Here is a 68614-nt window from a genome sequence, read left to right on the forward strand (position 1 = left end):
TGGATCATTAAACAATTTTATTTGGAATGTTTTTAAAATTATGAAAAAATCAACATTTTACATTTGTCCCCATGTTGTCGTCAACTCTGTTACTTTTGGATAAAACCCCCTTTGGAGAAAATGAACTGTGCCAAAAGTTACATCATTTTCAGGAAGTGATATCCTGCCTTCCAGGAAGTTAATGGTGAAAAGACCAGAAAAGTGATGTTCTCTTTTAATGACTTTTATTACGGTTTTGCTCCGTCTGACAGAAGGGGACAAGCTAGTTTTGTCAACCCTGTTACCACAAAATCATGCATTAAAAAATAATTTGATTGAAAATTTAAATGTAAATATTTAACAGCATTTTAACCTCTCTTGAATGCACACCATGTGGTGTCCTGGTGTCCACCACATGGCTAGTAATGGCTGCCGATAACAATATTTCATCAACCCTGTTACTGTCAACCCTGTTACTGTCAATCCTAAAATCTAATAATTCATGTGTTCAACTCCAGAATTATTTATGTAACACATAATTATTTGTATAATATTCATGAATAGTTACAAGAGCACTCATTATTTTATAATAATATATGTTTTTTTTTGGTAACAGGGTTGACATAGCACACATACCTCCATTGACTATTTGTTAAAGTAAATAAATAAATAAATAAATAAGATAGCCTGAGATGGCACCGCATGTTTTTCTGAGAGGTAAGAATCTACTTCATCCAAATAGGTGCTTCAAGATTTTAAAAACAGTACTTTGAAAATTAGATATTTTGAATGCAAAATGGCATGTTTTCGTGGAATGACCCAGCTATAGGCAATGATTATTAGCAGTTATTGGGCTAATATTGGACGTTTGTAACGTTGTCAAGCTATTTGCAAGAAACATATTACATTTCTTAAAATATTAGCCTTTTGTATCCGATTCATAGACTTTGCAGTATGCAAATATTAATAACAAAACTGAAGTTTGATCTGTGTAGGCCTATGCGGTAAAAATTGTAGCCTCTGAGCAGATGATAAACCAGTCGACCACTGAAAATGATGAGCCCGAAATTAGTGATAAGGAGGCCATGACTACAGGGACAAGTAGAGAGGATAAATTAAAGTTATTTAATGTAAGAAACCTATATGCCTTGTTTGCTTAAAAGAGGGTGTAGTAAAGGAGTAGGCTAAATCACCAAACAACAATATAGCCTACCCATGCAAAAAACATGTAGCCTAAACATTAGTTCAATATGCCTCTTTGTGGAAGCGTGGGATAGGCTACATTTCAAAGGCTTTCTTTCTTTCTGTCTTTCTTTCTTTCTGTTTTTGTTAACTTGTGGAATAGTGGAATATTTTTTGTTAACTTCTCAGTTGAAGTGAATTAATATAACCTTTACACATTTGTTGAACCATGGTACTAATAAAAACTACAGGATAGTAAGAGCTGAAATGTTGCTTCATTTATCCAATTTCCACCACTATGGAAAACGTGGGCCGGTCTTGGGCCTGAAACTCCCGGGCTGAAAAGTGGCCCCACTCCGGCCCTGGAGATGTGTTGCATACACAATAAACATGCATAAGACACAGGCTTAAAATGACGTCTCCAACCTACTTACAGAGTTTTAAACTGAACAATCTTTCCTACATATCCCTATGCAATACCGATACACTGTGTACAGGCAGGCTATACGCTGGGCTTATGGGGTTTTAGGCGTATGGAGTATAAGGAAGCCTCTACCCTCTTGTGTGGTTTCACCATCAGACAACAATTCCAAAGTGGTGACCTGTGGGGTGTACTACGAATCTCGATTAGTGGGTTAGCGAGGTATGTTGCGCTCAAAGCCAGGCTATGCTGTGCCACGAAAGTGGATCTGTTTTAGTGTCGCTATATCACCATGGTATCTTATGCTGTCAACCAAACCTGGTCGGGAGGAGGTTATGTGCTCAGTTATAGTTCAAATCGTGTAATCTACCGCACACTGACCAATCAATTGTCTTAAAAACGAAGTTTTCTCACGTGTAGGATTCTGTCATATATCTTACAGGTGGAGCTCCGCCTCTTCTAACATTTTGGATCTCGAATGCGCTTTAATAGTGCTGTGCGTGCAAATATCCCACTATGGACGTGCATACCATACAACAACTGATGACAATTGATTTATTTGATGTTATAGGTTAGACACAAAAAATCACCGCAGTGTAGATTAAGCTATAGCTCATGAATGCGGAAGTACCCAACACCGAGAACGCGCACAGATCTGAGCTGAAAGCCTAGTTTGACAAATATATCACATAACTGCAATCGTAGTATCACTTAACGTATACCCCTGAGTCAAGGCTTTGTCAAGCCTCGATATGTCTACATAGCCTAGATATGTCTAACGTGCTTCGTAGTATACCCCACAGACCTATCAGGGCTTTCAATGGCCTCGTTTAGATGAAAATGAATAAAAATAATTGTTATGCTTATTCTGTTGTGATCGCTCCATTGCCCTTAAGATGTTATAAAGTACACAGAACACATGAATTTTGATTAAAAAAAACAGTTTATTGGCATTGCTTGTAATGGTTACTGAACATTTAAACATTTACTGAACAAGGACAAAGACACAGGTTGGAAGTAAACAAATCTCTATAAAAAAAAAATGGTTAGGCACAAAACATACAAGGATACAAGGATACAAGGAAGTTTATTGTCACATGCATATAGTTACTGGAAGTAAGAAATGCAGTGAAATTATGTCTGGTGTCAGCCTATTTGTGCATTAATGGGGGGGGGGGGGTAAAAAGTGCAGTAGAAGAGGGGTTTAGTAGATTAAGTGGCAAGGGCTGCATAAGAAAGGTGGGGGAGGATTGGGATTGGGGGGGGGGGCACCAAGGAGCACCCATAAGCAACAGGGGCAAGGGAAAACTCCCTTACCAAGGAAGAAACCTTGGGCAGATCCACGGCTCAAGGGGCTAACCCAACTGCCAGGGGTCTTGGTGTGTGTGTTGGGGGGATGACAGGGGAGATGGGATAGTGTACTGTGTATGTGGGGAGAGAGCAGTGTGCAATATGTGTGTTGGAGAAGCTTCCTCATGAGACAATGTGCTGTGTATGTAGGGGAGAGGGGGGAGCAGTGTACTGCAAGTATGGTGAAGGGACTTACTATTGCAAGCAGAGAACTGTATGTATGATGTATGTGAGTGATGACAGTGAAGATGTGTGTGTGGGCGGGAGGGGAGTGGAGCAGTGACTGTGTGTGTGTGTGTAGTGTGTGTGTGGGTAGGTGGGGGCAGTGTGCTGTAAGTATGTAGAGGATGTGTGTTGGAGAAGATCCTGAAGACAATGTGCTGTGTATGTAGGGGGGGGGGGGGGGGCAGTGTGCAGCAAGTATGTAGAGGAGGCTTACTGTAGCAAGCAGTGTGCTGTATGTATGTGAGGTGATGACAGTGATGATGTAAGTGTGTGTGTTTTTTGTGTGTGTGTTGGGGATGGGTGGGGGGTGGGGGGGTACACATACAAGGAACACTGATGAAGGGCTAGACGCGAAACGTTTGCACCTTGTTTCTTTGGCCTGCAATAGTGTGGTCTTACCTGAGGGTCAGCTGATGGTTCTCTTTCTCACACACAAACCCATGATATTTCATGCATGCATACATGCAGTGATACATGCAAAAGCACATCAAGCAGACACACAGTGAGCCCAGACAACACAGAGGTTGGTTGACAAGGCACAGGTAAAATGATTGGTAAATTATTTTGAATTACATACAAGAAATTTCATGCAAATAACAACAAAAAAAGAAAATCCAAGCACACAGACAGAGGAGCAGACATGCAGCACCCCTTGAATGGGGTACAGCGACAATTATTACCACTTACATGACTAATACAGTATAACACTCAAATATGATGACATCACAAACCAACAGACTAAAGCCAGCCTGGTACACCTGTGTCTCAGCATCAGAAGTGGAGGTGGGCAAGGGCTGATCCCCAGTATCACACTGTCCATGGTCTCCTGCTGTGAGGCGTCTGTCAACATCTTGTGAAAACAAATATAAAAAAGGTCAGCGCAGAGGGTACACAAGAGAAAAAAGATTACAGTACAGTGGACCCTGATATGCGCTACTCGATGTATTAAAAAATACATGAAAGACATTCAGAACATATTTGATGATGTTGAAGGTTACTGTTAAATGTTTACATCAATACTAGTGGTAATAAATGTCTAGAGTGCATGTGGTGCATAAACTCTATGAGGTAGTGCATTTACTGTATTGGGAGGTAGCTAAACTCTGAAGTGAGAAGTGGATAAACTCTGTTTCTGAAATGTCAGAGGTGGGTAAACTGTGTTTACTTGCGTTAGCCTCCACTACAGCCCTGGTGACACGGTCATGGCCAAATATATGTGAAAGAGAACCGTAGCAGTCTAACACAAAACGCAAACACACTGTTTAGTTGTGAAAGCTGCTTGATGATCACCACCACTGATCCCAACGCTAGCCATGATGCTTTCATGACGATATGGACATTTACTTCAGGGCAATTTTGTTTTGGCTCATATTCGTGAATCACGAAATATCCTCTAATGTCAGACTGATCATGATTGTAGTGGAGGCTGTGTCAAAGGGAACACGGTATGCAAAATACACACAGAGCTAGCTAACGCGCAACTTGTAAACATTAGCATGATGCTTACCGTGGCAATATCTCGCTTGCGGCAGACGGTGTCTCTGGACCTCGGGACAGGGCAGGCAGAGAGGTTTGCATGCACACAGACAAATTAACTTCGCCATCCTCTCACTCTTTAAACCAAGTGAGACCATCTTGGCATCCCCTGAGTGGTAATCCTCCTCCTTGAAATGCGCGCTGTATTCTCGAGAAGGCGGTGACTGAGCTAGCTGAAAAATCTGCCCACCTAACCTTGACAAATTGCACCTAGCTTCCGAAGATCCCTTTGTCCTTGGGGAAGCAATGGACCCTAAGTCCAGTTTTGCTGGAGTTCTTGCACCCGGCACAAATACAGTAGTAAACCATTTTATCTATTTATTTATATATCTACTCTCTCCCTCTCTCCATCAGCTATCTATGTTATGTTATGCTATGCTATCTCTCACTACTATCTATCTATGCTATCTCTCTCTCACTATCTATCTATCTATCTATATCTATCTATCTGGGCTATCTCTATCTTTATATTTACTTATATATCTGACACTGTTACTCTCTCACTAGCTGCTACTCTCACTAATCGTCGTCTCTCTCAATGGTATCAAGGCGGCCTTTCCTATGTAGTCCCAAAACGAGTACCTCATGTGACGTCATGGAATGCATTGTGGCAGAAATAAGAATCATCGCAAACCTGTTGCTAACCGCTAAAATATCACCTACTTTTCCTTATTATATTTCTTTTTTGTGATACTTTACAACATCAAATACAATGGATAATTGTTTAAATGTTTATTACCAACTAGAAAATTGCCAGAAAAGACAACAAAAAAAAACCTGCACCACAGGCTTTAAGAAGTAGGCAGGGTCTTGTTGAATATTCACTGATTTTATGCAAATATCACCAGTTAACCTGCTCACCATCTAAACTGGAACACCGGATCTGGATCCTGGATCGCGCTCAGACTACCATTGCCTGCTCATAAAATAAGTAACCTCAGCTTGTTTCCTTATCAATGAAGGACGCACGATTTATAGTTTTATAGTTTAACACGATGTAGGCTATAGTTTACCTGCTTGCTAAAAAAAGACAAACTGCAAGTTGGCTTAATAAACAAAAGAAACGACACTATTGTCCAGCCAGCATTTTAGGCCTACATACATTTAGCACATTAATGTGATGGCCCTGCACTAGGCTACTTCAACTGCAGTTTTGGAGGAATTATTTGCAATATTTTGGACATGAAAAAAATGAATTGCACTAGATAGGCCTACTGCACTTTATTGCAGGAATGCAATATTTTGGACACATACATATTGTAGCCCATATTGTAGCCTACCTACTCCATTGTACTGTCAAGTATAACTGCAGTTGTTTTGTTACATGTTTCCAGTTATTTTCTTTTCCAAGGGGATAATCCTTAATTTGACTCGAAAACATTTAGTCTGCCACCAAACAACAACATTATGAAAACAATGATAATTCAATGACAAGACTCCAGTCAGATGAAGATGTGTATACTCCCATGGACCTTAAATATTGTAAGCATCAAACATTCTTCCACAAACAAACAAACAACAACAAAAAACAACAGTCTGATGTGTTCTAATTTTATATGTTTGGAACACAGATATCAGCCTAGTATGCATTTGTAATTTGAATTTCAACATTTTCATTTGTTTGCAATAATGGCTTTTCTGAGACGGGCCCAGAACCGGATATTGCTTAGAACGTTCCCCTTCCACTTGAGGTAGGTGTTCTTTTTCAGATACTTATGAAGTCCAAACAGTCTCCTTATTTTCTTATCTTCCACATCTTCCAGAATGATGATGATGATGCTGGCATTTCGCCTGAAGACAAGCCAGGATTGTGCCAGTTCAAACTCAAACTGACACCAGGAGCTGTCTAGGAAGTGCTGAGACACCACCACAATGACTTTCCGGCTACCCATGATGCCTTCATCCACTATATTGGAGGTAATCGACTTTCCTGCTTGGAAATCTCGCTCATGCAGGCAAAGCTGAATTGGAGGATGTCCTTTCTCAAGGTTTTCCACAAGCTCATCCAACACCCAGGCTTCATCCTTGCTTGAGTAGATTACAAAGGCATCATAAGAACATTCTTGTTGTCTAGACATTCTGTAGCCTCTTAGCAATATGAAGCAGTAATGTATATAAAACTGGTACTTATACAGCAATGCAGACAATAGGAGTACAGTTATAGCTGCTAATATGGACACAGTTATTATCACTCTGTTCGTGTGAACACAGTGTGTGGGGTCAAAGTTAATCACTCTGGAGTTCATGGATGAGGATTTGCATGACATTAGTTGAGGATCTTTTAGAACTGACTGATGATTAATAATCCAGGAAATAAATTCAGTCTGAGTACAGGAACATTCTATGGGATTGAAGGACAAATCAACTACTGAAAGATCCGCAGGGAGATTCTGAAGAACGTTTGAAGAGATGCGGGCTATGTGGTTATTGTCTACATGAATGGAGGTTAGTTTAGACAGACTGGGACAGGTGAGAAAGTCCACTGTGGTCAGTTTGTTTCCACTTAGGGTTAGGTGTCTCAAATTATGTAAATCTTGGAAAGAAGTGAAGGGTATGTCTTTAAGGCCACAATTTGAAATGTCCAGTACCTCCAAAGTTGAGAGATTTGAAAATAATTTGCCAAAAATGTCTTTTTCAATGCTGTTGCCAGCCATTTTCAGTTCTTTCAGACTGATCAGGCCATAAAAAATAGCATTACTGTCAAAGGTAAATTGTGTGTAGGAAAGGTCAAACATTTTTAAATTCCTAAGGTTGTGCATAATAACCCAATTATCTACAACTTCAACTTCTGTTCCATGAAGATCCAATATTTCTAGAGATGAATAATTAAAAAGTCCAAAGTTTCTAATTTTTATCCTTGCATTTTCACTTAGATTTAGATACCGGAGTTTAGGAACACCAATAAATTCAGCATCACAGCAAGACATTATCAAATTATTATGACTCAGATCAATGTATTCCAGACTAGGCAAATCAGCAAAGCTTTTAAATATTGGTGAATATTGATTGTCATTGATGACCAGTTTCTTTAATTTGTGTTGATGAGACAGTAGAAGATTCGGCAGTGAGCCCATTTGACCTTCAACCACAACAATCTCTTTGAGGTTTGGAAAATAAGAATGTTCCCAGGTATTTATTCCAACATATCTCAGAGAGATTTTTGTAGAATTAATCATGCAAAGGACGATGTGACTGGGTAGTTCAACAAAAAAGGATTGACAAAAATATATCTCTTGGAACTTTATGAAACAAAGGCTGGTCAGGGAATCTGAATTCATTTGGATCTTTCCCATTGCCAGGAAATGTCCTATTTTCAACTTCTTCACTTTCAATCCACTAAGACCTCCAAGAGCTTCTCTTGCAGTTGTGGATGAGATTGTGTCAAGTAGATTGATCTCTCCCAGATAAAGGCCATTAAATGCTCCAGTTTCTATGAAGGAAAGTGGGTTTCTGGACAATATTAAAGTTAAATTGCTACTCATCTGACGCAAAACAGAAGTGTCAACAGCTCTGATTGTAGATATGTTGTTTTTATGAAGGTCCAGTAATGTGAAGTCCTTGAAACTAACAGCATAAGATGGAAGGGCTAAAGAAAATAATCTGTTTGTTCCAACTTTTAATTCCTTTAGGCTTGTTAAACTCTGTAAATTCAGACTGTCTAAGGAGAGCAGACCGATGTCTACTAGAACAAGCTTGTGTATTTTTTCCAAAACATTAATGCTGTTTTTTCCAAAATGTTTGAGTGGATTTCCAGTGAGGATCAAAACAGACAAATTCCTTACATTAAAGAAGGCCTCATTGTCAATGTTTTGGATGTGACATCTGTCCAAAAGAAAAGCAGAAATAATTTAAAACACAATTTTAAACCATTAAAACACATAATTAGGTTCACAGTGTGCATCATTTCTGAACATGGTCTGTCAATACAAAAGCACAGGACATTGTCACATAATGTTCTCATTGTGCTTACAGTGTCAGTTTAGATAATCATGTCTAAGAAATGAAAAAAGAGAAAAACCCTCCTTTTACCTTGTGAGATCAAGATGTTGTAGTAATGGTAATCTCAGGAACATATGTCTCTGCAATGTTGCGAGGTAATTAAAACTGAAGTCCAAATGTTGTGTGGAGGGAGGGATACTGGTTGGTATGTAGCTCAGGTTTCTCCTGAAGCATGAGTATTGGAGACTGGGGATGACCTGAAAAGAAGAGAGTTTTTAAAGTCAATGCATATACAATAAGACAGAATTAGGCACTATTTATACCATCTGAATAAGACATGTTACTATACCTCTAAGCAATCTCCCGGGTCTTTTATTATCTTGGCTGTACACAGAATAATAAAGTCCAACATTGCAAACCGGTATACTGTCAAGGCGGCCATTACAAATGAACAGAGGGACACCTGACAAAAGCTTCACTTATCAGGGCTGTGCCATTGTTAAATAAACAGAAGGCAGGCTTTCATGAGAACTGATGAGGAACTAAACCACATGCCACCTCACGAGGGTCTCTCAAACAAAGGAACAAAAAAGTACCTTGAGTTTTTAATTATAGTACTTCCACTCTGACTCGGAGTGTGATTGGTAGCCTACATTTACTGTCATAAAACCATCCGATGGTTATTGAATGTTAAAACATTTTCAATATAATTTCGTCAGCCAATTTAGCTCCAACATTTTATCCGTTTTTTTATTTTCTATTCTTTGTTGTGAATGGATAGCCTGGCTAACGCCAAACCCCATCTCATTAAGATGGGGTCTGGGAACTAGACATTCATTTTCTCGTATTTGAAACGTGGTTTACGAATGCCCAGAGACGTTTATTGGGCGCTACGAATGTCTATCAAATGTGTCTGTACGTAGCTCATAACGGCTTCGGTGTGTCGTCATCGTCTTGCTGCCCTCCCTCTGTTCTGTGATTGATTCCTTCGTTGAATAAAATTGCGCGCGTAAGGCAGCATGGGAAAACCCAGGCTAGTGGATGGATGAAATCTGTCCATATCAAATATAGTTGTATGATTGGTTATGTTCCATTATCAGTTCATCCCTGCTAACATATGGGGAAAGGGTATACCCAGACCATATTTGGCTTTAATTTAACAATTTGAAAAACTGGTCAGCAATGCAATGTTAAAGGTGTGTCCAGTCCACATTCGCTAATTAAACAGCATAATTTTGTGATCAGACGGGCGCATTGTTCAAAAGGATTGTTCTGATGTTTCTTAATCATTCATGGATTTGTTTGGCTAGCCTATAAAGATTTAGGGTCTGACTATGAAAATGGCCCAATTCGAGGGGCGGCACCAAGCATGCATTTAAAAATATCACTGCACGCAACTGGATAACACTACGACCAGTGTTAACTGACTGATTCTATGGCGTCAGTTAGCTGCCTTAATTTTGTGAGCGCATTAATGAAATTGAGCACAGATTCAGGAATCGAGAGTGTAAATACAGAAACTAAGGGGTGAAAAATAATCTTGTGGTGAATAAAACTGTTATCCTTAACTGTAACAATCATGATTGAGAGCACAGAAATGACATTCGCATTGGGCCGCCCACCGCTTACCTTCCCTTACCTTAGCTTATGCCCCATGTTGCCACCATATTACCACAATAAAATATCCAAATACTCTTAACCAACCTAGGCATGGTCTAGGTTGGTTAGGTTGGTCCGTCCCGTTGATGTGGACTGATAGCCTAGAAATCTAGACGCACCCTAGCGGCAACAAATTACCTTTGCTGCCAGGGCTTGTCTAGTAACTCTCCGTTGGCTTGTGAGCTCGAAAAATTAAACTTCTATCAGGCCAATCAAATCGTGTATAGAGTCGTTAGGCGGGCTTAACATAATGATTGATGGCAGAGTTGCAACGGTTTGGCTTGAATTCCCTGCTATTTGAAAACAAAGAAGATGGTTGTTGCTGTTGGCGAACAGTGTGACACGAGTTAAGTCACACTGAAGTTTGAACTAGGTCCGCTGGTGGGAAAACTCATGGGACTCATAGCGCTGTCCTATTGCAAAGGGAATGCCTAAATGCCCAATTCAGACAGCAAGCCAATAGCAGGGAATGCCCAAATGCCCAATTCAGACAGCAAGCCAATAGCAGGTCTGGCCACAAACCCTTGTGCACCGATTTCAGTAGGCCTTAATCGTGCACTCCAACCTCGCTTGGCTGCCTCCTGTTATTTCAGTGTTATTTCGCTCTCTTCAGCTCATTGGCCTCTTCCACTCTGTCTTCCAAAGGAACAGTAAGTTCAATGAAGTAAACTACCTTCTCTGAATCCGACCACATATATAAGTCTGACAGAGGAATTTAAGTGCACTAAGGCTAGATTGGAAATTACTCTTACTCAGTCCAAGGACCCAGTGGTGAGGAGAGTTGCACCCACAGTTAATGCAGGGAGGAAGTGGAACCCAGAACAGGCAGTTAAGCAAGCTCAATCAGCACTGAGGCATAGGGATCAGTGTTGCGCGGTCTGCCCGAAATTAAGCGGTCACCCGCGGTTATGAGTCATAAACAAAATATTTTAATGATATTCGGGTCATTTGCGGGCGGGTCAGTTAAAATTAATTAAATATATATTTTCTACAAATAGGCCTACTTAAAATATCACGAGAAAGCTAGCATCAATACAGTAAAGCATCAATACAGTAAAGTCAACAGTAAAGAAGCAAGACGCAAGTTAAAATAATAAAGACACCCCTTCAGGAAAAGCGATATAGGCTATGGTTATGGTCTAGGCCTACTTCTTGTGAAGCCATTTAAAAGTATGACAGCCAAAACGGGCAGCCTGCAGGAATAAATGTTATGGCACAGACTACACAGCCATATCTACCGGTATGTATAGGTTCGCGCATGCATAAAAGTTACCTTAGTTCGTTGTGTTTGTGACTTTAAACAGTGGATGTGCTTTAGTAAAGCTTTGTGTTTCATTCAGCATTATAAACCAGTTCTTACGCTAACGTTTTGACCAGCAATGTATCTCTCTTGCCTACCTCGCCTCACCATTTCTGTTTTCGAAAGAAAGATGTATGTCCATGGCCTTCAAATCTTATCCTAGTGTTCTTATCCTTTGTGCGTTGCGTGCGTGCTTGCGCTCTTATTCTCATTCTTTCTCCTGCGCAAACATTATGTCCTGCATGCTTACTGCGTGTAGTTCTACTGCATCAAGTTTCGTAAATAAATTAGTTTGTTTTTACAGAAATGGCCTACTGTCACACTGCATGCAGCCTATAACCAAAAGCACACATTTTGTAAATAAGCGGGTTGAATTCGCGGGTCGGGTATAATTTTGTCCTAATTAATATTCGCGGTCCGAGTTGCGGTCGGGTTGATTAAAATATCGGGCGACCGCGGGCCGCTTGTGACCAAACCCGCGCAACACTGATAGGGATATAATGGGCCATGTGCAGCATGGGAGGGGGGGTCTATGGGTAAGTAAACCCTTGTGGAGCAAGGCTTCTGCAGGAGAAAAGAGGAAAATGGTAGTGGAGGAAATGCATAGACAGGAGGAGATAATGTGATGGTTTGCTGAGGAAGATATACATGGAACTTGAAGATACTTGTCTATGATGCATCCTAAACACCGGGCTGGGACATTTCTGCTTGCTAGGTTTTTCTGCTGTTGACTCGCTCAGAGTCCTTGGTGGCCCTCAGTGCTTTGCAAAATGTTGCATTAGGACCACAAAAAGTCTACATGAAATAAATGTAAACATTCATTCCCAAACACAGAGAGACAGAAACCAGGACACCTTGGAGTAGTGAGGAGTGAAAAGAGAGAAAGCGAGAGGAGCTTGCTCCAAGTTTTGTGTGACTGAAGGAATCTTTGGAATTTTAATCAGCCCCATATCGTCGGACTACGACATTCATGATTCATTTGGTGGTTTAGTTTCGCTCTGACTACAAACAACAACCGCAAGTGTTTTTAGGAGCATTTCTGACACAGCTCCTTGTGGATTAGGTTACCTACCTCGGACTATTTCTTCGCCTGTTTCCCTGGAGCCAGAGATATCCAGTCTGAAATCCGAGTTGCGCTCAATTGAAACGCTATTAGATGATATCCTCCAGCGGCAATTCCAGCTCTTTTTTCGACTGAATGTGTTGGAGCAGGGCATTCCGCCCTCAGCCCTTCGGAGGCTTGAGAGAAACGCTGAATGTGTTGGAGCAGGCCATTCCGCCCTCGGCCCTTCGGAGGCTTGAGAGAAACGCTAACCATGCTCCGGAGGCCTCTGCTGCACTCTGGTCGTCGGTCGTGAAACGGGGAAGGAGACGTAAGCCAATGTCTCGCCCGTTGGTATCTGATGGCGATGAGCCCGTGCAGCTCTCTAACTTTTTTACTACGCTGGAGAAGATTCCAGAGCCTGACTCGGAGGCTACGGTCGAGTCGCCTATGCACCAACCTGTCCATGCCCGCTCCAGAGGATCGAGGAAACGCACCTTGCCTTCGACTCCTGGTTCTCAAGGGAACCGGCGATGTAGCATTTCCCCTCCTACTTCATCCGACTTGACGTGTAACCCACATGTGTCGCCCTGCTCCGGAAATGAAACGGGCTTGATGGCTACAGACGACGACATCATCATAACTGGTGTTACTTCACGTTCATCTGAATTGACCACCAGTGACCACCAGTATTGGCTGCGAGGTATCGCCCCCTGTCTCTCAGAGGCAAAGTTCCACTGCTGCCCACCTTCCCTCTTCCCCACCTTCCCCTTCTCCTCCTGACTGTCAATGGCCCTTAAATCTGACAGCTCATGGTTCAGAATCAGCACCTGAACATCTGATCTTAGGTGATTCTATTGTCAGACATGTCAATCTTCCCTCAGCCATCACATACTGCCATAGTGGTGGCAAGGTTCAAGACTTCATCAAACTCTGCCCAACACTTATTAAAAGACATCCCTCAGTATGCACTATAATAATACATGGTGGAATGAATGATGGCCTGGAGCCATCAGAAAAGTCGGAAAATCAGAAAAGTTACACCAGGATATCGAGACATTATGCGTGACTATGGAGGGTTTGGGGAAACGCTGTTTCTTGTCTGGACCAATCCCTGTTTTAAGAGGCGTTGAGCACTTCAGTCGTCTTCTTGGTTTGCATCACTGGATGCAGAATTTTTGTGTAGCTGCGGGATATAAATATATCAGTAACTTCGACTCCTTTTGGACCCACATAGACCTTTATAGAGGTGATGGATTGCATCCAAACTAGAAAGGGGTCAAAAAACTAATGTCCAATTACACTCAATTTATGTCTAATAATTGTGCTTGACTATTGCTTCAGTTGTGACTCACAGGATAGAATTTGTGTACCTGTAACAAGGATTTGTGAACCCGTAGCCCCTATTTTGTGTTAACAAGATATAAAAAAAATATGTACAACTTCAACTTTACTGTTACACATTTATGACTTTAGTGTGCGCATGTAAAATCTGCAGTTTAATGTGCTCGCCACTTTTGCACCAAATATACCTTCATAATTTAAACCCATGTCTGTAGGTGCTTGGGGGAGAAAGCTGCGATTTGAATAGGCGCAAGTCTTAAGAGCTCGTCTCATCTGTGTAGCCCAAGTGACTTATTATTTGATTTTTTTGTATATTGTATTGTTTTGACTATCAAGTCTTTTGTTTTTCTTTCTTTATTGAGAAGTATTTTATTTCTCCTTAGTGCTTTATTCACATTTACTTACTTTATCATTGCCTTATGTTGGCCTTATTTGGGGAATTAATAAAATCCCATCTTCCACCTTGAATCTCTGAGTGCTGTTCCATGTACCTCACAACCTCCCGACAAATCTACCCTTAACACTTTGAGTGCCAAAAATGCAATATTTCGTTTTTTTGTTCCCATGCGTTGAGTGCCTGTTAAGGGTAGATGTGGTCAAGGCGTTGTGAGGTGGATGTTAAAGCACTCAGAGATCTCACGTAGAAAGATGGGTGTTTAATTTTTCCCAATTAAGGCCTACTGGGCAAAAATAATTAATAAAGGTTTAACAAAAACAAAATAATAATAAAAAAAATACTTTCAATAAACAAAGCAAACTGACATGATAGGCAAAACAATACACCAATATCAAATTCTGTCAAGATAAGACTATTTGCAGTCCAAGGCCGTAGCCATGATGTCAACATTGGGGGGGACCAAATCTGTGGTGCGGTGTGAATTTCAATAACAGAATTTCAATACATTTCCTGCCATGCAAAAATATTATTAAAATCACAAACAAGTTATTAGTTAAGTCAGTCAATTAGGATATACCAAACTTTTGACGGACATAGGCACGGATGGATTATGAACTGTTAAGATAGGGGGGCCCGGGGGCATACTTCCCCTGAAGACTTAAAAAAAAATGACCCTTTATATTATGACGACTTGTGAGTTTTGTGGAAATAGAAGAGAAGGGCGGAGAAGCAACTTCACACCTTCTTAGGCTTCAGGGCCCCCTGAGCTTTTGGGCCCATGCAGTAGGTCCATTCAATAATCCACTCCATTTGTCTCCAAAATGTATATTTTAAAAGAAAATACAAACTAGAGTATCTTTGCTAACCTCTATATTAAACTGAATGCTTACTCATAGGTTTGGACCTATAGCCCAATTATATTTTGTATTTTAATTTTATTATTCTGGCGGCTAATCACACAATTTTAAGGTTTGAAAGGGATGGGATTCAAGATAGGCTACTAAGACAGGTCCCTCTTCTGTCTGACTCACCTCAAGTTACCCTATGCATTATAGGCTGGTTTTCTGACAGAAATTACGTTTTGTGTAAACATGTAGAAACACAGCCTTTATTTGGTGAATGGAGGAGGAAATTCCTTTCTTTGGTTATTGTCTGCGATTCACATTAACTGTAGGCTATCACCGCCATTGTAAAAGTTTTTTCAACTTTTGTGCCGTCGCCACAATTGAATGCTACGTTTTGCCTGCATGGATTCGCGATTGAGTGCGCATCTAAATGTAACATGCAAGATGCAACAACCATTTCTAAGAGGCTTATAAACCGGTTCATTTCTGACATTACTACTAGCATATGAATGCATTATTTATGTTGTAAGACATGTGAAAGAAATGAATGACACAGGCACGCACAAATTCAAATAAAAGGACACGTTTCACTTTCGCTATAATTGCGAGAAAATAGGCTACAATATGGAAAATGCTTCAAAGTTCCCTTTGAGTCTGATCAGCTTAAAAATGAATGGGGTTTCCTTAGACAGTGCTTCACCTTTTCAACAAGTTTTGTGAGAATTGTACCGGTATCTTTTGCGATATTGTTGACAGCCCGCACGGCATAGGGTGCAGGACGCTTTTGATAGCGCACGCCTCAAACGATAAACGCAAAACCTCCAGGACAAACCACTCACAGTGTAGGCTACTCTCTCTGAAACCATCAATAGGTCACTAATTTGTGCGTTATTTACGTTTGATTGCATTTCAGATGGTTGGACAGATGGTTGGTTTCCTGTAGTAGCCTATAGCGTTTTTTCTTTATTTATTTTTCTATGTCCGAATATTGGGGGGGACATTTTGGTCACATCTGAATATTGGGGGGGACACTCAGGAGACCAGACCACCTTGTTTGGGCTGGTCTTGCGTGTGAGATCGGACAATGGAGCAGCCCGGCTGGAAAAGTCTGGAATAAAACGTCTATACCAGCCGATTAACCCCAGAAATGACCTCATCCCCTTCTTCATAGAGGGTGGCTGGCAACTGCGGATAGCATCCACTTTGCCAACTTGAGGTTGAATTGTGCCACCACCCAGGATGTAACCTAGGTAGCACACCTCAGATTTTGCAAGCTGGCACTTGCTGGCATTCACCACCAGGCCTGCCTGGCGGATACGATGAAAAACATCCCTCAGGTGTAGTAGATGCTCTGACCACGTGGAGCTGTGGATGACCACATCGTCAATATACGCTGAGGCGTAGTCCTCAGTGCCCCTCAGAACCTCGTCCATGAGGTGTTGCAACGTGGCGGCGGCCCCATGAAGGCCAAATGGCATGACCCGGAACTGGAACAGCCCTGATGGCGCTCTGAAGGCTGTTAGTTCCTGAGCTTGTGGGGTGAGTGGGACCTGCCAGTAGCCCTTGCAGTGATCCAGCGTGCTCAGGAACTTCGCCTTCCCAAGGCGCTCCACCAACTCGTCCGTTTGAAAAATCAATACAAAAACGCAGTCCCCCGTCCTTTTTAGGTACCAGAACCACGGGACTGCACCACTCACTATGAGACGGCTCAATCACTTCCATCTCCAGCATGGCCTGCACCTCCAGTTTCAGCGCGGGGATCAGTCGCACCGGAACCCTGGTTGTGGTCTGCCGGATAGGGCCTGGGGAATTCAGCCGGATGTCATGAGTGATTACTCCAGTCCGGCCTGGTTCGTCCCGAAACAGGCCTTTGCGGATGATGCGTAGCAGGTCAGCCTGCTGCTCAGGTGTCAGGTGGGTGATGGAGGGGTAGGAAGATTCACCGCCTGCAGTGGGAAAATACTGCTCCGCCGGTTCCTCCTCCTGCTCCACTGTTCTCGCCCACAGCTGATCTTGGATGTCCGTCGGACGACCAATCCACTCTTTCAGCAAGTTAACGTGGAAGATCTGCTTAGGACGGCGTCTGTCTGGCATGTCAATTTCGTAAGTGACCTCGCCGGCCTTGCGAAGTACCTCAAAAGGTCCTTGCCACTTCGCCAGCAGACTACTCTCAGATGACGGCAACAACAGCAACACTCTCTGTCCAATGGTTGGCTCCAGAGTCAGACACAAATTTTCTCAACATGGACTTTAAGGTCTGGTTGAATCTTTGTGTGGTTTTTAAGCCCCGGATCCCTAACAGGGAGTAAACCTGCTTTAATGTCCTGCTGGTAAAGTTGGTACCCTGATCCGTTAAAATCTCTTTAGGGATCCCCACCCGGGAGAAAAGCTGAATTAAACAGTTGGCTACTTGCCTAGCCTTTGTGTTTCTGAGGGGGAATGCCAAGAATGTAACGGTGACCTGCCCTACTCCTTTCAAGAGGTCCCACTACATCCATGGCAATGCGACTAAATGGCACATCAATAATGGGGAGACTGATTAAGGGGGCTTTCTGACCTCTCCTAGAGCGGGCAGACAGTTGCCACTCTGGACAAGACTTGCAATGTTGTAAAATGTCTTTGTGGAACCCTGGCCAATAAAACCTGTTCAGGATTCTGTTCTCCGTCTTTTCCTGGCCTAGATGACCTGACCAAGGGATGCTGTGACCAAGCTCTAGCACTTTGGCTTTAAGAACCTCTGGTACTACCAACTGCTTTGCATTAGCGCTATACAGTCTTCCTCCTCTCAGAAGAAAGCACACCTCTCCTTCCTCCACGGCCTTCTTATATTGGACATAATGTTCTATTCCACTTTCTCTCACTAGCCTCATCAGGTGTTTTGGCAGCCGCAATACATGAGCTAAGTGTTGGGTCTTCCTGTTGCAACCTCCCAAATTCGGCCACTAAGACTTCAGTGTCATCTAGTAGTGGGGTGGGCAAGCTTTCCTGCACTGCAGTTCCTGCCTCTGCGCTTCTCTGCCTTTGTCTTCCTAGCCTTCGCACCATGATATGGTAACTCAGACCAAGTTTCCTGGTCCGTTGTTTTGCCTGGGCTCTTGTTGTGACACAGCCTGTTGCTGTAGTAATATTCCCCTGCAGCAACTCAGTAAGTACTGGCACATCCTGGCCTAGAATGACTGGGTATGGGCATCTATCTAACACCCCTACTGTTAGCAAGTACTTCTGACCAATTAATCTCTATGTTCACCTCTACTGTTGGATGTTCTGACTCATCACCATGGATGCAGCGCACTCTCACTTTACCTAGAGGTTCAAACTCTTCTGGCTTCAAGCAAGATTTCATGATAAAAGATTGGCTACTACCTGAGTCCAGTAGTACCTGCCAAGTCTTTCCTTTCATCTTGACTGGGACGGTGACCTCAGATGACAACACAGAGGGGACATACTTGTTAGGGCCAGGCAGATAACACAACCTAGCCTCAGTTACCTTTTTAAGAGGACATTCAGGTTTGATATGATCATGCTGACTACAGCCGTGACAGATGATTACTCTTGGTGTTGCAGCTGGAGTGAGCCTAACATTAGTGCCATTGGGGCTGTTGGAGGCTCTAAACACACAACCACCACCCACAGACTTACCCATGGAAGAGGTCTTCTCCCCTTCTCAAGGTACCATCTGGTGAGGTCTTGCCCAACTGGTAGCCTCTTCTGCTCTGCCTGGCGGCTACAAAGGTCTCCACCAGGTGCGCTGCCTCTAATGAAGTCCTAGGCGTACGCTCCCTTACCCACACCTGTAGTTCAGGGTTCAGCATGCCCAGAAACTGCTCCAGTATTATCTGTTCACACAGCTCGTCTTTGGTCTTCATAGCAGGGTTTAGCCACTTCTCAAACAAGTCTCTGAGTCTGGCTTGTAACTCCTTTGCCGTCTCCCCCTCCAGTATAGTTTTAGAGCGGAAACGTTGGTGGTAAGTTTCCATGCTGATCTCAAACTTGTCTAAAATGGCTTGCCATATAGTTTCTGCTGTCATCAATATTCATTGCAACATATACAGCTCTGGCTTTTCCCTTCAACAGGGGCACAAGGTACAAAGCCCACGTGTCAAGAGGCCACTGGCTGGCTGCTGCAAGTCTTTCAAAAGTCGTTAAATAATGCTTAATGTCTTCATCCTCTTCATAGGGAGACATTTTAGGAGCTTTCCATCCTTGCTGGAGGTTGGACGGCAATGCATGGCCAAGACCAGAAATGTTCAAGGAGGAGTTTTGCATCCTGGCCCCGGGGTCTTGCAGTGTACGTGCTTCAGGGGTGGGTATGTTGAGGGTGGGCATGCTGGGAAATCCAACATCCGACTCACCAGCCTCTGTATCTGCTGAAACTGATGATCCATCGCTGGTCTTGTCGTTGAGCCTCGGAGTCAGTGACCTGGTTGTTGCTGATGACTTCGGCCTGGCCACCGGTCCTTTTGTAGCACCCACTATAGGTTTGAGGTGGATGTTAAAGCTATCAGAGATCTCACGTAGAAAGATGGGTGTTTATTTTTTCCCAATTAAAGCGATGGGTAATTTTACCCTAGGGATCTTTGCACCATGACCCCGAGCCAAACACCCTCCCAGAACCCAGTAGTACAACTATGACATTTAGTCCAATAACGAGGCATTAGAAAGTTTGTAAGTGCACCAGGAGTTTATTTAAATAAGACTTGCCTGATTATCTGCTACTATACCGCTGCGTCAACGTTTCTTCCGTGATTTGGGGAAAGCCTGTAAAAGTCCTGGCAGGAAGCATGCATAAGGATGTAAATCCAGGAATGCACTAATAAAAGTTGGTTCCATCACGACTGCAGAACGTCATTAGTTTTTGATAGCGCTACTCGACCAGGGTTCGACCAAGGGAAAAAATGTTCTGGGAGGGTGTTTGGCTCGGGGTCATGGTGCAAAGGACCCTAGGGTGAAATTACTCTGAACCATCGCTTTAAGGCCCACTGGGCAAAAATAATTAATAAAGGTTTAACAAACAAAAAAAATGTATAAAAAAAATACTTTCAATAAACAAAACAAACTGACATGATAGTCAAAACAATACATCAATATCAAATTCTGTCAAGATAAGACTATTTGCTAGGGGTGTGACTTTCAAAACCGACAGCTCGAATCAGTGTCGAGGCTTCGAAGCACAAGTGTTTTGAAACACTGCTTCGAAACGTGGTTCAAAACAGCCATGTCATGTGACCACTGCTTCGAAACATCGTTCAAAATCCCCATGTCATGTTACCAAATTTAAGTGAACCTTCGGTGCATTTCACCGGTGTCGGCAGGCAAGCCCGCGCGTTCAATTAACAGTGTAGACTTTTCTTAATCAATAACCATGATGGTGTAGTGGTTAGTGAGGGTGTTTTTTGCACGGTAGCCCAGGCTGCTCAAATGTGGTTCGATCCCCGTTTGATTTGTAAGGTATTGTTTCAGATTGTTTATAAGTTTTCTTGAGTCATCATTAACCACACAGTTTCAACTAAACTCTCAGAATGGTCAAAATCGAGAGTTTTTATAAGAAGAAAGTGATTTAGAGAACACTAGTGGCAGCAATAAGATTCTCTTTATTGTGACTTCATGTGGTCTCCCATCCAGTAATTGACCAAGGGCATGACTGCTTAGCTTTTGACAAAGACTGAACACACAGCGAGCCACGAACTTTAAAGACTACATCTCTAATACGAAGCATTTGACAGATTTGTTTCACCCTAAACAGCTCTGAGGTGTCGTAATTGTTTCGAAGCTTCGGAACAATTCGGCACAATTGCTTTGAACGTTTCAGTGTTTCATAAAGCCTCGCTTTGCCCATCCCTACTATTTGCAGTCAATAAATGTCTGAGCATACAAGACTTACGTCTCTTCACCATTCCTCCCCCAATAGACTGAATCCCCCAGTATAAATAGGCCTGAACATTACCTTCCAATTGGACCAATCCAATCCAATAAAAACCATCAGGGGTGTTTACAGGCCAAAATATAACTAAGCTAAAAACAGCACAAAATAACACATTCTAACTAACTAGAAAATAAATTAATACATTTAAACTAATTGCTAATGTTTGGCATAACCAAACAGTACCCAACAGCTAAATAATATTTAATTACATTTTAGTTACAACACGGGGGAACTTCCGGTTAACCCAGGAAGTCACAATAGACCTCTCCGGAATAAGTCCCGCCTCCGAAACAGCTGTGTCCACCCAACTTCCGGGCGTCGAATGTCTATGGGAAATAACATGGCGTTTCGAAATATCATACCGGTAAAACATCTCTAGGTGGCGAAGTAGAAAAAAATGGTGGGCCGATTGGCCTACACGCTTCTGCCATCTAGTTTCCACTGGGTTTTTTGATTGTCGGTGCCGTTAAAGTAGAAAGCACTAAGCTAATGCACGCTTCAGACGCCGCGACTCCTCCAGTCAAGGTTGCATAGCAACCGCAATGTTTCATAGTTTGTCTTCACCGAAATGGAGTTCGTGACACCAGAGCCTGTCTACGGAGGTGGCACTAACCCTGCGTGAAATCATCATGTTTTATAGGTTGTTAATACATTTCGTACCTGTAGAAATATTTTGTACTTGTGTGAAAGAAATGTGTATCTGTAGAAATTTTTTGTACATATGTGGGGGGAAAATGCGGATCTGTAAAAATATTTTGTACACGTGTGGAAAAAATATGTACCTGCACAAATACTTTGTACGTGTGTGAATCTCCTACGCGATGCTTTCCTGCGCAACACTGAAAGTACGAGTGTGAAACTGAGATACAAGCTTACGGACTTTTGACCCTAATTTTACTGCCTTTCTGAAGAGCCAATCAACACATTGCTTACTGCCAACCAATCAGCGTTCCCCACCGACCACCTAGATTTTGGTGCTAAACAGATTGGCTTCATATCAAAGAGTATACTCAGAGCTATAATGTCTATAATGTCTTATTGGAAATTCTCTGGTATACTCTTTGATTGGGGTTGCAAAATTATAACTTAATTAAGAGTGACGTGGTAGCTCAATTTATACTGTGATCGCAAAAAGGGTTGAAGCGGAGCCGTAATGTTAACGTTAGCTATCCCATCCGCTTTTTAGACTGTAACGTTAGCTTCTAGCTAGCAGTAATGTTGACGAAATAGTTGAATTATTCATTCCATTTCCGAAAGGGTGATTCAGTGGTGTCATTCATGATTAAAAACAGTAATACTGTACAAACATTTATGTTTATCTGCTATTATTATTTGATATGAGAACACGTTTATTTTATCACCCTTTGCAAGCCTATAATAATAGCCTAGTGGACGGCAAAAAGACGAATCAGATGAATGGGTTGTAATGGGACATCCACAGCTAGGAGATTATAGTGAGTGAGATTATAGTAATGCCCTTCCAGGACTGTTGGTTTGTTGTTTGGAAAACAACATCCCATTTTCTTACATAGTTTTGTTTTCTTTGTGTTTGGGGAGTATTTTAACCACACGGTTATCTCGTCAGTTTATGAAGCACAGCAGCGGTTGCTATAGCAACCATAGACTGAACAGGACGGTAGACTACCAAGCAAGCAAGCGCTTAGGCAAAGTCTATGGCAAGATCTGAATGTAAATGGATAAACCCGTTCAAGCGTTTTCTTTATTTCCTATTTCTTTCAATTCTTTAACTTAAGACATGTAAGAATTAAGCCTACTTATTCGCTGGGCAACGTACAAACTGACGAGTTACATTAGCCCTAGCACTATGAGCTACGATAAACGTCAGCTAGGATAGCTATGGCAGCTATTTATTATTTCATGTTCTGGTATGATATTCTTAACGTTTTGACTATGTTACAACTGATAAAAGCATGACAAATAAAGTAACCAAATCGCTTTGCAATATTTTAGTCCAGAAATACTTATGGGTGTTCATTTACAGTAATGTTACAACCTATCTGCCCTTGCTGTTACCACCAGTTTTAATAACTAATCCAGATCTGTGGGTAAGCGGCAAAATCTGGGTGGTCGGTGGGGAACGCTGATTGGTTGGCAGTAAGCAATGTGTTGATTGGCTCTTCAGAAAGGCAGTAAAATTAGGGTCAAAAGTCCGTAAGCTTGTATCTCAGTTTCACACTCGTACTTTCAGTGTTGCGCAGGAAAGCATCGCGTAGGAGATTCACACACGTACAAAGTATTTGTGCAGGTACATATTTTTTCCACACGTGTACAAAATATTTTTACAGATCCGCATTTCCCCCCCACATATGTACAAAACATTTCTACAGATACACATTTCTTTCACACAAGTACGTAATATTTCTACAGGTACATCATTTTTTCACACATGTACAAAATATTTCTACAGGTACGAAATTTCTTTTCACATGCAGAACTCCTTTTGCACAGCTGCAAAACTTTATTACACATGTGAACATCTTTTCATAAGCTCTCAATATTAAAGACCCTATTTTGACTCCATACTAGTCTGCTTATCATTATCTGTTATTCGTGAAAAAAAATCTCATCTCGTCATGTCTTTAGTGTCTTCGTCGGCAATTTCTTTCTATTTCAAATATCTCAATAACAGCCAACAAACTCGCACAGTCAAACCAAAGTTAAGTCATGTTGAAAAGAGGCTGAACTTTGCAAACGATTTACATTTATAGACCACTGAAACCATGCACGTGAAAATGACCATCACGTTAGGTTGTGACTGGTTGTGAGCTAGATCTAACGCCCTCCTCCGCCCTAGCTCCCGGTTAGCATTAATAATCGTTTACTACTTAAACGGCACCGACAATCAAAAAATCCAGTGGAAACTAGATGGCAGAAGTGTGTAGGCCAATCGGCCCACCAGCTTTTTCTACTTTGTCACCTACAGAGTTTGACAGGTACGATCTTTCGAAACGCCATGTTATTTCCCATAGACATTTGACGACCGGAAGTTGGATGGATACGGAAGTTACGGAGGCGGGACTTATTCTGGAGGAAACTTCCGGTTTCTGAACTGGTTGCAGTTCCTTTTCTGGTTCCACATGAGGGCGCTCACGAATAAGAGCAGAATGAATGGAGGCCTATGAAGCTGTACCCCTCAAATCCACTTTTCTCGGGATATAATTTTTTGCCCAGAAATTTGAATGTTGCAGTCGAAAGAGGGGGCAGAGAAAATACAAACCGCTGAGTATTATATTTTTTGAGTCACTTATCTGTTCTAAAAAGCCTTTCAAATGTGTCAATGACGTCATTCATTAGCAGAAAGCTAGTTTGTTGTGGGCAACAACGACCCAACCTGTAAGAAATCAAAAGGACGTGACTACTCGTTCATTCAACTTTTGACCTATAATCCATATTGAGCTTGCAGAAACCACAATCAAATATTCAATTTCTCAACGACAACCAGGTGAAAGAGACAAATTTAGCCGTCTATCTCCATAGACCCCCATTGTTTTTGCACTTATTCATGATGGCCCCTAGCGGAACTGCAACAGATTGCAGGTACAATGGAGTTAATAGACCTCTGAAGTTCGCCTACAAAAAAGCTGTAAGGCTGTATATATACTTTTTGGTTATGCCAAAGTTCAGCAGATATGCTAAATCTTCGGTAGATGTTGTCCAGATGCGTAGACTTATTTATTGGCTATTAGCTTGTTTCTGTGGGTATCCTGAAACACCCCTGTGCTGCTATGTTGCATTGGTTTGATCCAATTACAGGAGTGCAATCAGGCCCTATTTAAGCCCATGCCTTGGGGGAGAAAGCTGCGATTCGAATAGGCTTAAGTCTTGAGAGCTCGTCTCATGTGTGTAGCCCATGTGACTAGCTGTGAAGTCCATTGCGCTCATTTTATTATTCAAATATTTTTGTATATTGTGTTGTTTTGACTATCAAGTCTTTTGTTTTTCTTTTTTTATTGAGAAGTATTTTATTTTGTGCTTTATTCACATTATACTTACTTTATCATTGCCTTATGTTGCACTTATTTGGGGAATTAATAAAATCCCATCTTCCACCTTGAATCTCTGAGTGCTGTTCTATCTACCTCACAACCGACCGGCACATCTACCCTTAACAACTAGCATTCATAATGTATGGAAAATGTAGCCTGGTTGACTCCAGACAGCTTTTCAAATCTCAAATGAGATGAGTATGTCTGGGAAGTCTCCATTGACTTACTGACCAGGGGCGTAACCAGTGAAATTAAACTTAAATTGGTACATTGAAGGAGAATTCTGGCGACTATAGTGCTAAACTCTGGGGGTATGAACATGGGGGCTCATTAACATGTCCCCAGAGTACAATGTAGCTGCCTCGCAGCTCTAGCTGTTGGCTGCAGCAACTCGAGCTAGGTAGAACCAAATGTTTTCGTTTTTTTCGTATACCTACTCGGTGACCTTGAGAAACAGAGATCTACAGTACGTAGAAAATTCTCCTTTAAACTCACCAAATCAATTCAGAAGTGCAGCTGCACACTAAACCCTGTCTTCCAGGTGACTAACTTGACTCCAATCAAGTTGTACAAGCCTCTCAAGGACCATTGATAGAAGTAGGATGCACTAGAGCTCAATTGCAAGCATCATAACAAAAGAGTCTGAATTCTTATAGTATGTAAAAGAGAAATGTCATTCTTTTATTTTTTTGAAATTTACAAAACACTCCAAATACCTGTTTTTTGTGTGGAGTATAAGAGCATTCTGCATTGATGAAGAAAAAAATGAATTGAATCCACAGTCTGAAACATTTCCACACAAAATGGAAAAGTTGAAAGGGTCTGAAAACTTTCCGGTATGGACCCTTTATCTTTAACAGTTGTTTGTTGAGTCTATAGGGTAGGCCAGTACCACCCCATCTCCAAAAAAAGTTGGGATGCTGTGTAAAACGTAAATAAAAACAGAATGTGGTAATCTGCAATTCAGATAAACCAATATTTTGTTGCAAAAAAACAGCCAACATATCAAATGTTGAAATTGACAAATCATACTATTTTATGAAAGATGCTCATTTTGTATTTGATGCCAGAAACACATCTCGAAATAGTTTTGCATCACCTCTTTAACAACTGTCTCTAAACAAGAGTCTCTAAACATTTGAGTGCTGAGTAGACAAGTTGTTGGACTTTTGAAAATGAGATGTCCCATTCTTGTCCGATATAGGATTTCAGAAACTCAACAGGCTGGAGGATTTTTAATTGTGTTTTTTATTCTATAATGCATCAAATGTGACTGATCTGGACTGCAGGCCAGGCAGGCCAATATAGCACCTACTCGTCTATATGGAGCCATACTGTTGTAATATGTGCAAATGTAATTTGACTTTTTTACATTTATTCATTTAGCAGACACTGTTGTCCAAAGTGGCTTATAGGATTACATTACATAGTCCCCATAGCAACTTGGGGTTATAGCAAAAAAAGGGTATGTGTCAAAAACACATACTCCGTAGGAGTTACATGTCATAGGCTAAATTGTTTACATCTCTGGTTCACCCCAAACAAAGATAAAACCTTACAGTAATCCCACAAAATCATGTATTCCATAAGTATGTTATCAATGCAATTTAGACAAGTCCAATGGATTCATAGAAAACATGGGGTTAGACACCAAGATTACTTGGCTAGGTCAAGGAGTTAGGATATTGTAAGGACTTCCCATCTTGAAAATTATACCTTTCTAGTGGTCAAACTTTGGTAAACTTTTAGTATGTTATTTAAAGGACACCTAATACTATAGAAAACAGCTGAGAAACCTTTTGTTCGAATTTTTTTAGGGTTAGGTGTTTTTTTTCCATATATGCAGCCGCCTCTTCAGTGCCAAGGGCACAACGGTGGAAGCTGGGAACCTAACCCACAACTTTCAGGATATTGCACACTAGCCCAACTCCTTAACCACTACATAATTGTTAAGTATATTATGGGGCATTTTGCCTTTATTGTGATATGGTAGTGAGAGACATGAAGTGAGTGGGAGAGAGAGATGGGATGGGATCGGGAAATTACCGGGTCAGACTCGTACCCAGGTCCCCGTGGGCACTTGGACCCGGATGTGGTACGGGCACTATAGCCAGTTACACCACAATGCCCCCCAGTTTGGCATTGTTTTTGTGAAATATTCAATGCCTTACCTGAAAAAGTCTGGATGGCAACACGTTGCTAAAAACCTGAAATAATCATTCAGCATTTGTACCTCTCTCCAAATATGCAGGCTACCCATGTCACTGGCACTAATGTGCCCCCATACCATCATAAATGCTGGCCTTTGAACTGTGCATCAATAACACAGTTGGGTTGCAACCAATAACAAACTGGATAGTTCCCCTCCTCTGTAGCCTAGACTGGAGGAAGCATCCATGATTTCCAAAAAGAACATTTAATTGGTTTAACCACAGGACAGTTTTCCACTTTGCCATCTCAAATGAGCTTGGGCTTGGGCCCAGATAAGATGGCAGTATTATGGATCAGGTCTAAATATGATTTCCTCTTTGCTTGGTAGAGTTTTAACTATTATTTGTGGTTTGAGTGCCAAATTGTGTTCATACGTTAATAAAGTTTTCCTGGGCCAATGTAATGGTTTACATTACAAAAATGGATCTGTTTTATTGCAGTGTCATCTGAAGCCCAGAATATATTAATTGAATAATTCTCAGCTCTGTGCCTTGCATACAAAGATTTATCTGGATTCTCTAAATGTTTACATTATACTGCTATGGTTGATGAAATCCCCAAATTATTTTCAATTTTACATTAAGCATTATTCTTATACTGTTGCATACTTTCCTACACAGCTTTTCACAAGAGTAATGAATGCTGCTTCTTTGGATCTCATCTTGCTGGCATCAAATTCAAAATTAGCGTAGGCCTACTTTTCATAAAATAGTAGCCTAGGCCTATTAGTCAGTTTCAACATTTGCTTATGTTGTCTATTTAGCAACTAAGTGTGGGTTTAGCCATTTGCAAATCATAACATTGTTGTGTTTTGTTTTCATACAACGTCCTAACTATTTTGGAAATGGGGTTGTGGATGGAGCGTCACAGGACTGAGAGAAAGTGCACAGACCATCTTGAGACAAAGAGAAAACATACTCACTTTTAACACACGATGGCGCCATATTCTTGTCATTGAAAGTAGACTATTCCATCTACTGGGGACTATATGGACAGTTGAAAGTTTGAGTTACAGCCGTAAAACTTCATTTTCTGGTGTCTTTTTTAATCTGTTTATTAACAAAGTTGTATAGCCATGCTTAGCCAGGCTATTTATCGAAGAGGCTATAAATTGTCTCGAATTTAGAAATGAGTACGCTAGGCTATCACACTCCAGAGAACATGATTCTCACATCACATAGAAATTCTCTGAGTATGTAGGCTAAGCTATAACACAAAGCGTGTTTGGCTGAATGACTTGATACGTAGCTAGGCCTGGGCATAGGCTATACGGTAGCCATAACAATAAACACCTCGTGCTCAAATTGTGCGAAATGCAGGTTGCTTATTTTGTGATTAAAATATTAGGCTATGGTAATTAAACTAATACCTAAGCCAACGACACTTTACAACCACTCACTTAGTTGACAATTCTCAGTTGAATGTCTTCGCCTAATTGTATTGTGCACTGCATTTAGAAGCCGATAGGTCTATTTTCCCTGCCATTGGCTATTGTGTTTATAAGCGTTGCATTACCATGTTCTTCATGTGGACTGGGCCTATCTGTTGTCCTCGACGTGTTCGAAGAACAATTAAAATGTAACGACTAATGCCATGTTCTGCCATCATGATACCCTACGTCATTTGACAGTGTTTGTGGGCTATGTTGGAATGTCTTTGGGAATTATATCAATCTGAGACAGGGGAGGGTTTAAACCCATTTCGTCGGAAATAGGGTCTGCACATCCTACCAGAAAATCCCAAGCTTTTTGGTCATGCATTTTTGTGCTACTGATTGGACACCGGAGTAATGGATATAGCATAGCTCAAGGGCGGTAGGAGCACGAATAGCTGGATGTAGTTTTGCGTCAGAACTGGGAAGGAAGGTCCTCCCCCTGTGTTTGCAAGCTACTGCGTTTCTCTCCTTTCCCCCTCCCTCCCTCTCTTCGCTTTTGGCATCCCCCATCCCCCACTCTGTGTCTGTGAACGTTTGTGTTTCTAACGCGGCTTGCAAACCCGAAATCGTCAGAGCAGAGCGAGCAGGAGGAGGAAACCGCCAGTTTTTACGCAAAAGAGGAAAAATACATTGAAATCTAACTAATCTAAATAGACTGGAAACATATAAAGGAGTTAATAAATACAATATCATTCGGCTTGATTGGTAAGTCTGATGTTCTTGTTCACATGCTGATTTCTCTCTCTCCTCTTTTCTGTTTTTTCAATTGTTCAAATCCGAGATTGCATGATTCGTGTAGGGAGGGGGGATAGCGCCGATGGTCGTTTGTTATGAGAGGGCAAGTTAGGGGACGAATCCAAAAATCACCTATACTTCATATATACACTGCATGTTCTGCTCCGGTAGTTTACAGATACAGTTATCGATTTCCCGTTAGCAATCAAGGGACAGGCGAAGACTGATGCACGAAAGCGAGCGATTATAAAAACGTGACAGCGTCAATGGAAGCGACTGCGACGGAATTGTCTCCCGTGCCGACTTCTTTTCATACATCTTTAGCTAGCTACATTCCATGCAGCAGGCAAAGGCCAACCAGCCTTTCAAAATGGTGTCGGTAGTTTGTGCGCGTCTGACCGTTTGTAAAAACCTAGATGATCATTATGCAGCTTACGGAACCAAGGGTGAATGCAGCTGTTGTCACGTTGCGAAAGTATATTTATACAAGTAAGAGACAGATGTCATTTAGGCAGGCCTGCGTGACAAATAATCTTTGGGGGGGGGGGAGTGAAACGAAAAAGATACTAGTGGTAGTTGAATGTGCTATTCCATTTTTGCGGTTTTAAGTTAATTATGTGCATTTTGGTAGTGATGTGCAAAACCGTACAGACTCCAGAAAGCTCGAATAGGCCACATTGTTTCACATCATTTAATAATAAAAACAGTGTATCGATGCAAACATGTTAAGTTTCTCTTTAGTATGCTATAGATCTTTCAATACTCACCTCCTATTTTAAAAATATTAAGTTATTTTCTTTTATGTAAAGGACCGGTGAAAGAGGCAAGTAGGATGCCGGCCTGGTGTCAATGTTGCGCGTTCTGGGAACTGAGCATCAACGTGATGCGTTAAACCCCTTCTGAAAAAGAAAACAGCTCTCGAAAACACACATCGTCTTATTTAAATTATTTACCATACTTAAAGTGAGTGGCAGGCTGTACCCTTTAAAAACAGACTCAGTGCTATTTTCCCGTCTTCTTACCCAATCATTTTCGATCATTCTTTTTAACCAGAGTGAGGGGTTAATCCAGTAGCCTATATAGGCCTATTCTTGAGATTGCTGTGGGTGCCTGTGTTATGTGATGGTGTAATGAATATAAATTAGCCCTGACCTGCAGTTTTATATGTGACTGGACTTCAACATTTCCCCACACCTGGAGCATCTCAGTGGTCTGTGTTGCTGATATACAACCCTCCTCTCTCTCTTGCCTCTGTTATAGGCTAGCTCTGTCCACTGTGGAGAGAGAGAGAGAGAGAGAGAGATGTGGGGACACATCTTCACCCTGTTTGTAAACTAGCCTTTGTCGTCCTTTGTCACGGCAGTGCCAAGAATTAAAATGAGGACACTAGGCGATGACCAGCTCTGTGAGATCTCAACAGTAATCCCATTCACCAGCAGCAAGGAGTTCTCTTCCTCCATCTCCCACTGCTTACACTAATTGTTGGCTCACACAACACTGTCTTTTAGTAAAATATATTTTTTTGTTAGCATGTTAGCGTGTACGTACATTAGTTTCAGGTAAAAGGTGCATGTCAGTTCCTTCTGTCTCATTCATATTATTCGTATGTTCGCTCCTTCTTGGAGAATGTAGTTGAATTACTGGGCCCTGTGTGTGTGTGTGTGTGTTACTGTCTTCCAGTGCTAGGCTATCCTCTTTAGTATAGCTGAAATGCCCTCATGTACATGATATCTTTAGCTTGCGTCCTTCTTGAGATCCCTATCACATGGATGAAATGGGTGAAACCACTCTGCTGTAATATCACTTATGACTTTTATGACTTAGTGGCCGCTATGATAACATTACTTTTACATACAAGGTGATTAGTGTTCACAAAAGAGGAAAAGACTGAAGGAATCTGTGAGAGACTCCTCCTCTCCTTTTCTGCCTTTGTGTGTGAGTATATCCGCCTTTCTATGAGTGCTTTTTGGCACTTCGAATATGCTCTCCCCCAGGGTGTGTTGGTTTCCCCTGATAAACAATAGCAGTGCATTCTGGGGGATTTGTCCCTAGTGGCTAAAAGAGAGCTTCAGCACCTTTATGGAGATGCAGATGGCTTTGTTTGTCAGGCCCCCTCCAGGCTTCATCATAGCTTTCCCCTGCTGTTTTCTCTCTCGCTGTTACCTGAAATATGACTCACATGGTAGTACTATCGATTTCACAGGACCACCTGGCACCAAACAATGAACTATATGTACTTTGTTAATTTTGTGAGAATGGCATATTGGCTGTTATCAAATGTCACTTTAGGAAATTAAATGTTCAGTCTAGTTAAGTCTAATGAGGTGTGCGTCCTGTAAATTATAGTTTCATCATTTTAATTACTTTTTTTCACCCAGAAAATACAAATTTCACAAATGAGCTGAAATAAAGAACCCTTCATTTAAGATTAAGATAGGTCTTTAAATGTTTTAAAATGAAAACCTTTGTAAGGTTGAATGACTAGTGATTTTTCATATTTTAGGCAAATAGGTAGGGCAAGATCTAAATCAGGGCCATTTCCTCATTTATTAAGCTTTTGTAACTGCTGTGATGCTGCTGATGCATTCTGGGAAACTGGAAGGGTTGCTCGGCATGTCATGTGATGGGAGCTCTGTCGCATTCATAATTGATGAGCTCTCATCTTAAATGTGGTGCTTCATCTGGTGCTAGACCATGACAGGTTCTGCTTTGACAGAAACTTGGAGGAATTTCAAATAGGCACTGCTTCTCGCAGATGCAATGAGGAAAGTCAATCTCTGAATGTTCAGTGTAGGGAAGTGTTGTAATAACATGGTAATCAGGGGTGTAGTGGTACAATAAGATGTGGGTAAACTATGAATTCTGTGATTTTCTGTGACGGTAAGGTGGACTACGCCATGCAATATCAGATTTTTGAAAAAGGCATTCAAAACATGTTTGATGATGGTGGAGGTTATTGTCCAATGTTTATAACAATACCAGTGGTATTAAATGGTTCCTAAAGTGTTGATGAGTGTACATATTGTGAATGTGGATAAAACAGTGTGATTTATGAATGGTAAAAGTTACAATTGGTGAATAAACTCTTTTGAGAGGTGGATAAACTCTATTTCTGAAATTTCAGAGGTGGATGAACTGCGTTTACTTGCATTTAGCATCCACTACAGCCCTGATGGTAATGGAAGGTTGTCAAGAGAAGCAGGATATCTAAGTGAGGGAGGGGAGTGCAGGCAGTTGGTATCACTGTGACTAAACATGGCACTTTGTATGCCAAGGTCATGGGTTCTGTCTCAGGTGTCTTAAATGTAAGTGCCAACCAACATGGGCTTACATTGCTATTGATACACAGGAAAACTTAGTTGTCAACTAACATATGTTGTGGTCACTTAAGCATTAGACAACAATAGTGAATAACACTTTGTTCAACAGGCATGGCTTCTATGTCCAAGTTCTGAGACACCACCAGCAATGGCCCCAATTTATGAACGAAGGAATGTAGCGCGTGCCAAGGTTGAAGCTATATTTGGGATCAGACGTGACCGTATGGACCAGACCTGTTTTCTTTGTTCCTATAGTGGCAAAGTCCTTGTCGGCCATGTAAAACAGCTAGCACCTGTCAACTCTGCGTATGAAGACAGGGTGCTGAACAGAGCTGCAAACAGATCTACTAAACAGTGATTAGGAAGGAGGAAGAAGTCAGCACAGTATGGCTATACACATGAGCTCCACTGTCACAAAGACTAACTGTCAGTCCAGGCCACGCACCATGACTGTATTTTTGGTGTGTGTTTGTGTGCATGCAGCTATGATTTGATATGTGTCTGGAATAAGTGTCTAGCCTAACAACCTCCTGCTTTGTTTGATGTTCTCATGTGATCGCCGAGGAGCAAATTAGGCATAATGGGGTCAGTGTGATCCAACAGATGCAGATTCCCCAAACCAGGGCTGTTATTTCTGACACCACACACACACACACACACGCACGTACACACACACACACACACACACACACACACACACACACACACACATCAGAGGTCAACCATCTGCACAGTAGAATAGATGTAAAGTTTCTTTACACATGGCTCTCTGTGTCCTGTTGTGTGTCTTTGTTTACAGCACTCGTGTTAGCTAAGCGTTGGTGTTGTGCTGCTTAATGAGCATATTGAGTTATGTAACGCTAACGTAAAGACGTAGAACTGGGGGCTCGCTGGGGACCTGGGGAAACAGATGCTCAGTAGGGAGGATGGGAGGCCTCCATTGTGTAATTCCTCTTAAGATTGGGGGAGTGTTGGGTGGGGGGTTCTGCTCCCATTCAGCTCACTCACTGTTATACACACAGGCTTTGGCCCCCTGCTGGAGGAGCCTGCCCTGGTACCTTGGGAGTGGGTGGCTGAGGGCTGAACTGCCATGATTAGCATTTTGTGATTGGGTCATGTAGCAAAGCCACCTGCCATCATCAAGTCCTGAACCCCTTCACCGCCAAGAGGGTGACACGTTTAAAAATACAGCATACATTGCAAAGTGCCATTGCTGATGTGTGTGTGTCTTTCTCTCTTTCCCTGTCTCTCTCTCTGTGTTTGTTTGTGACAGTGTGTGTAACTTTGATGTCTTATCATGTTTGCCAGATGTGCTGCCAGAATGATTCTATCAAAATCATATCTGGACCACAGTATTCAATCAGTTCTTCCACTTCAGTCAGAAGTATAGATTTATATCTAATATCTGCATCTCAACTCTCCCTCTTTTTCTCCCTCTCCCCCTCCCTCCCTCTCTCGCTCGCTCTCTCTTTCCCTCACCCTCACTCACTCAAATACACACAGTCAGATATGTCTCATACTCTGAGTCGCACTGTGGAGGCGGGTGTGTTTAAGCCGCAGGATCACTGTTCTTAAATTGGTTTGAGGTGCTTTTCCTCTCGCTAGGGCCAGCTGAAACTCCTGAGAGCAATCACCCCACCAGGAAAGAGGAAAAAAAACATGTACACTCAGTTCATGAAAGCTAAATTGATGGATGGATAGAATTTGACATGGGGGAGGGGAGGATGACTTGACACTTGAAGGGCCTCTCTTTTCACCCTTCCCCCCTCACACTCCTCAGCCTTTCTCTCCCCGATTGGAGGTGTTGGATGAAGGGAGGGAGAGGGGGAATAATTGGCAAGGATGAGTGAAAGAGTGCGTCCATCGCTGACATGGTGCTCTTGTTGTGGCGACAGGGGAGTGGAAGGACTCCCCTGAATGCAGTCCAGGCATCTCCCCCGCATGTGTTGGTTTTGCCTCAATTGTCTGAAGCATAATGGTCTTTACAAAGCAGAGGTAATGCCGGGCTGAAAGGCGGCTTTAAGAAAGAATGGGGCTTTTTTTTTCAGCAAACGGTTAGAGAAATAGTCAAAAAGAAAGCCCTCATGAGTCCATTAAAACAATGACATTGCAGAGGTGGTGGGGGGCACTCCCCACTCATCCTCCAATGCCCCACCCTCTACTGCTTTCAGGAGCCATAACTCTGGTGAACTCTAGCATGGTCACTTGTTGTGATTGGCCTTGAAACACAGGCCCACGCTCCAGCTCCAGTGACCACTGTTGCTGTCAGTGGCCAGGCAGCTCTCCCTTAACGCTGTCCTTCAATAGTGTAATTCAACATGGCAGGCTTGAAGATTGATGAACTCTCCCATTATTGCACCGCCACCCCGACATTTTTTTCTTAAACACACATATGCAAACTGTGTGTGAGTCTGACTGGATTTTATTGAATTAGAACTTGAGAAATTAGATCTGGTGGAGGGCCTCATTTGTCAGGTGCAATTAAGCAGCCACTGTGGGCCCTTTGGGCAGAGGAGAGGGATTGCATTAGAGCACATTGCCCTCTAATATGGCAAAATATCACAAGAGCATCTAAGACTGAAATGTGCTCTTCTCAGTCTCCAGTGTCTGTGTTTAGTACTATCGATACAATAACGGACAGTTGATGCACAAGCACCTACCCATGGGTATGACAGTCGCACCTGCTCTTATGTCGATAACCTGGGTTTTGCCTATGTAAATTACATGGAAGTGAGTACTAGTTGCAAACCTACCTCTAAAATTATCCTAGCCACAGGAATCAGGAGACAATACCACACTTACCTACCTACTACTTACCCTTCAAAATAAGAAGCAGTCTACATTGTGCTCATTCATTACCAAGTACAGTAACAAAGGCACAGATGTTGTGTCAGGTTTGGGTAGGCCATGATAGAGGTCCACACTTATATTTTATGCATAAATAACAATATTGCTTCTGATTGATTTAATCAAAATCCAAAAACAGAAGTTGATAATATCAATGCACCCAGTGGCTAATATGAATTTGAGAAAATGAGTGCTTTTGTAGTGATTGTAGGAAACTGATGTGCAGTTTAGCATTCCGTTGCTCAGCATTCAGACATTACCATTATATTGATTGCACGCAAGAGGGGTAGGCCTGCAGTGTAACAATAAAGCGCTCATATCATATGCAGAAGTCTTTACTTTGGTGTGTTTTGCGAAGCATTTTCTCAGTTGAGTTTAGAGAAGCTTAGCCGCTCTAAGCCTATTGATCATGCCGCCTATGAGCGTAGTAGGACATTTTCCTGTGGCCCCCAGCATTGCAAAGCCTTAGAACTGAAGTTATCAGTTTCACATCCTAATTTTTTTTGGCGATAGTTCCACAGGATCCAGGCACTGTCTCTGTGGGTCATTTTATAAGCATCAAAGGACAGACGGCAGCCTCCCACAGCTGGGGCTGAACAGCGTGCTGAGGTGCCACTGTGTTTGGTTTTGGGCCGAGGTCGGGGGGCGGCATGTCCCGCAGTGTGCCAGTGTTCAGTGTACAGGAGCCAGATCCAGCGCTTCTGCTGCTCCCATCCCTACTGTGTACACAAGTTACACAGCAGGGACCCACTGCTGCTCCGCTTCAGACTCCACTGTGCTGATTCACACACAACACACACACACACACACACACACACACACAGAGTCTCTCTAACATGCTCAGGACCCAGAGAGATTTGAATTATTCAGGTAATGAGAGCAGGAAGTAAAACAGTCATCTCCCTCCTCCTCCTCTCTCTCTGCTGAGTGTGTGTGTGTGTGTGTTCTGTATCTGTAAGTGCTCTGAAGGATAGAGAGGGGGTAGTGATAGCTGATGCTGCCAGTTTGGAGTGACAAGAGGAAGCTTGTTTTTTTTCCCCCATGGATGTTATTTTCCTCTCTGACACACTGATATTTCTGTTGTGTCAGGTGAAAACTCCCACATTCATCCTGCATAAAATGGCCTCCCGTCGTCCACTCATCTTATATAGAGCTATGGGAGATAGAAAGATAAAAAGAGAGTGAGAATCATTATGATCTATTGTCAGACCTCCTTAACCCTCATGTTAGTTGAGTGTGAGGGTGACAGAAGCAGGGAATGGAGAGAGACGCTAACTCCTCTCTTCTCCACAGCCGCGACAAGATTTATGGGAGAAAGATTACATGACTTACCCATAACTGTAAGTGATGGATGAATGATGGGTTTTTGAGGTTGCGTGTGTGTGTGTGTGTGTACATGCATGTCTGTGTGTACTGGAGTCCACCTATGCTTCCTTCCATTCATACATACATACACATTTTTTTGTCTATGAGCAATGCTCACAGGTGCTGTTTCAGCCTACCCCTAAGCTCCTGAAACAGATGGGTCTTACTCTCAGTAAAGGGCCCTTCTGGCCTGGATGCTCACGTCTGCTTTCTCCCTGTCTCTATCACCCTGGGACCTACCCCTGTGGTCTAGCCCTGGGGCACTCTTGCTTGCTGCTCCATGTTCACTCTGACGGCCATGTTTTATTCAAAGTGTTTGTATACCATTGGGCTCGTTTGGTGTGTGTGTGTATGCTGTTCTGTATGTGCACGTGCCGGAGGGTCTCAGGAGGACATTGAGGGAAAGAGGCGAGCCTTACTCCTCATTTTCACAGTCTTGTCTGACAGCTTAAACATAAAATACATCTCTTCAGCATCTCTTCATCAGTCCATTTCACCACAAAAATATGCTATTATATCTATCAAACAATGCTTGCTTTACCATGAAGGTGTCTTTGAATCAACAACAGCACTCTTGAGTTAGCATAGATGCGGCAGCGCTGTCTCCATGGTGACGATCCAAGTTTGGCGTTGTGTGGGTGTGGTGGGGGTGGTAGACAGGTCATGAGTTCTGGAGCACCTGTCTAACAATCATTACTTACTGGCTCATACGCTCCACCTGTTCACGTACTCAATTTGGAGCGGTGTCAGAAAGCAAGCCCACACCTAAGCGCTTTGCTTGATGGACCCGACTACATAAATAGGCCTACTCGTGTATAGGTTTCAGATGCTCCGAGAGTATGCATCACGTGTTAGGCTTTGTTTCGATGCAGCAATACAGTAGCCTATAGTTCCGTCACTAATGCTTGGGTTGTCGAGAACTGATAGCAATGGCAAGGTCATGGGCAGCACACTGAAGTAGCTTATACAAACCGTAAATAATTCATGCTATGCCTTGGGAAGTGTAGGCTACCACATGGAATGGATATTGGTTAAAACTAATTCATGCATGTTCATCATCAACCCATCTGATAAAATATTTAGGCAACTAGCAGACAAAGCTAATGCTTGCGTAGGACACAGATGGGCTACTTATCAGGAGCATAATGTTCTTCCAACGGAGGCACAGTTCATTTAATATCCAATAGTCTTTGTTTGTTTATCTGTTTGAACAAGAGTTTCGGGGAGGAAGTATCCAACGTTTAAAGTCGTTTGTCTTATCTATTATCTTAGCCTATACAGTTATTATCTATGCCTGTAAAATGCTACGTATTCTTATGTTATCAAAGACGGAATCTTGGCGAGATTCAGAATGCGGATGCGTGAGCGCGCGCCACTTGAATGTATAATTACAAGACGGGGCTAAAATGGACGACACCTTTCAGTGTCGACTTTGAAAAACAGGCCGCTGGATTGTGTAACGTGGAGGCAGCCACAACATTTGTGCGGCCGTTACCGCTACTGCTGTTGAGAGGAGCTCAAGGGCACTGCAGCATTGTTCTCTTCTGCGCCACCAGATCCACGACGATAAAAACGAGAGTGAGAGAGGTTATTCATAGAAATAGGCAAAGGAGAGGGATCTAGGGAGCAAGGAATGGTGAACGAGAATGCGCTAGCTCCTGATGTGAAATGGAAGCAGAGAGGTGATTATTGATTGAGTGGGTGAATGGAGAATAAGGGAGGAATGTTTGAAACTAGGAAAAGAGGGGGAGGGAGAGAGGACGGTTGGCATTAATACAGTAAGAGAGATATAACAATCACTGGCTGTAAGATGCTGCAGCCTCCTCACACACTGCAAGCACAATGCTCAATCATTGTAACTGTCATATCAACACTCTCTCACTCTCCCCCTCCTGTTTTTAATGAACCTCAGCCTCACACTGCAGGTTCTGTGTACATGTGTCAGAGCTCATGAAGACGACTGGCATATCTGCACATTAAAGTTTAAATGCGCACCAGTTCTGTCCACACGCACACAGGCGGCCATTTTGCCCTCTCTGCTGCTCTCATGTGAGCGTGCCTGTAGGAAGAGAGCTTGGCTCCAGCTCTGACCTGAATAACACAGGAGCCGCTCCACAGGCACCCTTAGGCACACAGCTACTGATGCTCCTGCTGAATGCGACAGACCGTCTTGGTGTCTCAATATGAATAGGACTGTTAGGCTGCTTTGCATGACTATTCAAAAGGTAGATTACACATTATATTACATTTGTAGATGTGAATTGTTGATTGTCTCTTGGTTATAGGACTTGGTGTGTGTGTGTGTGTGCGTGCATGTGCTGCACTTACGGGCATACTCACCTCTCTGGTGAATGTAAGGGATGTCAGGTTGTGCCCCGTGTATGCTAAATATTGTCATAGTTTTCTGTGTGAGCCCTCTGTACCACATGTGATAAAGCATGTAGGCATAAGTCCTGTGACTGTTCTCCACCAATAAAGCCATATACATGACAGAACCCTCATGGCAGTGTTTTTTTCTGAGGAGTATTTCCGGAGGAAAAAGTGCCTATTGATTCATCTACTCTGGCAGAGTGGTTAGCCGAGGGCAGTGCTCTGTGCTGCTGGGCGTGCGGTTGGAGAGAAGAGAGAGTAGGCAACGTTCTGTGAGTGTGCCCGCAGTCTGGGCAATTGTATGTGTAGGTGGCAGAAGAGGAGAGCTGGATCTATATTTATAGGCTTGATCCACTGCCCTCGGGCTCTGTCTTCTGTGTATGTGCAACCTTTATTTCAGTCTATTTCTCTCGGTTTTCTCTCTCTATATCAACATCCTCTAGCAACTTGTTGTTAGCTTGTGTTAGCATCTCCCTGGATGACTTTCACATGAATAGAAACAAATAACATAAGGAAGGCATGGTTATTGATAAGAATAATGTATTTCAGTGATGTTTGAATCCATTTTGGGAGCTCTGGTACACACACACACACACACGTACACACCCAACACAAGGACACACAATATACCCTGAGGCAGTTCTTTTGAGGTCTGGGATGTAGAGTCAGGCTTTGGGAGTTTCTCTCTCTGTTATGTCTGTTGATAACCACTGTATGAAAATAGTTTAAGGTGGGGGGTGACAGGGAACAGCTGCACCAGAGCTGAAATGATGTAATATAAAGCACATGTTCCTTACATTAAAACAAGCCTGGGACAATCCTCTGAAAGGCATTCCCTGTCTACTCTGTTAGCTATTTCCATGCTGCAGTCAATGAGTAAGTAGATCAATATAAAGTGAATCTTTGCACAATACTGGAATGACTTAAGTCTCACATAATGAACCTGCTCTTAATTATCTGTGCTATTACTGAGAGCATGGCAGTCTCTCTAACGACACTAGTCATCTTCTCCAGTCATTCCCGTAGGCCTCGGCAGCTGAGAATATTAAGAGACACAGCGCTCAATCAGCCCTATCTGAGCATGGCTTCAGCAGTCAGGGGAAATGGTGAGGGGGAGAAGAGAGGGGCACCTTCATCCTTCACAAACAGCACAAGGTGATCCTGTCAGGGACTGATTAATCACCAAGAGTCCTCGGAGCAGAACGGGAGCCGAGGCGGCCAACAAACACTTCCACGTGCACACGCACATTAATACCCACACCTTCTATGCCTCTGTTTCCCTCACTCTCTCCCTCTCTCTCTCTCCATCTTTGTCTCTTGGTGTTGGCCCTAACTCTGTCTGTCTCCCTGTTTCCCCACAGTCCACCATCTTCTCTCTCTGTTGGTGCATCATTTATTCTCTCCCCCCCTCCCCCTCTCTCTGTTGGTGCATCATTTATTCTCTTCCCCCTTCCCCCTCTCTCTGTTACATCAGCTTCCCATTGATTTGTTTTTGTGCAATGCCACTCATGCAGCCTTCATGCAAGTTTTATGTACTGAATATATACTGAGTATGAAATGTTATCTCACGTCTGCCCTCTGTCATTATTTTTCACAGACACACAGACAGCCATAGATACTTACGATACTTGTAGAGCTCAAGAGAGCTAGAATTGATACTTCAAGTGACAGGCATGCAGATTGGTAGTGGAGCCTGAGATTGTTCGAGTGACTTTCAGTAACAGCTGTACCCTTCCTCCTTTACGCTGTCTCTCCGTTGGTTTCTGTTAACAGCTTTTTGCCTCCACATTCCAGTATCGGTTTCCACTGTGGCTCGCTGGTCTTAAAGGCATTCTGGACCCATTTAACAACATTTTTACCACAGTCATTCTTCCTTGGGTATTGTGGCATCATTTATTTAGGCGACGTCATTTCATATCACAGTGCCAATGCTGTATACTTGGCTTTAAACATTGACATATATGCCAATTCTGTAAGTATGTTGTGATATAAGCTCTGTTTTGTGGTGGTTGACATAGCCACTCTTTGGTCCTGAGATTTACGACCAAGGGGGCTGTCTCAAAAGAGCTGACAGCATTATTGAGCTGCACGAGAATGCAGTCTGAGGGCAAAGCTACAAAGACATTATACTCACGCCTGTATGGACACACACATGTACACACACACACAAACACACACTGACCCATTTGAAGATGCGGGAACTGGACCATGGCATAGCTGGCAAAAGGACGTAGTAACAGGTGTTGCAGTCGTGTTAGTGTGCTTCTGGTTCACGCTGCTGGTCTGGTCATGCTGCTCGCAGCATGTCATAGATGCTGTAATGCTGTTTCCTGTGCTGTTTGCTCTCTCCCGGCATCTCTCACTCTTTGTCCGCCTTGTCCTCTCAACACCTCCCAGTGTAGTGCTCGCTATCTCTCATCTCTCTCGGACTTCATCTTTCTTGTCTATGTTATATGCCTATCTATTTGTGTCTGTCTATCTATATCTATCAGTCTATCTACCTATCTATCCATCTATATATCTGTCTCTATCAGTCTATCTACCTATCTATCCAACTATATATCTATCTCTATCTATCTATCTTTCTATCTATCTATCTTTTTTCTCTCTCACTCCCTCTCTTGCTTGTTTGCTTTGCTTCGCTGTTGTGATATGTCATATTGTTGTTTTAGCTTTTGCTGTTGCGCTGCTGTTTTGACTTTTATGATCTGTCCGTTATAATCATGATCTCGCACTCGCTCTTTCTCTCTGCTCTCTCTCTATTTATCTATCTTTCTCTCTCCCTCTCTCTCTCTGCTCTCTGTCTTTCTATCCCCCCTTCTCTCTCTCTCTCTGCTCTCTCTGTCTGCCTTTGCTCCCTTGTTTTCTGTTGATCTCTTTGCTTTGGTTTTTATTTTTCAGATTTGCATATCCATTCCTTCTCCTCCTTCATTAGCCTTTCCTCCCCCCACTGAGAATGGCAAGCGGGCACCCCACTGACAAATTCACTTTCTTGTACCAACCAGACACCAGTCAGAACCTGAAGAGGTTAGTGTAGTGCACGACACCGCACCACAAACACACACACACACACACGCACAAAGCCACACGCACACACTCACACTCACACACATAGCCTATCTTCACAAACATACACAAAAGCATTTGTCACTGCTGGCCATGATGCACTCTGCTGGATTGGTTGCTGGGGAGATAACTGTGGGTTGGGGGCTTTGGTCACATGACGCAGAGAGGAGGTGAGTCCAGATGCAGGCTCCAGCCCCCGAGCCCCCACCCCACCTCAGCACACGAGCACACTTCCACTGCACCAGGGCTAACTGCAAAGTGACAGTGAAAGAGGTGGAGTAAGTGAAAGGATGTTTATCAGTGCAAATATATGGTTTCTGTATCTCTCTCACACACTGTCATTCTCTCTCTTTTTCTTTACTGATGCTTTGGTCCTGGCCCTCAGACATTAACAAAATGACCTTCAGTTCAGTTTTAATGGCATTTGCAGACCTGAAGGATACTGTGGGTCAGGTCAAAACACAATCCGCACACACTCCGAAATCAACACTTTAAAAGGGTTTACCCAGGACCTTGGCCAATAAAAACAGTTGCACAATCTATACACTGATAACCTTGATTTCTCTTTGAGTTTCCAGGCTGTTTCCAGATCAGTGTTATGTTGCTTGTGTTATGTATAAAGAATATAAATGTGTGTGTACTCTTAAAAATGTCTTCCCCATGCGTCTACACTACAGTGATGAGGATATTAGATCAACCATTCTAAAATGTTTAGCAAATGTGTGTGCTTGAATATGTGTTTATGTGTGTGTTTGTGTGTCGGTATGTCGGTGTGTGTGTGTGTGTGTGTGTGTGTGTGTGTGTGTGTGTGTGTGTGTGTGTGTATGTATGTCTGTTGTCCATGCTCTTTGCCATATCACCTTGCCCACTCATGAGTGGAGCTGACAGGGACGATCATGTGACGTGTGCTGTCTCACCACCCCTGCTCCATATGCCCACCTCATGCACAGTACCAGTGCCAAAGCTAGCACCTTCCATTGCCACTGCCCACTCTCACTCAAACACAGCTGTGCTCCATTCTTGTGTATGTGATCGTTTCTCTCTCTCTGTTTCTCTTTCTCTCTCTGTCTCTCTCTTTCTCTGTTTTTTTTTCTCTATTTTGTTTTTCTCTCTCTCTCCCTCTCTCTGGGTTTTAAGAGTTCAGAGGTCTTGCCCTCCATCAGCCCTTAACATTGCTGATCCTGAGTACAGGGCTTTTGCATGCAGCTCTCTGCCTTTCCTCTGTGTTTCTTCTCTCCCTTTCTTCCTCCTACTTTTCCTTCCCTCCTTGGGGTGATGTTCTTAATGCTACAAGCGTCTCTGGGGCTAAAGCACACACACACACACACACATGCAGGCACACTGCGCGCACATAAATGCACACATGCAGTGAGCCCAGTTGGTTGCTATGGTGCCCCTGTGATAGCTGAGGCTTGTGGGATATGCCATTGTGCGCTTCCTCTGTTTGTTTTCAGGATTAGTGTATTCTATTCAAAAATGACCAAAATCCCCCCTTTGGCTCAGTTCTTAGATTGTTATCGAGCCATGTGCCCAAACCCCTGTAGCATTTTTAGAGCCAAGGAATGCAAATTCTCCCCAAAGACAATGTGAGAGCTGTGTGTAAATGTATGTGTTCATGTGTTTGTATGTGAGTGGTTAAATCACACTAGATGTATGTGTGTGTGTTTGGGAGTCTGCCTGTGTATGTCTATAGGACAGATGTCCATGCACTTCTTTTTTCAGGTTTTCACAGGTTGTCACTTTATGTGTCGGTACACAATGGAGCTCCTTTGAAGCAGCAGAGACTTCAGTAGAGACTCTGTCTCTTTATGTGACCTCCTTCTCTCTCTGTCTGTGTCTCTTGCAGTAAGAATAGACTGTCTTCCACTATGAACCCCGTTTATAGTCCCGTCCAGCCCGGGACACCCTATGGAAACCCTAAGAACATGGCATACGCCGGTAAGTGTATTACTGTAAATAACCTAATAACACTCTCACACACACACACACACACACACACACACACACACACACATATATACACACCAAAAAAGAGTTCTGAGTTGTATGGAGTTACATGAAATGATTCATGTGATATTTTTGGACTTGTAATAAACCTTTCTGTGAAATGATGTGTACTCTGTGATCTGGTGGCTGTGTGCAGTGTGCAAGATCTGTGCAAGTGAGATCACATCCACACCTAGTAGTAGTGCATCACAACCACACATTCAGTGTTGAGAAGTTGTCACCCTCATGGTTATGATACAGTCATGAAATACAGTCATGGGGGCAGATTGCATCATCTTCTATTAAACAAAACCGACTGAAGCTTGTCAGTTTCAAAATATATATCATTCCATCTTACAGGCCACTTAACATTTGCAACAACGGCTTTATTTCCCCCTAGCAGTATCTGAAGACCCAACAGTACTTCCCAAAGAAAACTGGCCACTGAGGGCTTGGAAGTGGCTGCAGGGAGACTAATGACATTCAATAGATTCAATCAATCAGTTCTCATTAGTCTCCCTAGATTAGTGCGTTGTCATCATACATTTGTGGATCTCCTGAGGAGGTCACTGGGAAATGCAGACACCCAGAAGTTAATTGAATAAATCCCATTTTGGCCGCGCAATGCGCTCACGTGGCCTCATTAGGGTCTCTGAGCGATCTTCTTTAGAAGTTCTGCTGAGAGGGAGAAAGACTGTGTGTGTGTGTGTGTGTGTGTGTGTGTGTGTGTGTGTGTCCTTGAATGAACGCACCTTCCTGTTCCACTGTAGAAGTCACTGGAGTGCTTCCTGTTTGTCTCCATGGCAACAGCCTCACTGCACCCCTCACCCCCCCCTTACTCCCTGGCATGCGTGGGGGGATCTCTTCCTGTGATTCAGAGCCTCACTAGTTCTCTCCCGGAACCTCTCTCTCACACACTCACGCACACACACACACACACACACACACAGCCTCCTCACACCCCTCCCTTCCTCTCCTCTCTACCAACCTGTCATACCACGAGCTGAATGTGCACAGAGAGAGAGAGAGAGAGATAGATACTGAGAGAGAGAGAGAGAGAGACAGAAACACTTCATTACCGTCTCATTAGTCGTGTAATTCCACTCTAATTGTGGGGAGTGTAATGTTGGTGCTTTGTTAACAGGAGATTAGAATAGGATCTATATGCACCTCTTGCTTTGGTAGTTTATGCTCAAATCAACTGCATTGATGACAGAAGAAGCATAAGCAAGGTTGTCATTAAGTAGACCTCAGTGTCAGCCAGCTGAGGAGGGAAATATGAATGAATGTGTGCACAAACTGTTAATTAAGCTTCAAAAACATTGAGAGAATAATTACAGGCCATGTTCATATTCAAATGTGCTCTAAGCAATGTTATGCGGTTTGTAAGGTAAAAAAATTTTTGTCACATACTCCAAACATCACCTAACCATCTGCTAGCTGCCTGTGCTCTGAATACATTGTAAAAATGTCTCTGTGGACAGCCCAGGCTCCAAAAACGGCAACAAAAACAACTTGGTCCAGCCTGGACCATAAAAACACAACAAACTGCTCCAGCCAATCACAGACGAGATGCGCGTTTAGGAGAGTTTCAATTGCACGGGAGGGAGGGGGAGGGAGTAGCGAGCTAGTTCTCTGTTTGTTTGAACGTCAACAGAAGTGACGTTACCAAACATCGCTTAGAGATTTTACTCAAGAGATGGTTTCCCTGTACTTCGCTGTCCAAGTAATTTCTCATTCAAATCATTTCTGGTTCGTTGTGCAAAGCTTTTCTTCTGATGGCGGCCTGGATCATTTGTCAGTGTGCTCCTCAGACAGACACAGGAGGAAGGATAGGAGTTGAGGAGAGGGCTGCCAGAGAGATAAGAGACCTGGACCAGCTCAAAACCACAACCAAGAAGGAACAAGGGAAGAGGTGTCAGGCAAGAGGGAGGCAGAGCAGCAATGCTATCAGTAAAACTGTTGCTCAGAAGACAGTTTGGAGCACGCTTAGACTCCCGAGGTACTCCCAGGCGCTTACCTCGAAGCCCCAAACCTCCCTCAAAAGCAGACCATGGATAGCGAGGAGGGGAAGAAACAGATGGATGATGGGACGTGTCTGTCCGTGTTGGTTTTGTCATATTTTGGTACCAGTGCTAATCTTAGCCATCGGAGGACACGTTAATCCCTGGGGCTACGCAGAGACGAGTTTATTTGTAGAGAGTGAGTGGACCCACATGGACACAAGGCTGAACAGTGGGAGGCCATTGCCCCCCTCCAGCAACACATGCTGTCTGTGGTTGAGGCGCTGGTTTAGCATCACACATATATGTCATATATTTCACAAAAAGCTACTATACAAATTAATATATAAATATATATGAGATTGTATTAGGGATTGACCGCTCTTACCTGGTCCTGAAGTGGAGACACTTGGTGTGCTGACAGGCCTCGATCTGTCTGTGATGCGCTCCAGTGGCCCAGTGCTGAGAGACCAGCTGTTCATTCAGCTCAGAGAGAGAGACCACATGGCATCATTTCAATTCAAAGCTCAGGGAGGTGTTTGAAACCTTCAAAACAGGCCCCCATAATCATCTGAAGGGGAATGCTTTGTGGAGGTTTCTGCCATCCAGTTCACACACACGCACACAAACGCTCTGCGGCTGCGCTCGCCAAAAGGGGGAGGTGTCGGCGGAGTCAGTCGAGCGTGTCGTACGCGGACAGACGATTTGTAATGAGCGCCATCTGGGCCTGTCCGGCTTCGCCACGCTCCACTCCACGCTCGGCCCGACCGCCAGCCCCCGCGGACCACCGGCTCCACTCGCAGCGCCGCCTGATGACGGAATGAGGACAAACAGGGCGCCGTGACTGGCTTTATTTGAGCTGGGAATTTGAGCGGCCAAAAGTAAGCGCCAACTCAGATGAAGAATGACTTGTCAGGATAAAAAAAAAAAACGTACGGGCGCACAGATGCACACAAGATGGCCGGCTTTGAAAGGGATCGTGTAGCTATGGAGGGTGCAGTACACCCACTCCGTGCAAACACACTTTTTTGTGTGGTTATTTTTGAAACATTTCTGTTTCTGTTTCCAGGATACCCATCAGGCTACCCCACCACAGCCCCTACCTACACACCTAACCTCTACCAGACAGGGAGTCCAGGGTATCCACCAGGTAAGAGCGCACACACACATGCACAAACACATCACACACACACACACACACACACACACCTGCATGTCATATATATAAAATTTCATATAAATGTATACATAGCTTCCAGACAACACAGTGCAAAACTGGCTTCAAATATATACTCATTCCCGAGCCAGCTGGCATCCATAACATTAACAAGGTAAGACCACACTCATGCACACACGCACACACGCCCACACACACACTCCAACACACACATATATACATAAACATACACTATTGCTTATATGCCAGGGTCATCCAAAGAACATATCCCAATGACAGCAAATGAGGTGTTCTGTTTGTAAAAATGGTCAGCGCAGTGGTGGCTAATATGAAGTACAGATGGTCTGATCATAGTGCTAAATGACTGAGCATGCTCTGACTGTGTTCATAGCACTCATGCACTGCAGGAAGAGCTCTTGTGCAGCTACTTCAGGTGCCGCTGGAACTGAGGACAGTGGAGTGGATCAGAGCCTCTGACCTGTGACCTGCTTGTAAATAATGCCACAAAGTTAGCCGGTAAAGTGCCAGATTTGAGAATACAAACACAAGCCAGTGATGTTCAGCAGCGCTCCCTAATAGTAGATTGGTATTTGTAAACAGCCCTTACTCCACTCAGTAAGTCTGAGGGCTGAGCGAGTTCAAGCAAAGAGCCGGACAGCACCGCTGGGTCACGCTAAGTCGTCTGGAGTGTGTGTCTGTAGCAGCAGGGCAGCTGGCCGCAGCACCGCAAACACGCCTCGTCTCAGCCAGCCAAACAGATGGACCCGCAACTGTCCATCCTGGACCTCAGGGTTGCAGACAAGCTGCTGGAGCGCTGTCTGAGTGAGAAGCTTAGTTTCAACTTCAGTTGTATTTCCTCACTAAGCACTTGCCAGTGAGTAATATTTTAATGCGAAAACAAATAAAGTAAAATCTCACCTAGAGCAAGAACATGGTGAGAGTGGTGAGGATGATCTACACATAGTGGGGCATTCAGCTCTTTCATTATCAGTAATAGCGGTAAGGAAGTACTCATCACAAAATCATGTCCAGTCAGCTGCTTTGAATGCTACTGCTGTCAGTACCACATTAGTTTAAGAGCAACATCAAAGGTCAGCTGAAATGGATACAGAACTGAAGTGGGACAACACATAGCTCAGTACGATGGGCAGGTAGGTAGGATGCATCACCCAGATGGACAGAGCTGAAGGTAGACACACTCATCTTATGCATAGATAAACACACAAACAATCCTCTCTTTACCATGTGTGTTGCATTGCTTCTCCCTTAAATGTTAGCCGTTTTTATGGCTCTGTTGATCCAGTAAAGTCTATTTTGCAGACCTGAAAGCCTTCATTGGCAGATGTTGAAATGGGAAGCAGGAAAAAAATGTTAAGCCGTTTTTATTAACTGGAGATTATGAGCCAGCTGAGTTGCATGCAGGCCAGAGCAGATGGCCTGTATCACCGCTGTCAGTCAGCATTCATGCTGTACGAAGAAGCGATGGCCGCAACGTAAAGGAGAAAATGGAGGAAGTGGCGTTCTGTTCTCATCTATTGTAGATTTATTGCTAATGATGGCTCCCTTGCTAGCATAGTTGTGTTGGCAGTCAGTGTATTCTGAGCGCAGTTCTCTGCTGTGGTACTGATGCGTGAAGGAGGTGCTTGATGACGTGCGGCTAACGTGGTCAGAATTTTTTAAAGGGATAGTTATCTGAATTCTCTCATTGTCCACTCATCCATAGACCAGTAGAACTCCTTAATAGGCTTTGTTTAATCTGAGATATAGTCTTTCCGCTCTAATGAAGGGAATGATGATCAGTTATTCTGTAAGGTTATAAATAGTTTTATGGTATATTGACAAGAATGTCAATAGATGACTTCAGATCACGTTTAGTAAATGGTATGAATTTCTTAATGTAAATGTTGTGTAATTACCATACAATATATAAATGTAAAGTGAAGGAAAAATATGAGGCTGTTGTGTATGTGTGCGAGTAGCAGTTTTTGCTCTGGGAAAAACTGCCAATTGTGCACACAAGCTATGCTTTAGTTATTTGACTGACTCATAGGCTGTTATGGCATAGTTCATCCTCTGAGAGAGCGGGGAGCACAGAAACAGCCTGGACGCTTTGTTCCTTTCTTCTCGCGTGTTTGCGTTTTTTCTTTTTTTTTTTTTTTTGTCTCACGAAGCAGACTGTGATGGTTCAGGGGCTCCCTCTGGTGGCAGACCTGGTAGTTGCACTGCTCACATCAGCCATAAGCAACGAATGAATGCATGCACTGCGCAGTCACCACTTAACATCTCAGCTTAGAGAAAAAGGAGGCATCACCACAGAGAGGTGGGGGCAGGGGAGGGCCCAAGTAGTGATGACAAGAGGACAAGGAATGGAGGAAAAGAAAGAAGTGGAGATGACATTAGAAAAGAGGAGAGGAGGCAGAAGCTCTGGCGTGCCTTGCTGTTCTGTGTGTATAACCCTCCCGCCCTTGTTCTGTTGTGTGTGTTGGGACAGTGCTGCTGGTGAAGCAGAGCTGGCCCCAGAACCCCTCTGGCCCCGGGGCCACTGACGGCTCCTATGACCTGGCCGTGGACGCGGGCTCTGAGAGCAGGCAGTACCAGGCCTCGTCTGCAGCATTCAGTAAATATGATCCCTATCTACTACATAACTGTTCCTGAACACAAGGCACTACCATCACACACGCACACACACACACACACACACACATGCTTGCAGGCATATACATCTGCCATAAAAACACATTTGCACATCCTTTGTTATTTCATACATGTAGATCATAGCATATCTTGATATGTCAGGATGCTCCATCAAGTTTAGAGAATTCAGCGTGGTGTTAGTTGTATACACACACCTTTGATCATATTTCTGTAGTTATATAATCACAACTACACCTACAAACACAGGCCTTAACCATAGCATGCAGTGCTAATACACTTCATCACATATATCACTGCTTGCTCCAGTAACATTCTTTTTTCTTTGCTCTCATACACACCCACACCCATGCACTTCAGGGAATGGAACAGCTAAGGGGGATTTAGCGGTTCAGATGTAACATAGCCTGAAATAAAGCCTCAAGCCCAGTGGCCATGCCTGGCCACACTGCACTCTTCCCAACAGATGTATGAATGCACTCAACCCAGTACAAGATAGTAATGTACACGTTGCTTGGGGAGCCCTTAGAATAGGGTGCTACTGGCTATTCAGCAAAGCTAATATCCTACTCCTCTGAGGATAATATCAGCCGCTGAAACCTGCTGTCAACACTGCAAGACTCAGGGGGGAGCATCCATTAAATGCCATGTCCTGTCTTGTGTCAGTGACAAAGATCTTAGCAGTGTCGGAATTGACTCAGACGGTAAACTTATTATCAAAGCTCTCAGTTCAATCAGGTCTAGTGGTATACAGAGACAGCAGCCCACAGGCATCAAAGGTCCCTCTGGGAACACTTGAAAAGGCCACAGAAAGGTCACCAGTGCGATTTAATGACATTACACGCGGCATAACAGAGATGCATTGATCGCGAACATAGGGGCTCTCAGGAAGTGGCATCTCTTGATTTGTGGACTGTGTTTGTGGGAACTGATTTCATGAATGTTGTTTTTTTTTTTCTCTGACCTGATTCATAAAGTACATTCTTTGTTGTGACTAAAACCTCATTAAAGGACAATTCCGGTCTAAGAACAGCCTAGAGTCTATTTTAGGATAACAAAAGTAAACGTTTGTTGGGAATCAGAGTAGTTGTGAGTAAGACTGGAATATGCATACATTTGCAGTGAAATAGAATATAGCAATAGCCTTGGGTGCAAGCTGACTGTGTCAAAGTAAATCGCCACTGCCAAGGCTCATTACCAGTAGTTTGTGCAGCATTTTATATGAACTTTATGGATTTCTCATAGCAAAACTCCAATTAATGTTGTCTTGGTCCCCAACAAAAACACTTGTTATCATCCAAAAAATAGGCCCAGGTTCGTCTTCTACCAGAGTTGTCCTTTAAGGTCATGCTGTAGCCTAAATGTTTTTTTTGCTTTTGTCTTTGTTGTGGCTGTCTGTGTGTGTGATTTGATCAGTTGTCTGTCATTCAATAAACTGGTGTGTTGTTGTTTCATTGACTTTCATTGTTACTTTGAGTGGCGTTTGCATGATGGTTAGACTTTTGTTGGCAGCATGATATTGATACTAAATAGAGCTGATGCTCTGTATTGTGTGTGTGTGTGTATGTGTGTGTGAGAGAGAGTTTGTGCGCCTGTGACCTCAGAGTGCTGGCTGTATGTTTAAAATAACACTCGGTTATGAAAGACACAAAAATGGCACTTAGATAATAGGGCTAACAGAATGAGTCTGTCCCAAATGATGCAGCTATATTTAGGCGGTGAGACTGCCCTGGCAGTATCCCAGCTGCTGAATGACAGTGCAGACAGCGCTAGTCAGATTCCGATTCAGACATTGACTTGCATGGCTCACCACTGAGGGGAAGCATAGGATGCCAGACAACCCTCATCCAACCCATCGTACATCGCTTGACCACTGTGACCCATCTTATCTCCTGTCCTTAGTCCCTCGGCATCCGCCGCATGAACTCACTCTTGTCTCTTCTTTCTCGCGACAGGATACACCGCCGGGACGCCATACAAAGTGCCCCCCACCCAGACCAATGGAGCCCCCCCACCTTACTCCCCATCCCCCAACCCCTATGCCCAAGCCGCCATGTACCCCATCAGAAGTGCCTTCCCCCAGCAGAACCTCTATGCTCAGGTACGTTACCCTCTCCTGCACTGTGAAGGATGGATATGTGGATGAAAACGAATATGATTGTAGTGGACATATCATACATATTGCACCATTTGGACTTTTATCACAGTACACACACACACACTGTCATCCACTGCCACTAGAGGCACCAAGTGGCATACATCAATATTTCATATAAGCATGGAATAACAATGTGAACTAATAGACCTGCTGCAGATAAATTATGGGATAAACTTATGGATAAACTATGTTAGTTTAAGTTGCAACTTTAAGTTAAAGAGTCCCTGTCCTTACCAAGAGGAGATGAGCATTAAAGGGTGAGTCACCTATACCAGTAAACTTGGAATCCGATTTGTAACTTGTACATGAAAAAAAGACCAAGCCAAGTGTCCTTAAATCTTATTTGCATTGATCATTGATTAATTTTAAATGTATGCTGACTTCAACCAAGTGAGCTTCGCTATTGCTTTTGCAGATGATAGGAGCAGTGAAAGAGTGCAGTCCTCTGTCAGGGCAGAATGCCATGCGCTGTAAATCCATGGAGCTGCCTGGTGTGTTGGTTCCACTCCAACATTTAATGGGTTCGTCCCTGGCCCATGCGACACCTTTCCACCAAGTTGCATAAAAAAATCAGTCCAGCCATTTTTTGCGTAATCCTGTACTGAGAAATGAAAACAACCTTCTCGGTGGTTGTAATGCCATTTTAAGGGCTTAAGTGTACTCCAGAAAGTCTGCGTTTGCGCAACATGGATGCTTACACGCATACTTGCATCTCAAAAGAATACTAGTGCTAATCTGTTTGTTTTAAAGACGGAATCTCCCTCTTGCTTTGAGCAAAAACTCACCCTGCTCACTCACTTCTGATCTAATCATCACAGCTGGTTTGACAAATGGATCGGCCAATCCTGTTGAGCCATTGTGAAAATACTGTTAGCCAAGGGCTCTAGAGCCATCATGGCTTCTCAAATGATGAGGATTAATTTGATGACAAATTCCACAGAGGAAGTCCATATCCAATATATTGCCAATGCGTCATAGTTTTTATTTAGCCCAATAGATTATTAATTGGTCATTACTGCAATTCATAATATGTGTTCACATTTTTAAATCCTATATACGAATTTAGGTTCTTGTTATCAAACTTACCTATTCCTTATCCTGTCCACTCTAGGAAGGTTGACATACAATACAAAACATAACAAAGGATTTGGTACAAACATCAAAATATTCACTTTTTTAGAACAGGAACATTAAGAAAACATAGTAGACATCTAAACTAGTTACACAGGCATAGTCAATGCAAAGTCATCTCCAAATGATTATTTTTTTATTTCAATGTGTTGTAGTTTATTTCATGTCAGTTGTCTTTTCAGTTTCTGATAGCAATATTGAAAGGGGAATCCCCTTCTCATCTGTAGCGTACAAATGTAGTGTGTTGTACAGCTTGCTGACCCTATACATATGGCTTGTAGTGAATGTAGGATGGGTGTGTTGAATGAGCAGAAATGGAAGTGATATTGCACTCATCTGCTTGTGCAGACAGATGCACCAGATACCACTTTCTACATTTGATCCATATTTGGATAAATTAATGGTCATTTGATATCCATGGAAGCAGGCACTATATGAGCCATTAGTGAAGCCCATTTCCATAGGTCATTAGGTGTGTTTTGGTCCAGTGGGGTATAGATTATTAGGTGATCAAAGGAAATGGGTGGAAATTGGTCTCTCACTGGGCTAAAAAGTGTGTGTGATTTACATGCCCTGAATGAATGGTTAAGAGATATGTGAAATGCATTCGCTGCAAATGATCTTTTGTTGTAAGTGTCATGCCCTTTTCTGCCATGTGTGCGGTTGATTAATTTGTTTTTCATTGCCATTTGCTGAGACACAGTATCTGTCTATGCAGGGTGCTTACTACACACAGCCTGTGTATGCGGCCCAGCCGCACGTCATCCACCACACCACGGTGGTGCAGCCCAACAGCATCCCCTCTGCCATCTACCCTGCACCAGTCCCCGCCCCGCGCTCCAACGGCGTGGCTATGGGCATGGTGGCCGGCACCACCATGGCCATGTCAGCAGGTGAGTTCTCACCAAAGCCTATGCACACAAACACAGTCTGGAACACTAACGCATGTACATGCTAAAACAGCCCCTCAAACTAAAGGGGCATATTACACAAAGACACAATCTTTTAATCTGAGGCGCACACACACGGGTGCAGTGTATCACACAGATCACACTCACTTATATTTAGACACACAATCACCCAAACGGGCACACATATGGACGCAAAAGAAATACATACGGTATTAACATACTGTAGGGGGGAATTCTCCCATGTGCGTAAGGGTGCGTAAATCAGAAAAAGCACGCAACTAAGCGTCTAAGCAACTAAGCGTCTAAGCAACTAAGCGCTTTTCAGCCTGCGCATTCTACCCTTAAGTCTGTCTTTTACGTGCTATGAAGCCAGTTGGGTGGAGCTACTCCAAAATCCGGATGTTTCTTATGTATACAACTCTTGCACACATTCTGCCACTGACTTAAGCACCTTTCCAACTAAGCGCATCTGAGGGCTGTATTAAGGTTGAGTGCCACTACAAGGTGAAACAGCATATTGCTTGATGTCACCAGTAGGCCTAGTTCTAAATACATGTATCGAATGTGGTGCTTAATATGTTGATACAGCTTCATGTTTTCCTCCATTAGTGTCATTACCTTATTAATGATGCTACATTGTTAAATAGAGAAAACCCTGTTATAATAACCCCATTTGGATATCGGAGCGACTTGAAGTCATCTTGAAGACGTGATGTCATCATCCCATAACCTACTTTGTTTGAATCTGTCCATTTCTTTCCAACTTGACCGAAGTCATCCATACACTTGCACAGACGCCTGCACTATTGTCGAGCAGCGTTGTTTATATTCTCCTGTCTCTGGTTCGTTTGTAATGGTGGCTGGTATTGTTATACTGTATTCGAAACTGCAGGTGTCAGTTAGCATAGATAAATTAATATTTTGAGGAGCAGCTGCCATTGAAACTTTCTTTCTCAACAGTGAGTTTTAAATTATGAATCTACACACCTCAAACATGTCTTGACTCTTAATAAACATAATGTACCTCAGAGCAAAAGTGAAAGTCAATTCTTTGTTAGGCATGTTAGGCATGTGATAACACACCATGTAGGCCGTTAGCTATTCAGTTCACCTTGCTTTCTTGACTGGTTTGTGTTCTTTCTGGATTTAAATGGCATTCAGAAGGTCAATGAGAATGTCCACGTTCCACGTTTTCAAATCAACCTAAATTAACAAGGTGGTAGATCAGTTTTTTGATCATTTTAAATAAATCACGCCTCCGTAAGACCGGCTTAAATTTCGAAGCTGCGTGCTGTCGTTGTGACAGATGCGGGAATGGGAGAATGCGCGTAACTGAAAAGTGCGTAACTAGAAGCGTATAAAAAGGGCTTACACGCGAATGGGAGATTTCGGCCCAAACAGTATACTGCGTACTGATTTCACTGTCTGTAACATGTCTGTAACCATGATGTGTCAGTTGTTATGGACCCTGTATGAGGTGTTGATGGTCATCTGCTCCCCCCTCCAGGTACTCTGCTGACCACTCCTCAGCATACCCCTATAGGAGCTCATCCCGTCACCGTGCCAACATACAGGCCCCAAGGAACCCCTGGGTACAGCTATGTGCCACCTCACTGGTAGAGCTCATCTACCCTATCATGTAAGGGTGTCACAAACGCATGCAGGCACACACAAACACACACACACACACACACACACACACACACACACATACACACACACACACACACACACACACACACACACACACACACACAGACACCTTCAGTTCACAGAGCCAGTTACTCATTACCCAAGCTGGGGAAAGTGTGAAATGAGACTGGCTGCGTTTGATTCCCTGCCATCTTTGCATTTCAGATCTGGAGTCCAAACATCGTATGCAACTACTCAAGTCTTACATGGGCGCTCTGTGATCACCATGGAAACGCCACGTCTGTTTGCAAGAACAAAAGAAAAAAAAGTGCAAGGGTCACTTTATGCATTCTTGAGTGTTTTTGTAAAAGCTGCTTTATTATTTTATTTTTTTATTTAAAGTTTTGTTTCTGAAAATTTTTTTTCTTTTGTTTTGCCTATCAGTTGTTGCAGTTTTTTTTACAATCTTGATCATTATTTCCAGAGAAACTCCAGAATGATTTTGACCAACCACATCTCTTAAGTGATCTGTTTATGTTCCGTAATGACGCTTGTGTGTAGGTGTGTGCTAAGACGCGCAATGTCGTCACCATTATGGTTATCATCATAATCATGAACTTATGCTGCCAAATTTTCTAACTTTTAGATATTAGCACAGTTTTTTTTTTTTTTTTTTTTTTTTTTTTTTTCAGTTTTGTTTTCCTTATTCTCTCTCAGAATGGTCTGGGAAAGGTTGAGGTGTTTTTATTTTAAACCCGTTTTTATTTTCATGAAGTTTTTGTTTCCCCTCAGATTTCTGTTCATCCTCCAGTACTGATAACAAGGGTGTCTTCCAGCTTGTAGCTGTTTATTAGGTAGATTTGTATTGAATATATTCGCTGTCTGGCAGTGCAAAACGTGGTTTTCAATTTCATTAGGTATCGGAATACTTAGTTTACACCGAGTAGAGAGCATTTTTTGAGTAAGCCAGTTTGTTTATTAGTCAGCTTCTAAATTATAACGCGTATATATATTTATAATAGGTGTGTGCATGTGTGTGCTCATGCCACGCACGCAAATTGCACGTAGGCACATTCATGACAAAAACACACACGGCCCCCCACTCTCACTCTTGCTACACACACATCACACATAACATACTCATGTGTATGGGTGTGCAGTGGGTTCAAGGGTTGAACATTAAGCAGGATCTCTGTGTGAGTGTGTGCGTGTGCGTGTGTGTGTGTGAATATCTGTGTGTGTGTGTGTGTGTGTGTGTGTGTGCGTGCGTGTGTGTGTGTGTGTGGCACTTAACTGGACTTTCAGGTCTGATTTCAATCTAATAATCAAAAATAGTGAATCTAAAATGAGTGCCAAGCCCTGCGAGGACATAAATGGGGGGTCAGGTTGTAACCGAGAACATTCAGGAAAACGGAAAACGCGTCAAGGAGTTAAAGGGATGACAGTGGATTTGGGGGGGGGGGGGTTAAAATGGGTTTGGTCAGAACAGAACTCAAGACCAGATTAGAGCAGAGGTCCACGGAGAGGTGCTGAGGGGGGTCCACATCTCCCTCTCTCCTCGCTGGCTCTGTGGCTAATAGACCAGTGGTACAGCACTGACCCACGTCCTCTGTGGGATGCTGGGTTATGGGTGGGCTTTGTTGCACAGAGTGAAATGTGTAGCGTCTGAGATCAAACCAGTTCTTAAATGCAATAATAAAGTCTGCCTTACTGGCCCAGAACAGTAATGATATTTTGTAAAAAGAGCAGAGAAGGGGGGAGACAAAGGATAGTAATTCTGTGAACTATTCCAGGATATCCCAGTAGTCTACCATAATATACCCAGAAATGACTATAGTACAGTACATATCATAATAACCTTATTCAATATGTGTGAAGAAGCATTGCACAATGATAAATAAGACAATAAGTTCATTCAGTACATAGGTACAAGGTACATTATTTTATTTAACAAAACGTTAAGGAAAAAAAGAACAACTCTTTAGTATGGTACCCTTTAGTCACAATAACGTGTTTGTAAGTAATTCTCAGCGGACAGCATCAAGTATTCTTTTAATCATTAAGGCAAATTAACCACTATTTCAATATCTCAAGCTCAAGAAAGGTGATGTTTCTAAGTGGAGTAGCCTAGGCGTACAAGTGAACCATATTTGTCTGTAACATTGCATGGGTCATGCAGAAGAATGCAGTATATATCCTCACAAAGAGCAGCTTTGTGCTCTGTTGCAAAGCATGGTTGCATCAAGTTGGATTGCAGCTTTGGGTTGTGCTGTCAAAAATATTTTCCGAGCAATCACATTCCCTCTATAGCTACAAGAGAAGGATGGAGAGAGAGTGTGTCAAAGCAGGGTGAAAAAAAGAGGCACTATTATATGGAGTATGTAATGTTTTAAAAACATTCCTACTGAATGGGAGCACTTTGCGTACAGAGAAAATGGCATTCCAGAAGTCTAAGAACAACGACAGCGATGCATTCTGAAATTGAATTCAATTATTTTTGTTTTGGTTTTGGGGTCTAAAATGATTCTGTTCAGATTTAGTTTCACTGCAGGTGATTCTTTTTTTTTTTACTCTTTAGGTTTGAGCTGCCTCACTGCTGGCAATGGCGGTGAGGACTTTTACGAGCACATCAGCTCGAGCCCAGTCGAGATCCTTTGTAAGCATTCTTCATTTCAATGTTGCTCTTTGCCTGAACTCTTTGACATCCTCTCTCGTCCATTTCTCCCGGAATTTGGGGTGGTCAAAACCAAGACACAACAAAAGCATTCGCCTCTCAAATCAGTATTAGAGGGAGAATTCAAACGTGTTTCGTGTATCTATGCTACTCATTGATTTGTAACACTAAGACTTGAACAATGCAATGCGGTTTTTGATAGATTCTCTGGCCCCCAGTGGTTATCCACTGGTGATCCACAGTGGATTTCAGACCTCTAGAGATGCATCCTAGGATTTGGCAGTTGTCATTCAGTATATATTTTACACTGAGAGCTGAGGTAAAGGGAAAAAAAGACAAAAACAAAATAGTTTTCAAAACAAATAAACAGGTTGGTTTTAAAAAAAAATTGAGAGGAAATAACCTAGGATTTGCGGAAGTCCATTCTGACATGTGATTTAAGCGCTTTTTACCATAAGTGTTATTTAAGGTTTAATGATGATTGATGTTTATTATTCTTAAATAGAGGATCTTTATGGTTGAGCTGAAGTGTGGTGCGTCTGTGCGTCGGTCCGTGGGCATTTCAGAGCACAAGTCTAAAGGGGTTCTCTTTCTCACATACACTAGAGTCTTTCCTCGCCATCTCTGTAGCCCGGTAAAATTCAAAGTGGAGGGGGCACCATCATGCTTCTTTATCTCAAAATGTAAGGGACTTCATATTATTAACTGTATATTTACAGCAAGACAATGTTTATTCACAGTTATATAAACTCCATTCAGTTAAAAAGAGACATAGAAGATCTGAGCTCCAAATCTATTCTGATCTATTAGAGTCAGGGGCCATTTACTCATTAGCAATTTCAGACATCTGAGCCAGACCTAAAGGCCTGCGCTCCAGCTTATTCAGTCATTTATATTTCAGTGTGACAGAGTGGACATAAACAAGCCAAGTTGTCCTTTATGAACCTGGAAAACTTGGCCAGTCATGGGTCGGCTGATGATTGTTGTTGGCAGGGAAACCGGGATGCAGGTATAGAAATGCATTTTCTGTTGCCATGACATTGGCCAGAGGTCTTTTTTTTTCTTCTTTCACCCCATTCGTTGACATATGCTCATGTCACATCCCATCATACAACAATAGAATTTGAAACCAACACAAAACAAAAAGTGGTGTGATAATCTTATGTTTGTTTAGTATCAGAGGGAAGCACACAGTGCTTAAAATAGCAGTCTGGTGCATGGCAAAGCAGACCGTTTGGCTCCTTCGGTGACAGGTCAACACAGTGCCCTGAACATGATCATGATGACCTGATTTGACTACATTCACATAATGTCACATATGACAACATTGGATTTTGTGTGCATCATGTATCTTGCCCCTACCTGTTTTCAGTCAGTATGTTTAGATGATCCCAAAACTGAGGTGGAAACCTGTAGGCAGATCACTACTGTGAAGGAAACAGTAAGTTCATTGTTAATAGGAGATTTTGATTTCAAAATGTAGGACAAAAAAAAAAAACGTGAAACACTAATTGTAATGTAAGAGTCCTTGTCTTCCAAGATATATCCTGAGCATTTATAGGGACTTCCCCCCACCTAAGAAAACTGTAACCCAGCTGACACTGTGTTCTGGTAATGTTCCTACAATGTGTGGTTAGATCTGGGCATGTTTTTCACCAATGTTTTGAGAACTGTAGAATGTCCAGTATCAGCTAATGGTCTTGTGGAGCAGGGAGACCCATGTCAGGCTTGTGATATGAAGTGTAAATCTGTTTTTTTATGTTTTTGTTCATTTTTGTTTTATTTTTTGAGGATCAGTTAGTGATCCCTGTGACATAATTAAGCCAAGTTTGTAATTGTATAATATTTACTGTAAGATGTAGAACATTCAATAACTATTAAAATCTTTCCCAAAAAAAAAACCACTGTCGTAATGTAATATTGTTGTTACTTGGCATTTTCTTTACAAAAATCCAGTGGTGCTTGTGAACTACAATGGTCTTTTCAACTGACGCTTCTAATTACGTCCTTGGTATTGTGCAATGTCTGAAATCGGTACAAGCTTCCTGCCATCTGCAGGAAAGTGAACCTAGAGCTTTTCACTTCCCTGTCTGAGATGGGGGACATCCGGTATTGGTCAATCAGCTATACACAGCTCTTCACCACCCACCAAACAGAATAAAGTCTTACCTAAGCATATTCTTACTACTGTAAGTCACGGCTAAAAAACAATGCTACCATCAGAATTTTCAGACAAAAACAAAAACTGGTTTTGTCAAAAGGGTGTTTTATGATCAAATGCCATGGTCTTTCAGGACTTCTAACAGAAATGTTAGCCATGATTTTCTAAAGGTGCCCTCCACATTTATTGGCACCCCTGGTAAAATTGAGTGAAAAGGGGAATAAAAAAACTATGTATACCATATCTCACAATAAAAAAAACAGTTTAGAAAAAAACAACCTTGAATGGAAAAATAAATAAACAATTCAACATAAATAAATAAATATTTTTTTATATAATTTATGTTCAATTTATTTAAGTTCATCAGAGTGTCTAGAACTTTCAAGATTTTTCCATGACGTCCTAAGGTATAAAAAGTGACACAGAAGTCAAATGGCCTAATCAGTCTTCCAGAAAAGAATACACAATTCAAATTTATTTGGGAAAGTTTTCAGACCTCTGTAAGTCAGGTAGTGTTTATGAAAGAAAAAAGCCCGTATTTACAGCTTAAACAATAATTAAGAAATTCCAATCAACAAACTTGCCTGGACAAGGAGTGGTGTTTATCTTGCTCCCACACACAGTGAGGAGAATGTAAGAGAGGCAGAAACATTCCACAAGAACATCTGTTTGAGAGTTACAGAAAAGAATCAGGACCTCGGGGTGACCAAGTCTCAAAAAGCTTCAGAGGTGACCTCCACATTTACAGAATATTTAAGAGGCACACCATGGAAGAACCTGTCGTCATTTAATCACAAATGTTTATTTGGTATTACAAAGGCTGGAGTTTCTGAAGGCTATGGGACCTGGCCTGTATCATGTTCTATGGTGAGATGTTGTACCGATCTTTTTTGGCAACAAATAGCCTATAAAGCAGGTGGGATTGGCGTGATAGAGGGATCACTATACTGAAAAGAAGTCCATGCCTACTGAGAAGTATGGTGGAGCGTCTGTGATGCTGTTGGGCTGTTTTAATTCGATGAACTCCATGAAGTACCACATCATTTTAAATCAAAGTCTGTCTCAGCAAAGACACTAAAAGTGGGTCATGGTTGGATCATTAGATCAATGAACCCAAACATATGTCCAGATCAACACAGAAATGGCTTAGAGAAAACAAAATCAAGGTTCTGCCATGGTTATCTCGGTTCCCTGATTGTAACTGCATACTATATACTCTTTTGATCCCCTGAGGGAAATTTGGTCTGCATTTATCCCAATCCGTGAATTAGTGAAACACACTCAGCACACAGTGAGGTGAAGCACACACTAATCGCGACGCAGTGAGCTGCCTGCTACAGCGGCGCTCGGGGAGCAGTGAGGGGTTAGGTGCCTTGCTCAAGGGCACTTCAGCCGTTCCTACTGGTCAGGGTTCGAACCGGCTACCCTCCGGTTACAAGTCCGAAGCGCTAACCAGTAGGCCATCGCTGCCCCTAAATATACTAAACTGATAGGGTAAGCTAAAGAGAGGTCACTGGAGAAGACTAAAAGCTGTTTAATTGGAAAAGGGAGGCTTTACAAAGTATAAGATACAGGGGTGCCAAAAATCGTGGCACATGTATTTTTGTTAAAAAAATACCAGGAGTGTCAATTAATGTAGAGGGGGCTGTATCACCCACATAAAAATGCCTTGAGGGAGAACTCCGGAACATTGAGGAGGCTCAATATGTCATTATGAGCAGAGGTGGAAAAAGTATGAAAATATTGTACTCAAGTAAAAGTACCAATACCTTAATGAAATATTACTCAAGTACAAGTTAAAATACCGATCTGAAAATGTACTCAAGTAAAAGTAAAAAGTAGTTCATTTAAAAGGAGTTCTCCTTTAAGTTTGAGCAGTAGTTGATTTTCAAAGTTAGTTGCACTCATCCTTGGGTCGCTTTGCAGTGAACAGTAATCCAGCACAACTGAAAAGCCCCTCACAGGCAGCTGAGGCCGGCAGGCCAATGTTGAGTTGCAGAGAGTTTTTTTTATATTTGGAAACAAGCAGAAGGTTCAGCAGATTAAAGGGCGTCGAACTGGGGGGGAAAGTGGGAAGTATAGGGCAATGGAGGAGAGGGCCCTTGAAAAGCGGAATACAGGGGGCACAACATTTTCATCAGGCATTAGTAATAACTCAGGTAATCCACACATAAAAAATCCAAACAACTCCATAAGTAGAGTCATGTGTAATGAACTGGAATAACACAGGGAAAAAGTATTGAACACGCTAAGAAAAAGCACTAAGGCAAGGAAAGGGAAGGAACGAGCTGGAATCTGTAAGTAGTTAGTTAGTTAGCTAGTTAGTAGTTAGAGAGTAGTTATCCTTACTATCTGCGCAAATTAATATAAGCTTGGTTAGTAGCTTACATATTGATGGGCTATAAAAAGGTTTTTCATTACCAAGGTGTCACACAAGAAACATTTCATGATGGATAAAAGCAAAAAGCTCTCCCAAGACCTTTGCAACCTTATTGTTGCAAAACATATCAATGAAACTGGTTACAGATGCATTTCAAAACTTCAGAATCTTCCAGTAAGCAGCATGGGAAGCCATTATCTCCAAGTGGAAGAAACATCACTGCATCATCAACCGGCACAGGATCTCCTCGCAATATTTCTGACCAGGGAGTCAGAAGGATAGTCAATTCCAAGAGCCAAGGACCACTCGGAGAAAGCTCCAGAAAGACTTGAAGGCAGCCAATTCAATTAAATTAAATTAAACAGTTCTGGAAGTAATCTGGAACTAAAGATCAGGATTCACAAGAGGGACCCCTGGAATCTGTTTAAAACAATGGACCAAAATCACACCTGATACTGCGACTAATACGTTTTGTCATACAGGAAATGTCTTGAAGCTGTCTTTACAAACAAAGGCTTTTCCACAAAGTATTGAAGAAATTTCAGTAGGCACGTTCAATACTTTTTTCCTGTGTCATTCCACTTTAATACACAAAACTCTTATGTGTGGATTTTTTATATGTGTGTTAATATAATGTGTGGTGAAAATTTCGAATAGACTCACTGGAAGTTTAGGTTAATTACTGAAAAAAGATTAAGCGTTCAATACTTATTTCCACCATATATTTATTTTACCTGAATATTATAACTTCCAAATTAAATGTAAAAATGAATGTCAGACGAAATGTAAAGTTTGACTGACTGGATTTTGTATACAAAACATAGTGAAAACTGTCTAAGGCAGTGTTTTTCAACCACTGTGCCGGGGCACACTAGTGTGCCGTGAGAGATCATCAGGTGTGCCGCAGAAAATTACCCAAATGTCACTCACTGGTCCAGAAAAGCAACTGTTCAAAGCAACTGCATCAAAGAATTTATAACCACATGCTCTCATTGATTGTATGATTGCACTATTTGTGGTATGCAGGCAACGGGGGCCCCATATCCAGTATTCACAGAATCATCACAGTTCATAACAACAATTAAATTAGATATAGTCACCTACAAATGAAACAGAGGGCGCTTGTTTTATTGAGCAGGTCTTGCATAGAAGCCATAATAAGGCCCTATCTGTGTATTGTTTGAAATTTTAGGCTATGGTACGTTCATTTTTTCTTCACGCAGGATGTTAGTGTGCCGTGGGACATTTTAAGTGTCAAGTGTGCCGTGGCATAAAAAAGGTTGAAAAACACTGGTAAGGTCACTATCACTCTCCCTTCCTAAAGAGCTAAATGGTTTAGTCCGCCTGCACGATTCATAAGGTAGTCTATCTTTTGTTTATTTAGTTGAGCATCGCTAGTAGTGGACCGCTAATTGTTGTGCTGCTGGTGCAATGTCTTTCTCCAAAGCCAAGTCAGGTTACTAAAAACAAAGGCCAAAACAGGAAAAAGAGAGACATCAAAACGAGGGGAAACAACTGCTAATAAACTTCTTTCCAAAGAAAGGCGAGCACAGGTCAAAACACGAAATCCCATGGTGTTTGCTTGAATATCTCCGCAATCATTGGTGCTAAAACGAACTGAGACAACCCATTGGAATAGCGGAAAATACACTTTCATAGGTTAGGCTAATCTGATGCATCTCGTGATCCAGCTCCATCTCCATCACTTTCAGAAAGACTGCATGGCGTCAGCTTGATTCATGTCCTGTTGTAGGCTACATGCTGATCATTATCAGGCTAGTGGTTTAGGGCGCGATTTTTTTTCTCTCCCTTTCTGTTTTCGTTATTCTCGATTCGTTTTTGATGTAGCGAAGTACAATACTTCACTCAAAAAGTAATCAAGTAAAATTTAAAATACCGATTTTATAAACTACTTAAAAAAAAATACAAAATACACAGAAAAACTACTCAATACAGTAACGTGAGTAAATAGGCTATTTCATTACTTTCCACCTCTGATTATGAGGACTGTGCAAACTACAGATATCATTATGCCTGTTTAACTCAGACTGCCTGTGCAAACACTTGATTTATACCATGTCTTTATCATTACCGAGTTAAACCTATCAAGGAGTTTCAGACTAGATGCATTGGTACTCATCATCAAACAGCCTCTGATAGCCACTGATGACTTCATGTAAAGGCTATCAGGCCTGTTTCCTGCCTCCTCTGGCTCCAGACCAGATCAGTTAGCCACGCACATGGGTGCTCCAATCTAATTTGGCTAGTAGGTCTGTTGAAATCAATTAGACAGACTAAACATGGTAAGCATGCATTGGGGAGACCTGACAGCCATTGTGATGTTCCACAGACCACCATCTTGAATGTGATGGACTCTTGAGAATATTTGATTGTTCTTCATTCAAGGACTATGCTGAAGGATGTCTTATTCAAGCCACATAGCAATGTGTGTGATGATGCAACCTCTATGTAAGGCAACTGGTCCTGTGTAATGCAACTAGTCCGACCTCCTTATGCCTACCTCATGGTTGATGACCCATGATACAGGGTACTGTCACACACTTGTATTCCACTGAGAAAATGCAGTTAGATGTGGAGCTCAGACAGCAATGCATCAGTGGAGATATAGGGGGATGGTTAGAGATATTCATCCACATGAGATGGTGAGACTTCATGGCATTCTTCAGCCATGGCATGTTATTGCCCCATACACAATGCTGAAACCCTATTTTAAAAAACTGTAAGGTGTCAGAGCTCAGCAGTTTAGCATCTTAACTGGTAAATATAAAAAAAATAGGCCTAATAAACAAAGGCCTTGACTGAGCATGTCTGCTCCGATTAATGCTGATGTGAAGTGATGTTAAATATAGTCAGACTGGAAAAACTTGAAATGTCACCTTCAATGCCTTGCGGTTGGAGACACTCAACTGTACAGAGAAAAACAATGTGAGGTTCCATTAAAGTTGCCCTGACAGTCCCACAGGAATCATGTGGGATCTACACATAATACCCCATAATGACAACTTAAAAAAAGTTTGCTTGGGATTTTTGCAAATTTATTACAAATAAAGCCCCGTTTATACATGGTTATTTTGAAAAACTGAGACATTTTCCTTTGTTTGTGCCCTTCGTTTACACGCAAACAGAGAATTCGCCTCTGAAAACGATTCCTTCAAAAAACTCCAGAGTGGAGATTTTGGAAAACCGTTTCACGGTTGCATGTAAACTGACAAAAACGGAGGTTTAGGCAGCCAACGTCACATTAGGCCCATGCACCAGAACTTGCACCTGCGCCAAAAGTGCAACCTATGTTTAGCCTACATTTTTATTTAGCTATGGTGATCATGGATGCATTCAGAGTAACAGTCACATTGATGGTGCAAACTGCAAACTCTTTTCGTCTGTTTGCAATTGCAGTTTAAAAGAGAAAGAGGAAGTGATTTGTTGCTGTTGTTGCTATTTTCGAGATTCTGATTGGCTAACATGGACTTGAGCTTCTCATTACACTGCCACCTACAGGTTGGGCATGCTCTTGATGGCATATACACGGGTTAGTGTAAACAATTTTTTCCCCTAAAAACTGACAGGTGTGCACAATGTTATTTTTTAAAAATGGAGAGGGTGAAATGTCCGTTTATGGAAATATCCAGCCACATGTAAACGGGGCCTAAAAAACGAAAAAAATCCCTTAAGTATTCACAGCCTTTGCAATCAAGCTCAAAATTGAGCTCAGGTGCATTCTGTTTCCACTGATCATCCTTGAGATATTTCTACAGCTTAATTGGAGTCCACCTGTGGTAAATTCAGTTGATTGTATAAAGTATATATACTCTTTTGATCCCGTGAGGGAAATTTGGTCTCTGCATTTATCCCAATCCGTGAATTAGTGAAACACACTCAGCACACAGTGAACACACAGTGAACACACAGTGAGGTGAAGCACACACTAATCCCGGCGCAGTGAGCTGCCTGCAACAACAGCGGCGCTCGGGGAGCAGTGAGGGGTTAGGTGCCTTGCTCAAGGGCACTTCAGCCGTGCCTACTGGTCGGGGTTTGAACCGGCCTCCGGTTACAAGTCCAAAGCGCTAACCAGTAGGCCACGGCTGCCCCGTGACATGGAAATTATTTGGACATGATTTGGAAAGGCACACACCTGTCGGTCCCACAGTTAACAGTGCATGTCAGACCACAAAACAAGTCGAAGGAATTGTCTGTAGACCTCTGAGACAGGATAGTCTCAAGGCACAGATCTGGGGAAGGGTACAGAAAAATGTCTGCTGCTTTAAAGGTCCCAATGAGCACAGTGGCCTCCATCATCCGTACATGGAAGAAGTTTGGAACCACCAGGACTCTTCCTAGAGCTGGCAATCCCTCTAAACTGAGTGATCGTGGGAGAAGGGCTTTAGTTAGGGAGGTGACCAATAACCCGATGGTCATTCTGACAGAACTCCAGGGTTCCTCTGTGGAGAGAGGAGAACCTTCCAGAAAAACAACCATCGCTGCAGCACTCCACCAATCATGCCTGTATGGTAGAGTGGCCAGACGGAAGCCACTCCTTAGTAAAAGCCACATGGCAGTCTGCATGGAGTTTGCCAAAAGGCACCTGAAAGACTCTCAGACCATGAGAAACAAAATTCTCTGGTCTGATCGACAAAGATCGAAACTCTTTGGCGTGAATGCCAAATGTTATGTTTGGAGGACACCAGGCACCGCCTTACTGTATCACCTGCCAAATACCATCCCTACAATGAAGCATGGTGGTGGCAGCATCATGCTGTGGGGATGTTTTTCAGCAGCAGGAACTGGGAGACTAGTCAGGATTGAGGGAAAGATGAATACAGCAATGTACAGAGACATCCTGGAAGAAAACCTGCTCCAGAGCGCTCTTGACCTCAGACTTGGGCGACAGTTCATCTTTCAACAGGACAATGACCCTAGCACACAGTTAAGATATCGAAGGAGTGGCTTCAGGACAACTCTGTTAATGTCCTAGAGTGGCCCAGCCAGAGTCCAGACATGAATCCCACTGAACATCTCTAGAGGGACCTGAAATGGCTGTGCACCGACGCTCCCCATCCAACCTGATGGAGCTCGAGAGGTTCTGTAAAGAGGAATGGGCGAAACTTGCCAAAGATGCCAAGCTTGTGGCTTCATATTGCAAAAGGCTGTAATTGCTGCCAAAGGTGCCACAACAAAGTATTGAGCAAAGGCTGTAGTTCTTTATTTCTAATAAATTTGCAAACATTTGTTT

General features: G+C 42.6%; 2 protein-coding genes across 6 annotated transcripts; one reads left to right on the forward strand and one right to left on the reverse strand.

The window, feature by feature from the left end:
• Window positions 1-6187: 6187 nt before the first annotated feature.
• LOC143121103 (toll-like receptor 4) lies at window positions 6188-9174 on the reverse strand. Its single transcript, XM_076281491.1, has 3 exons — window positions 8982-9174; window positions 8723-8889; window positions 6188-8515 (listed from the first exon to the last, which is right to left on the reverse strand). Exons 1-3 carry the CDS (start codon window positions 9072-9074, stop codon window positions 6307-6309), a joined length of 2469 nt encoding a protein of 822 aa, XP_076137606.1. The 5' UTR covers window positions 9075-9174; the 3' UTR covers window positions 6188-6306.
• Window positions 9175-29304: 20130 nt separating this feature from the next.
• Window positions 29305-60714, forward strand: fam168a (family with sequence similarity 168 member A). Of its 5 annotated transcripts, none has more exons than XM_076281997.1 (9): window positions 29305-29500; window positions 42334-42459; window positions 44345-44436; window positions 47557-47637; window positions 50156-50281; window positions 52272-52417; window positions 54309-54498; window positions 56024-56155; window positions 56374-60714. In XM_076281997.1, exons 2-8 carry the CDS (start codon window positions 42389-42391, stop codon window positions 56134-56136), a joined length of 819 nt encoding a protein of 272 aa, XP_076138112.1. In that variant the 5' UTR covers window positions 29305-29500; window positions 42334-42388; the 3' UTR covers window positions 56137-56155; window positions 56374-60714. The 5 variants fall into 5 exon arrangements, with proteins under 5 accessions (XP_076138112.1, XP_076138113.1, XP_076138115.1 ...); XM_076281998.1 differs by having other exon boundaries at window positions 54324-54498; XM_076282000.1 differs by lacking the exon at window positions 50156-50281.
• Window positions 60715-68614: the final 7900 nt, after the last annotated feature.

The sequence above is a fragment of the Alosa pseudoharengus genome, unplaced genomic scaffold (genome assembly GCF_046254945.1).
Source record: "Alosa pseudoharengus isolate Yale_2024_CS ecotype anadromous, Long Island Sound unplaced genomic scaffold, YU_APseudo_1.1 YU_APseudo_1.1_scf_13, whole genome shotgun sequence".
Lineage (NCBI taxonomy): Eukaryota > Metazoa > Chordata > Actinopteri > Clupeiformes > Clupeidae > Alosa > Alosa pseudoharengus.

Coding starts and splice junctions, on each gene's coding strand:
- fam168a (XM_076281997.1), top strand. CDS start 42,389: ATGGCAAGCGGGCACCCCACTGACAAATTCACTTTCTTGTACCAACCA. Junction 44,437..47,556: donor TAAGAACATGGCATACGCCG/GTAAGTGTATTA, acceptor TTCTGTTTCCAG/GATACCCATCAGGCTACCCC. Junction 50,282..52,271: donor GGCCTCGTCTGCAGCATTCA/GTAAATATGATC, acceptor TTCTCGCGACAG/GATACACCGCCGGGACGCCA.
- LOC143121103 (XM_076281491.1), bottom strand. CDS start 9,074: ATGGCCGCCTTGACAGTATACCGGTTTGCAATGTTGGACTTTATTATT. Junction 8,890..8,981: donor ACCCGGGAGATTGCTTAGAG/GTATAGTAACAT, acceptor TCTTCTTTTCAG/GTCATCCCCAGTCTCCAATA. Junction 8,516..8,722: donor CAACATCTTGATCTCACAAG/GTAAAAGGAGGG, acceptor TCTTTTGGACAG/ATGTCACATCCAAAACATTG.